The sequence below is a fragment of the Rhea americana genome, unplaced genomic scaffold, assembly GCF_003343005.1.
Source record: "Rhea americana isolate MKP2758 unplaced genomic scaffold, rheAme1 scaffold_0, whole genome shotgun sequence".
Lineage (NCBI taxonomy): Eukaryota > Metazoa > Chordata > Aves > Rheiformes > Rheidae > Rhea > Rhea americana.
Genome location: NW_028185037.1, coordinates 17,042,354 through 17,103,323, shown reverse-complemented (window position 1 = coordinate 17,103,323; position 60,970 = coordinate 17,042,354). Strand labels below are relative to the sequence as shown.

At 42.1% G+C, this 60,970-nt stretch overlaps 2 protein-coding genes across 4 annotated transcripts in view; one reads left to right on the top strand and one right to left on the bottom strand.

The window, feature by feature from the left end:
• NDRG1 (N-myc downstream regulated 1) overlaps window positions 1–9,423 on the top strand; it is a 39,635-nt gene extending 30,212 nt beyond the window's left edge. For all 3 annotated transcript variants that reach the window (XM_085320154.1, XM_085319991.1, XM_085320075.1), the window contains exons 9-16: window positions 8–64; window positions 1,004–1,107; window positions 1,469–1,525; window positions 2,452–2,503; window positions 3,279–3,326; window positions 4,924–4,959; window positions 6,315–6,366; window positions 7,590–9,423. In XM_085320154.1, coding sequence (XP_085176280.1) covers window positions 8–64; window positions 1,004–1,107; window positions 1,469–1,525; window positions 2,452–2,503; window positions 3,279–3,326; window positions 4,924–4,959; window positions 6,315–6,366; window positions 7,590–7,855 — 672 coding nt within the window. In that variant the 3' untranslated portion in view covers window positions 7,856–9,423. The remainder of the gene's footprint in view (window positions 1–7; window positions 65–1,003; window positions 1,108–1,468; window positions 1,526–2,451; window positions 2,504–3,278; window positions 3,327–4,923; window positions 4,960–6,314; window positions 6,367–7,589) is intronic.
• A 9,343-nt stretch (window positions 9,424–18,766) lies between these two features.
• CCN4 (cellular communication network factor 4) lies at window positions 18,767–52,646 on the bottom strand. Its single transcript, XM_085319872.1, has 5 exons — window positions 52,347–52,646; window positions 25,150–25,429; window positions 21,242–21,499; window positions 19,690–19,883; window positions 18,767–19,137 (listed from the first exon to the last, which is right to left on the bottom strand). The coding sequence occupies exons 1-5, from the start codon at window positions 52,392–52,394 to the stop codon at window positions 18,838–18,840; spliced, it is 1,080 nt and encodes a 359-aa protein (XP_085175998.1). The 5' UTR covers window positions 52,395–52,646; the 3' UTR covers window positions 18,767–18,837.
• Between the last annotated feature and the right edge of the window lie 8,324 nt (window positions 52,647–60,970).

The window sequence follows — 60,970 nt, the reverse complement described above, 5'->3', positions numbered from 1 at the left end:
TATTCAGATTTCAGGTTGGACAAATGCTTTACCAGACATGGTCATTTCACATCTTTTTGGAAAGGTAAGCACATTCAAAATGTTCCTCTTGCATATTTTGTCATCTATATTTACCTTCTGGAGTTGAGAGGAGGGAAGATAGCTTCACTTTAACAACAAAATACAAAATTAGACTTCAACATTGGGTTAGCAGTAGTGTTCACAGCACTTCAGAGCTGGTATGCCACTGTAAGGCCTGCTGTGTCCAGAAGACTCCTGTRTACCTCAGTCATGACCACCCTGGTAGAGATAACTACCTGTGTAGATGGCTGATACTTAAGCATCAGTAAACATGATATGTTCTCAGGTTCTAGGCAGAATATACCCACCAGTTTTTGTACTGTAATATACTTGTAACTCTGGGATAACTATTTACTAGTATAAATGATGCTTTTTAGCGTAAGCCTATTTTAATGGGAAGTGCTCTAATGTTAAGACTACATTACTCTGCTTGAAATTGTTAGTGAATGCAATGGAAAACAACACTCCAACAGAACAAGGAACTAATCTGTAAAGGCTGTAGTACCAAACTGCTTGAAAATGTCAGTGATTTAAGTCCTTGAAGCTTAGTTATTTACTAACATGAAACTAAGTTCACCTGTGTTCATAAGCTTTAAACATCTGCTTAATCCTAAAAACATGTACTGAACYTCTCACTCTGAATCTTTTCTGCTTTTAAAACCTCACACTTGTTTGAATGTAGACATCTGCACTACAACTACGTGTTTTGCAATTGTAAGGTCTTGATGTTACAACATACTGAAGCCATGAGCCAAAAAATGCAGTATGGAAATTGGGGGCAAAGTTAATTCTGGGTGAATGCCACTGAGTGTGAGAAGTTGTCCGCTCCCTAAAGATACACTCCTGTTGCATAGATATGAGTCTGATAGACAACTGCTGTGCTATGTCTTCAGATCATTGCAGAAAATAGCCGCTATTCTGAATGATTCTGTCTCCACTGTAGGAAGAGATTCACAGCAACCATGACCTGATCCATACTTACCGTCAACATATTATTAACGATATGAATCAAACCAACCTTCATCTCTTTGTCAACTCTTACAACAGGTAAATACATTTACCTGATTCCTAACTGAAAACTGTTTGAGATGCTGTCCAGATCCTTGAATCAATATTGCTTGTGATGGAATTATGTTTTCCCCCAGCATAAAGTTTGGCCTGACAGTACCTTAGGAAACTCAGATGATTTGCTTATGAGAGAAGGTCCTTATTTGGTGTGGGGGAAGAAGTAGACTTGGGCTGAACTAAGACACTGATTAGTTTCAGTCTAAAAGTGATTCTCTATCAGCTGTTGAGGCTACATAGATTAAATTAAYGTGTGGATGTTTGTTTTCTCTAAAATGGATGAATATGGGAGAATCTGTAAAAACTCAGTGTATGAAAAACATTTTCTTCTCTATTTTTTCAGTCGTCGAGATCTAGAGATTGAGCGGCCTGTTCCTGGAATAAATGTGGTCACCTTGCAGTAAGTACCATGTTTCCTGCCAGTTCACCTGTATGCGATGTGAGCTAAGAGGCGCGATCTGTGGATGCATTGCACACGCACTCCGGAGCTGTACCTGAATTGCTGTGCTTATGTGCTAGCAAAAGCTCTTGAAACCTAGTCTAGGAGATAAAAAGCTTCCTGCAAGTCAGYGACTCCATTAGGAAGACCTTTCCCTCTGCAGACTTCAGTGTCATATTAGCTAGAATATGAAGTCAAGTAGTTCCTGTCCCTGCATGTTTACAAATTCAGATTTAGAGARCTTAAACTACTTGAAGAGTAGATATACTTAGCTTAACCTGGGGATCTGGCCTATTTAATGCAAATGATAGCTTTGAATGCATATAAGCCATATCTATACAACCAAGAAAACTTAACCAAAAATCCCCAATATATACTATAGAAAATCCCCCCAAACTTCATGCAGATGAAGCAGATATGGGAATGATTATCAGGTTTTCTGGTGTCCAATAACTTCATTTATGATGCAGCTTGCACAATAAACCAGTTTTCAAGCCCTTCTCTGTTCTGCTGCCTGTGTTTACACCCAGGAGATACTGAGACTCTGCTCTTCTGTCAAACTGATTCAAATTGTCTGACAGCTCCAAAAGTTAGAGGCAGTTGGGGGAGAAGACTTTGATACTGATACCCACATCTTTCCTTATGAAACAAGGTATGCAGGCATGAGGAAGAGCTGATTGCTAAAAGCTCAGGAAAAGAACAATTCCTTACACAGGGTGTAGGATCATGCCAATAGATAGCTAATACAGTGTGTCTAAGATATCTAGAGTACACTAATCTTTTTTACAGTCTTARCTGTCTTACCCTTCCAAGAACACAAAATGAAGGTTAGGGGARGTTGAGGCTGGGTCACAGAAATAACACGCGCTTTATGTGCTTCCTTGCAGGTGCCCTGTGCTCCTGGTGGTCGGTGACAGCTCCCCCGCCGTGGATGCTGTGGTGCGTACACTGAGAAATCCGTAGCAGCATGCTCTTTGCTGTCGCGTTTAATCGGCGTGCAAACCAAGAGGCTGCGTGAGCCTGGCAGACCTCTCACCCCGCGCAGCAAGTTTGCTGGCTGTTGATTCAGCCCAGATGGCTCTGCTTTCTCGGACCGCGGGAGAGCTGCTGTTATTCTTAGCTGTTTGTACCCTCTGTCTGTGCATCATTATTTAATAGCTACTGTGTTAGGAACAATTGCCACAGCAGTCCCAGTGAACCGCAAATATTTTCCTTTAGAGAGGAATCTGTTGCTGGCATTTTAACTTGTTTTGTGGTGTTGGAGTTCTGCCCTGGGTCGCTGTAGAAGTGAAGAGCTTCTTTTTGACCATTATAACTAGCCTTAGATGATGGGATGACTTCAGATGTTGTGCCTTAAYGGGTAAGGCCAGTCTCCTGGCTATTGGCCATATGGCTGCTAACCACTTGGGACTCTACCAGATGACCCCAAATCATGAGATAAACAACACTTGTTGCCAATAGAGTCCAGAAACACATTAAATTTTCTAATTCCCAGATGACTGATTTGCACATGGAAAAGAATATGGTCAAAAATCTGATCTTAGGTTTGCAGCTGTATATATGTATACATARAGAGAGTCTTTATCAAGGAAGCCAATTTACACAATTTATTTTCTGATTTAGTATGAACTAAGTTACTTCATCCATTTTAATCCAGGAGCTCGTAAATATAATCTTTGTATATGATGCCTCATGCTGCTGTTCTTCAATACAGGTTGAGTGTAACTCAAAGCTGGACCCCACAAAGACTACACTTTTGAAGGTAATAAAAAAAAAATGGGTTTTTTTGTTTTTTATTTTATTTTTTTGCAATGAAATGTTCCCTTCATTTTAAAATCAGAATAACCAAAAGAGCAGAAGCAGACCAATGTCATAGTACTGGTAAACTGGTGAGAAATCAGAGGTCACTTACTAAGGGAGGTGTGTGAGTTAGTCCTAATTATTGTGATTTGCAAGGGCAGTTCCTTTAGGGTAAGAGTATTTTAGTAGGATTAACTGATCTGGGGGCTTCTTGACATGGTTAACAGCAGGGAATTTTCCAGCTCCTGTATTCCAAAACACTAGAAGTGAGACGTGAAATGCTCAGTATTTCACATACCCATAACGAATTTGACTAGAGCTGGCAAAGTTGATCTCGAGGTATTTGGAAAGGCTTGAAAAAGCCTTCAGCAGACTGGAAATGCAAACCAAATCATTCTGTTTCCATGCCTGCCTTTCAACAAGAGGGTAGGRTGAATAGATAGCTAATATACCAGCCATGGTTTTGTCATCCTGTCTCTGACACGAATACAGTCCAGAACAAGTTAAGTATTTCCTCCAAAGTTGATAAAATGGACTTCCAAACAACAAAACATCCTGGAAAGGCTTTGGCTGGTACTTGGCATCCAGGGTTCCATCTTCAGCTCATTACTGATGAAGTAAGATGTAATGAGTGTGATGGCACGCAAATGGTGAAACTAGTTTGCTCATGCTTCTGCTGGAAATGTCTAGTGTATATCTCTGTAGGATTAACATATTGAACTGCTAAGTGCTAGTAAGCAGTAGGGYTTTTTAATGCTTTTGTGCTCCTGACACTGAGGAGTTACCTACAACAGGTCAGATTTTTTTTCATGTGGTGAGTCTGCCATTTCTGTCTCAAATGCTCTTTCGATGGCTAGCTTTTGCTCAGTCTGRGGATATGACCGATGCCAAACCTTGCTACAGGCCTGTTTTGCTGCTAGCTAATCCTAGATAGGATTTGGGGTTTCCTGTAATTCACAAGTCAACTGTTTTCAGCTTGTGGTGTCCCTTGGAACAGTACTGTTTTTGTTGGGTTGACTTTGAGGGTGGAGTGGCAGGAAAAGTGAAGTGCTCCAAAAATATTGCATGCACTCAAGCTGGCTTTTCTAATTTGGCTTTTCCTGCTTCCCTTGGCACCTCCAACTGTTACTTGCCATCCACAATCTCAGCAAATCTTTTTTCTGCTCTCACCTCCAGCTTTAGGTGTTTATTCTCTCCCTGGTTTGCCAGTCTGTTCAATACCTTGTCACATTATTGTAATTCAGAATCAAACCCCTAGCCAGGACTAATAGCCTAGTTTCTAAGAAACTGGTAATCACTTCCTAACAAAAGCATTTATCTGTAGCTCTGGCTGATGGCTTTACTTGAGGGTCAAGACGTTCCTGGGATGTACTCCTAGCTTTTTTTCAGACCTTTATCTACTTGTTTTGGTGCTATCTCATCTATGTGTATGTTGCTCAGACAACTAAAGGAAATATTTTTATGCCAGATTTCAAGCAAGGTCATTTTAATATATCTTGAGCTTCTCTCAAGAGTTTCTCTGGCATTGCACTAACCTGCTGTTCTTATTTCTATTTCAGATGGCTGACTGTGGTGGGCTCCCTCAAGTTTCCCAGGTATGATTCGGTTGACAGAAATCCTCCTGATCCTGTTCTGCAAAATGTCAGCCTGCAGCAAATGGATGTTTTCCTGTAGGGTACTTGCTGTTCCCAAAAGTCAGCCAAAAGGATAGTTATGATTTCATGAATAATGATGTCAGTTGGTCATGTGAGCTCTTTCGCTTTGAAACCCAATGAAGCACAAAATTTAGATTAAAAAGGGATATAATTTCCACTAATTAAGCTTTAACTGAATAAAGGTCTGAGGTGGGAATATGCAGGTATTTTATGCTTATCTACTAAATTAACATGAATTAAGGTTGTGTACTAGCATTTTAAAAACWTTCTTATTTGGGCTGTTTTTAGGGTAGATCAGGAAAGTGGGAGGCAGGAAATAACTACATTATGTTCTTGCATGAGCTGACCTTGCTCAACTGAGAATGAACRTGAGCTTCTGAAATATGTTTAACTGTAAATTCCAAGCCTGCTAGCAAAAACAGTCCAGGGAAGTTAAAAGTTTACCTGTGCTTTAGTGTTTCTTCACTGAAACATCTGACAAGTAAATTAACTTTATATAGTGTTTTATAAACTGACTTCTAAGCAATAGAGCAGGGATTCTAACACTCAAGGAAAAACATGAATTTGTAAATCCCTGGAACTGAGAAGTGTCTGGGCTAGCAGTCTGCTAGTTTAGGAAGTTGTGTTTTCACAGCGGTGGGGCGAGGGAGGGAAGGCTTTCCTAAAGATCACAGAAGAATCTGCGTTGCACCTCTGCTTTAGAGAGTCCATTCCTCGCAATGATTCATGTAAAATTATAGCAGAACATAAGCACTGTTTGCAAGCTCAGTAATTGAGGTTGAGGCTTACTTGACCACTGTGACAGTAGCAGTGAAGAGAGTGCTTTATTTCAAAAATATCAGTCACCTAATTGTGCTCTCATACTACTGCGTAGCTTTTTTTGCCCTGTAAACCTATCAGCTCCAAATAGCTGAATTCGTTCTCTCCTGATTAGGAATTGCTGTAAAAGCTGCCTTGTATATTTTGTGAGGCTGGTTGTTTTACTTTGGCTCTTCTGCCTCAGTRACCATGTTAGCAAAGCTTGGGCCAGGCTTAGACCACTTGCAGGTGTTTCTCCAACTAGCCTTATTCTCCAAAGCATGTGTGTGTTTGATTTAAAATAGTGGGGTGAGGGAACAGATTAGGGAACAGATGAGTCTGATTTGGTGGAATTTACTTGTGTGTAAATAAATTTTTAGACATTAAGTAGAATCCAGGGACTATTTAAAATGGCATAGGGCATCTATGGTCTATTACAAGGTGATGTGAGAGCTCTCAGTGAGAGCTACATATTAAAAAATACTTTTCTTTTGCAGCCTGCAAAACTTGCAGAAGCCTTCAAGTATTTTGTTCAGGGAATGGGATACAGTAAGTATCAGTTTGATTTAATTTTTCATACGACTGTCAATTTTTTGTGAATCTAAGCATCCAGAGAGTCTTCTGATCCCAGACATGTTTTCTTTTTCCCCCCATTGACTATGTAGTTGCAAGAAGAGAAAATACCTGTAGTGTCTGGGGGAAGGATTTGCAGACCAGACTKTGTTATTAAATAGTGGAGTACTTTGTGGATAGTCTTGTATCACCAAGTAATTCTCCAATGTAAGGGTGAATTTCCTTTGCTATCTCTCTCTATTTTTTTTGTGATTACAAGGCACTTAGTTAAACTTGTGTTTTCTGATGCACATAATATATAACAGTCTGTAAATTCTTTAATGACCATGGAAAGGGATGTGCCTGTGCCTCAAAGAAGACAAAGACGTCCTTAAACAAAGCTTCCTTTCAAAGATTGCAGCAGGCAAACTCAAAGCCACAGAATATCTGTCTCTAGGCTTGTAGTTTGTTTTGAGCCTGCTACATGGATGGTAATACTGCATTACTGCTGAGCTGCCGTATGTCCCCTTTTTGGCATCTTCCATTTTGCACTGTAGGCTTTGGAAGTTAATATTGCACAACGATCACCACTTACAAGCTGAATCCAGAAACAACAGTCTCTTTCGGTGCCAGACTTGCTTGCTAACCAGCCTGGCCTCTAATAAAAGCCAGGAGCTTATGTGTTTTTTATACATGATGAAAACCATGCGTATTGTCCTATGCCCACAAATACCTGCATTGCTTTGTCTTGATACTTCTAGAGTGGATATTTGTAATAGTGTTTCCTTATTGCATCGTGAGTGATCCATGCACTGCACAAACAGACCTGATTAGTTCAGAGACATCTTTAATCTGTAGCTGTTTGTACTATGTGTGTGTGTTTGACGACTGCTATTACATGGGTGCGCTCCTGCCTGGACTGCCAGCAAAGACTAAGCCCCTGAAAGTAAGGTAGACTAAYGAGTTGTTCAGTCTTCCTCTGGCTTGTTACAGCCATGGTGACATACCACAGCTCTGTCTGCTGGCCACCAGTTTGGCCAAACTGATTAGGCCTCCTTGAGCCTATGCCTGGAACAGCAGTACTTCTACATGTGAAGCTAGCCTGAAAAGTCTATATTCTACCCCAAAGGCTTCTCCAAGGATGGCTAGGGTTGGAAGCAATGGTAGGGCTTCCTTTCAAGCTCATGAAGCAAAGCATTAATAAAAGACCTTTCTTTCAGTCCCCTCTGCCAGCATGACCAGGCTGATGAGGTCCCGTACAGCGTCTGGCTCCAGCGTAACTTCTTTGGAAGGACAGAGGAGTCGGTCTCACACTGGGGAAGGCACAAGGAGTCGGTCTCACACTGGGGAAGGCACGAGGAGCCGGTCCCACACTGGAGACGGTGCCAGGAACCGCTCGCACACGGACACACGCATCGAGCTGACGCCAAACTCCGCAAGCAATGCCGAACAATCAAGCCCCAAGTCCATGGAAGTCTCGTGTTAAAAGCGCGCGGGTGGTTTAAACTGGTTGCACTTGGAAATATTAATGGATTCCCCCTGTGTTTCACAAAGCATAACTGGTATTAATCTCGAGCTCTTTCTGTAGGATGAACTCTGAACCAGGGTCTGACAGGGACCAAAGAAAAGAAGCATCTCATTTGCTCTGTCTTTATTCTCCTAACTCAGACGGTTGCTGCTATTGTAGCCTCCTTCAATGGATGCCAAATTCTAAAGGATACTTGCCAAAAGCTGATGTGGCTGTACACACTTCAGAGTCGCAGCAGACTCGCTTGAGATCCTCCTTTAAAATCAAAACCGTTACATGCCCCTTTATCTCTTATTCTCTTTAAGTAAACTGGCACAATTTGAAGTGATTTTCCTCTGCCTCTAAAACTCATTATTACAGATGGCATTTTAAAAAAGGAGACAAAACAAATGTGTTATGGCCTCATGCTGAAGCTGGAGTTGAATTCATTGTATATAGCTTGACTTCAAATGATAGAGAAGTCAATGTATCGTGCATTTATAGGCCTTCTAATTCATTAGTATTCAAGCCTGTTTTCCTATGTACAATAATATAATACTAAAATAGACAATTTTAATGTGACTTTGAGATGAACTAAATCTTTATGCTTTTTTATTTCACTTTTTTGAGATTTAGTTCAAATCTTCCTTTCCCCCACGCCACCCAGAACTGAAAACCTGCTTAGACAAACGAGGACAAGATTTAAGTTTTGTAAGCGAGGTAGCATTTCCTCTTTGGGATCTTGGGCCAAAGAGTTACAAACATTGGCATAGTTTTAACAAGTAGAGTAGCTGTACATGCCAGCAAAACAGAAGTAGCTTGATTTCTACTTCAGACAGCTTCTTATCTTTGCAGCTCAAGTTTTTGTGTCCAGCACAATTGTAATCATAAATTCAGAATTCAGTAAGCGAAGCCAGATCCAGCTGTTCTTTGTCAAGAGAGATGAATAACTGTAGGATGGCATGTAATTAGATACTRTACATTCAACTGCCACTAATTACCAGATTGGAAACTCTGATTAGAACTCGCTGGGGCTGAGCCACAAAGCAGCAGCGCCAGCAACGCTGTAACTGAGAAATATGGTGTTTAATGGCTGCCTAAGTGCCGTGAGCTGCTGGTTCTGCATCTTTGTGGCCCCTTGCTATCCTGGGCTACTTTTTTTGGATGCTCGTGGCTTGGTACTTTTCTGCCAGTGAGATTTTTCACAGCTGGGTGTTCTTCGGTTTGTMTTTCCGTACGTAGCGGGACAGGTTGTCACGCGCTCCAGCGTGTACTTGCGGCATTGCAGTCCTCGTGTAAACATGGAAATTCAAAGCTGAGCAGTTAAATAGCAAATGTTAATACTTTGGGATTGCTTATTCAGAAGAACAGTCTGCATTACTTTATATTGACTAACTTCRGCTCTTGTGTAGAATATCCATAATGGCTTGTGGGAAGAACAGACAATTTTGAGAAAGAATAAAGCTATTGTGTAAAGTCTATCAAGAAAAGTTTCTTAATGAAGTATTTGTATTTATTTCAAAACAAATAAATTTGTAACTTTGCAATGCCTTGTGTGTTAATCTTGCTAGGAGTACAGTGATCTCTCTCAACAGGAATGTATTTGTCACCCTTTGTAGCAGTGATTTTTTTTTTTCTCCTCCTTGTTCCTATATCTGATCTCTCCTATTTTTATGCTGTGAGCTTGTTTTCCACTCCTGTCGTACACTGACAGCAGCAGGYAGCCAGTAACACTTACTATTGAACTACTAAAGGATAATTTTACTCTAGCAAATTTATTAAAAATTTGAGCTTCAAACTGCAAACAAGTAGTACTCTATACTGAAGGRCTTTTTTTGTCTCCCTACATATGCTACTGTATGGCACATAGACCTAGTCTGTACACTGACTTTCTCGCAGGTGTCAGTGTCATGCTTGCTGAACCCTTTCTGTTCCCAATATGATCCATAAACATCTTGGTGTGATGTGTCCATGCCGTAAGATGGAGCCTTTGGGCCTCCTGACCACATTGCAGTTASTGCTCTGCGTTTCTGAAGGCTGGTCTATGATGACCTCTTGTGAGAATCAAACTGCTGCCTTCAGAGATGTGAAGGGATAACAATGAATTTCTCAAATAAACCTTGAAAGGACTCCCAAAATATGAGGGGAAGTGGAATCTACAGATGCAGGAAAGAATCAAGCCACTGTTTTATGTTTTATTGTACAYGAAAGTGCAGTTCTCCCTTCTAATGTCAATCTGAGTGCTGGTAGACCATTCTGCTCACCTCGAGGGTTATTTACATCGATGACTTCCTGTTAAAAGATTGTCTCTTGTTTCCTTGGATATAAGCTTCCCTTGATTGAGGAGCATCCCTGCTGTGAGGTTTGGGAAGGTCCCTTCTATGGGTTGCAGGGAAGCTGGGGAAGGCTACCTTCTCCAGGGAAGCAGCAGCTCAGCATGGGGGCCGGGATAGGAAACAGTCTAGCCACCGAAGTGTCTCAGCTCTGCTTTCTGGATGGAGACCTTGGTAAGGATGTGGTGCTCTTCCCTTGTGGCTACTTTATTGTGCTGGAGATTTCAGGGATAAGTGGGTTTGTGGCTTTGCTGTGACTATTTTGGGCTGCTTCTTCCTGTATTCAAAACTGATTTGAAGAGGCAAAAGTAAATATTTGGCATGACTGAACCAGGTTCTGCTGAATGTGCTTATTCAGCAGCAGTGAATGGACAATTGGATGCAAAAACCTTTTTTTTTCTTTTTCTTTTTTTTCTTTTTCTTTTTTTTCTTTTTCTTTTTTTTTTCTTGTTAACCATAGCCAGCGCCATTGCCAGTGAAAACTGGAGGAATGGATGCCAACTCATCTCACAAAAGAAAGGCAAGGTTATGTTCTTGCCTGAGCTGTTCTGGGAATGGCTAATCGTTCCTTCCGCAAGACACCATGGTGCGCCTGTCAGACTTAAGCAGTTAATTTTTGTTTAACAAGGAGGAATGCATCCAATCCTTCTTACAGCACAAAGAGATCTGCTAGCACTTCTGGGCAGCTCTCAGTTGCTAGGACCAGTGTAAATGTCAGCTCTGAAACAAAAAACATTCATTTGGTGAGGAACAGTGTGTGATGGTCTACTTTTAAAAGGAGGCATAGCTCCTCCTTAGCTGCAGGAGACAGCTTGCATCCTTTGCTTGCACTTTATCTGAAGATAGAGCTTCAGAGTGGGAGGCTTGCAGATCTCAGAAATTTTTACAGAAGATCATTCTAGAGTTTTCAGGYGTTGAGTTCTGCATTATTCTTGAAGATAGAGTTAGCCTGGATACTGCAAGGTGACCAAATCAGAAAAGATGAGGTGACATTTCACCTTTTTTCTCAAAGCATGAATATCCACCACAGAGCAAGATGCCCCTGTTGCATAGAGGCAAGTCTGAGACGACAACAGGAAGTTACCAGAAAAGCAACGGCTCGCCCCAACCAGGCTTTCGAAGGGTGGGCAGGTGAATGGCGTTTCAAGGACCAACAGGCTTCCTCACTGCACTGATGCAGCTCATCTTTGCTGCAGTGATACTCTTCAAACCCACTAGTATAAAGAATGTAATTGGTGAAATCTGAATTATTTACACCTCTGCCTGGGCCTCAACATGTACTATGCCAAAAATTGGCTAGATTTCAGTATAGCTTTCCCCCCTCCTTGTCCTTGCAGAGTTGGACTGGAAGAGGATGTGACAACACCATGCTGATGCAACAGGACTTTTGTGCTGAAGGATGTCGATTTCCTCTTTAAAAGTCTCTGGWGACTTAACAGCTGGAAACTTTAACCCAGATGTTTTGGGCATTTGTGATTAATGTCACGTGTTGCAAGCAATGGCCTAAGCTGGAGCGAAAACAGTTTATAGTAAAGCTGCTTATTCTTCTCTCCAGTGCTGAAAATCCTCTTCCTACTTGTTTTTACTTCTTAGGCAGAGYGTACCACAATCCTTGGTGTGCTGCTAACTCATTTGGTTGTTCTCAGCACAGCAACTCTTTCAGCAGTGTCTCGCAAGCCCTGCTTATAACTTGGTCCACTCTCCCCCTTCTTATATGCAGGCTGCTTTTYCCCTTTTTATCCCCACTCTTCCGTATTTAGTGGAACAGAAAGTCTCTCTCTGCAGGCCTGTATACATGAACAGCTGTTCCAGTGTGTGGATTTAGTTCTCCCACTGAGCCGAGYATAGGCTTTATGTTGCGAGCTGATAACTGTGATATCTAATGTTTAAATAACCAAGAGAGAAAGGATGTCAGGGTATTTTAAGAGATCAACCCTTCCCTCTTGCCCCCTTGAAGCAGACAAACACAGCCTCTCACTGTTTCTAGCTCTTGCTTCGTTAAGGGCTGCATTCATTTTATAAACAACACAGATGCTGAACAGTGTAGGCAAAAAAGAAAAGGAAAAAAAAAAAAAAAAACTTTTGACTGCAACAGCCAAACAGCTCGATGTCTGTTCCTCGCAAGCCAGCGTTGGATCAGCTCGCTCAACCAGCACCTCCTGGTGGCCAGAGGAGCATCGCTTGATGCAAAAAGCCCTGCATCTCTCTAGCACTGAAGCTCATGGATGTAAGAGCCCCATCAGACACTGGATGGGGATGTGACTGCATATCTCCAGGGCTGGTAGAGGAACTAGCAAGCAGCTCTTCCTTCTCAAACAACCCCTAGAGCAGTCAGCCTCATTACAGTGATTTCAGCATAACGGATACACACACACACACACACATATATATATATATTTATCCCCAGGTGACCCACCATGCTCTGTGATTGCTTATGGCTGGAGTGGATTATGGTATTCAGGTCAAGGTCAGCGCATGAAGAGGCTAGGGGTGGGGAAGGGCTTTGCATCGGAGGAGGGAGGGCAGCTCAGTGTGCCATGCCATGGGGCTGCCCAAGGGTCTTGGAAACATGGCAAGAGCTGCCACTGGCCTGAGGGGTTTTGCAGCTCTTGGCTGTCTGTGTGAGTTGAGGGAGGACTGAAATGTTCTGGCACAACTAGTGCAGTGGCCAATGCCCCTCCTGGACTAGGAAGCCATGGAAAAGTGCTCCAGGTTGGCTGAAATCCAGTCTGCAGCAACCTTGAGGCAGGAGGAAGGTCTAGCTAATTCACTAGGACTGCTCACTGCTCAGCCAGCTGGTCAGGCCACCCCTGCTCTGCATCTTCCTGATGGTGGAAAGGAGATTGAGCTAGCTGATGGCATGTGCACCCAGCATGCTATACCCCCTGGACCCTACCTTGGCTATAGCTGGGGTGTACATAGATCTTATTAACATTAAAAGAGGGTCAGATGGTCTCCCTCTGACACTTGAAATGTGGTATCCTATTTTAACCTGGATAAACCTCTTTACTTCTCTGAAGACCCAGATTTGAATCCTGCTAAATGGGAAATAGTCAACTATTGACTAATTGCAATGTGATTTCATTCATTTTTAGTGATAAACAGTGACCAAATTCCCCCCCCCAAAAAAAAGGAAAAAAGAAAAAAAAAAACCCTTAGTTATTTACCATGAGCAACCAATGATAAAGCCTTTATCCTGAAGTAATTCCTTGTCCTTCACTCACACAGGCTCAATGAGAGAAGGTCTCATGGGAGTAGAGCCTAGCACAGTTGCCACAGGGTCACTGTTTTATTTGCAAAGTGCAAAATACTTAGCTAATGATGGGTTTCCCAGACTAGTCCAAATGCAGTGTCTGAGAAAGCAGCCACGAAGCCCTACATGCAAGATGAATTGCTTTGGAGGCAGACATATCTGCAAGTAAAAGAAGCAGCAGACAACTGGGTCTTCTGACGCCTGCAGAGATGGCAGGGAGATGTGCTACCTTTGCTAAAATCTATTGCAAAAAGCACAATTGCAAGAGAATGCTTTAAAATGTAAAGGATTTCTCCCCTGCTAAGATATCCTTGGAATCCTTGTAAGATACTTTCTTACCTAGTGACCCTAGTAGCTATAAGCAAGCCCTCCACAGACCAGTCAGTACACTGGACAGGATGCCACTGGAGGTCTTTAAGTGATTACTGGGATAAGTAACCTACTTCAGGCTGAAAGGCAAATCTGTTTTTTGGAGAACTGTGAAAAACTTCAGTAAATATAATGATAATTTATATTTTCCAGAATTCAGTAGTAGAATCCTTACCTGAGTTAGCTCTGAAGGTATGTAAGAGCTAAGGTATGAAGTAATGCCTCTTTAACTTAAATGCTTTTCCCCTCATCTTTTATAATCTTGCTTGGATAATTTCTGTCCATATGGCAGCAGCAAACAGATCATTCCTGCAACCTTTCAAGAGASGTGGCAAAGAAGACATGCTCACAGAGGCTGAACAACACACAACTTCACTCCAAGCGTCTAGGCTGGCTAGCTCATGTCCAGTGGGAGTGCTGGGAAAAAAAAAACAAACAAACAAACAAACAAAAAAAAAAAAACCTAGAGTCACAAGCACACCAGCAAGCAGGGAAATGTGATCTGGGGATCACCTGGGTTTCCCAAGCTGCCAGAATATTCACGCTAAAGGAAATGTTCCCGGGGCATCCTTTGTTTCTTTATTAATGCTTCTTTAGCTTTATCTTGATGTGTCCATCTCTTCAGATCTTTTTCACACATTACAAACTCCTACTTGGACATTTGCCAGGTGAGGAGGATGGAAGAGGAAGAAGAAAATGTCAATAGTAAATATATTTTGCTTGTTTTTCCTTGCCTAAATTCCTAATGAGGTGTCAGTTATAGATTCATTAAAYGTTTGTGGGGTTATTAAATATCGATAAACCTTAACAGCAGCATATCACCTATGAAGCCTCACCGTGATCCCAAACAAGGATCTTCTAGCACGCAGTTGGGGCAATTCAGCTTACCCATTGTCAAATTAGTCCTTTTTACCCACAAATTTTTCATATATTATTCTGTATTAAACTTATAAAAATAGCTCTTTAAGACTATTTAAATAAGAAAGTCACAGTTTGAGAAGGTGCAGGTATGGGTGAAGAAAGCTTTGTAGTTAATAAGAACACTCTCTCCCCATCAGTTTAACAAGCTACTGGTCTTCAAAATCCTTCATAAAACTGTGAGAAAAAAATTACAGGCATTTAATTTACAAGATGACATAGTGTCATCTATTACTTAATGTCGTCTAAATGTTACAGTCTCCTTGGTGTTTTTTGTATATGCAGCATAGTCTTAGTGAGCACATCAAAAAATAAAGTAACTGCACTACACCCTGGTTCCTGTTGCATATACACTGAATTGGTGCTTTCAGTTCTAGTCAATGGTCCACRTAAAAGCACCTTTTAAAGTTATACACTTGCTTCTTTTCCTCTTGCAACGAGTATAAGTCCTGCTTTCTGGACCTCTGAAATATGGCAGCTTGAGCTATCACGCTGGATGAGGTAAGACCCATCCTGAAGGCAAGTGACTATGGTCACTTAAGCTAACTGGAGTCTTGCTACCACCATCAGGATGAGCTAATCCTCAAAAGATCATCCTCTATGCCTGTCCTAGCCTACAAAACCAATGGAATTATTGGAGACTTTGGTCACACTGTCTAAGCTTATCATGGGTTTTGAAATTGCTACTGTCATCCTTTCCTTCCCTGGACCATTGCCCCAAAGAGGTCTCACACCAGCTCAGAGCCTGGTATCTCCTCAATGGTATTATTGTTACTTTCTTGTATGATGACAGCACTTTCGTGTCCCAGCAGAGACCTGAGCCCATTGTACAAGGCACTGTACAAATGTACAGTGAACATCGGTTCCTGCTGGCGGAGTTTGTACTCTGAACAGATCCGATGATAAACAGTAGGGCATTGTCCTGGCTCTGCTAATGAAGAAATGAGGGAAAGCAAAGCAAATGGCTGAATCCACCAAAGCATCAGAGGATCTAGCCCCTCAGTGAGTTTAAATGGCACCCTGATGCCTCTTAACCATAAAAGTGCTTTTTGTAAAGATACATGACTTGTGCAAATTCACAAGAATTGAATCTAAAGATTAGTTCATTGCCTTAGTCATGAGGCTAATTTTCTTGTAAGCTTTCATTAAAATATAGGATCTCTAATACACCACAAACTACGTGGGGTTAGGTTTAGCTCAGTTGGTTAGAGTATGGTGCTCATAATGCCTTGGTCATAGGTTCAATCCCTGAATGGGCCACTCGTTTGAGGGTTGGACTAGATGATCTCCAGAGTTCCCTTCCAACCTTACCAATTCTATGATAAGCCAAGTTCACTGAATACAAGTATTAATCTTGCCCTTTTGGTATCTCTGGAAAGACAAGTAGTTCCACAAGAAGCAGAGCTAATGGTGCTTGGTATCCTACAGACTTGTGTCTAATGTCCTTATAAACCTCTCTACGACTGTGATAATATCCCTGTTCCATCCCTGACCCTTCAGTGATACCTTCAGCTCTCCTCTCTCCATGACTGCTTGTTTCCCATTGGCATGTCTGTTCAAAAATCCATTAATGTTGCTGTTAGGGCTGGGCTGCATTACAAATGTGCTGGCTGGCTGAAAATTGTGCATGTGCTTTATAGAGATAGTGCTTCCTTTATTTCCTTTCTTTCTTTCTTTCTTTCTTTTTTTTTTAATATCAGAAATCGTAGTGCTTCTGAGTTTTTTACTTGTCTGTCTACTTTCTCTGAAATACCCTACACGGGACAGACAGACAAGCAAAGGGAAAGCATGCCTTGTCCCCTCAGGAAACCAGGCTAGGAGCAGAATCATCCTGGGTACGTGGGGAGGAAGATCTGGGGTTTCTAGGCATTCACTTCACTAAGAACCAACATGCRCTGGAGCTGCTGGTCATTCATTAGCTTACAATAGCTTCTTTTATCTCTCAATGAACGCTGTGTGTTTCAGCCACAGCAGCATTTGATTATAGTGCTTACAGTGTTAGCTCATTGCAAAGTTAAGCAAACACATTAAATGTCACAGTTTTGGTGGTGTCCTTTCATCTTGTTTTCTTGTTTCCCTGAATGTACACATAGGAGTGATAAAGACTAATTGCTCATATAAATATACGCATTATATATACATTCAGTTTCATGTATTACAGGCTGCACCATAGGAATATGTATATGTAAATATACACCTGAATATTCAGATATATTCACATATAGAATCACAGAATTACAGAGTGATTGAGGTTGGAAGGGACCACTGGACCAAGCAGGATCACCTACAGCATGTTAGACAGGGATGCATCCAGGTGGCTTTTGAATATCTCCAGAGAAGGAGACTCCACAACCTCTCTTGGCAACCTGTGCCAGTGCTCTGTCACTCTCACAGTAAAGTTCTTCCTTATATTCAGGTGGAACTTCCTGTGGTTCAGTTTGTGCCCATTGCCCTGTGAAATATACTTTTCTACACACACACACACACACACACATATATGTACTTCACTTGCTCGCAGGAAGCATTAATTTATCATAGTAAGAAAGATTTGTCTCTTGGGAACTAATCTAATTTCCTCTGGGTTATCAAGGTAAAGAAAGACAACTGTAACAAAAGCAAAATAAGACTAATTTAAAACATCACCAGGGGGCTGCAAGCAGACATTGTGGTTCCCTGTACGCCCTGTGTAAGCACAAACACATTTCTACCATGCAGCCTTCCCAAGTAGAGCAATGGTAAACGTGCCAGGGTGCTGAGTGGCCGAAGAAACAATTTACTGGACAATAACTGACTCCAACATGTTTCAGTGATGAGAAATGTATTGTCTGGAGTAGTAATGACAAGCTTTTTCTTCTCCTGTCTGTGATTTGGGTGTGAAACCACTCTTACACAAAATGTTTACATTGCTTTTGACTGTAAGCTGTAGCCCAGTTGCTGATGTTGCACCAGAGGCTGTGCCAAGGGCTGTCCTCTCTTTTCACACCCACTCATACACAGAGCTGATGGGAAGCGTAAGACTTGCTTTCTCATTTGCTTTTCCTCTACCTTGGCCATGCAAAACATAGATAAGTGCCACTGGCAAAGTGTAAATGGGGAGCAGGACTGGCTGGTGATAACACCATGACGAGGCGGTGGATGCCAGACACTGACCATACCATTTCGAGATGAAGAAAGAAGCACACACATTATTGTCCATCATCTCTTATCTGACTTGCTACATTTCCAGCTAACCTGCACACAATAAATAAGCCATAGGCAACAGGATCTATCCTAAAGTTATGGTCTCTGGAGAGGTTATTTTGAATCTAGTGAATTCAAGTTGTCCAAGATTAGAGCTGGTAGAGAACCTACGAAAACATCCTTGGTACAAAATAATACAAGAGGTTGATGTGAGCCCAAGAAGTAAAGGACACAGGGAAATTTGACCCAGCTGGATGAAGTAAGGGAGGGACTCCTTGCATAGAGATTTCATGATAAATTCTCCTCTCCTTAGGTTCTTCCCAGGGACTTCAACATGGGGTGGGAACTGGCTGATAATGACAGCGTGGGGGATTTCTAGGATGGATGTCCACGAGATAGAGACCAGAATTTAATCCTGAGGGTCACCAACCACACACACACACACACATATAGATATACAAACATACATATCAGTGGACAGTGGACTTGGCCTTCCAACTTAAGTCACGTTATTTAAGAGATGACAGTAAAGATGTCTGAAGCCTATATATCCTCATGTTTAAACTACCAGCAGCCACACTTTTGCTATTATAACAGCATACTATTCTTTTCTTTGGACCATTACACTGCTGGCCTAATAAATGTCAGTGCCAAAAGGCCTGTCACTGAAGTCCTGGAATCGGCACATAAAGGAAATTACTGGCTGCCAGTAATGGATGGAGGTCCGCTACAGTTGAAAACTTTGCTTGTTCAAGGCCTCTTCAAGAATAATGTGACAAAGTAAAGAGGTTTAAATTCCTAACTCAGGAAAAAACAAATTGAACACTGGCACTGGATGAAAGATTCTCCTTTTATTTTAAAACCTCTGTAAAATCAGAGCAATGGGTCAATTCCAGCATTCAGCCAATTTAATTAGCGATTTCAGAGTAATCATGGTAATGAGCCAAGTCGGCAAAGATGTCGTTGGGGTTCTTGCAGTTCAAGTTGCAAAAACAAGCATTTATCCACATGATTTTCCAGGAAAACTCAGTTCCATCAGGGCACTCGAATCTCACTTCAATAGTCTTGGACTTGTATGGTGTGCAGCACCTGTTGTCTGTGCAGACTCCACAATATTTGGGTCTGTATGGACTTTTACTCACACATCCTGAGATAGTGTAGTTCATTGGTTCGTTGGCCCTGTAGACAGCCAAGCACTTCTTCCCAGGCTAAATTAGAGAAGAACAGAAAAAGAGATAGATTAATGTTCATCACTGTTCATGGCTGCTTGCGTGGTAGCACATGCCAAACCTCTTTCCAACATTTAAAGGGTTTGAAGCTGTTAGAAAGTATTTTACAGCCTCTGAGCTAGAGGGTGTGACACATTTACATGCTAAGAGATATGAACACAGTAGGATTTGTGTATCCTACTTACTGCCTAAGTAAGTAGGATAGCTGCAAAATATCGTTTACAGACACAGCGAGCACTGCACAGTTGCTTTTCTGCTAGTGATCTAGCAGTGAACACAGCGGACTTGGCCTCCTTCTACCTGTAAGGAGCTTTTGGCTAAAATTAAAGTTCTCAGAGAAAGGTTTTTACAATGGCTCGTGGGAGCACAGGAAGGAAACATTTTGACCTCTCTGCAACACAGCGTGCCCATGTGTTCTTGCTAATGACCTCTGGGTTAAGAGCAGCTCTCAGAGGTCTGAACACTGAGAAACAAGGACTGGCCCAGGTCCCAGCTGAAGGACTTAGGGATGCATAGAGAAACAGCCCTCACCTTAATGTGCTTAGTTATATCCACCTCGCAGGGCCGCATGTTACACAGGCGGCTTTCCTTCAGGAGCCGGCACTGGTCGTTGTCGTTAGAAATCCTCGTGGAGATGCCCAGCCCACAGGTCTTCGAGCAGGGGCTCCAGGGTGAGGTGTGAACGATGCAGTTTTTCTGCCAGGATTCCTCCTCTCCCTCATATGCTACAGAGACCAGATTAACAGGACATTATTCAGGCAGGCAAATTTCCATATAAACRCCCTTGCCCTGGGCCATGCCACATTCAGGCTGCTAACCCAAATAATTAAATCACAGCACAGAGGCTCTGTATTCCTGTGAACCTGCTTGCTTTGCTACCTCCTCATCCCAGCCTGTTTGCCGCCGACCCCCTTGTGCCAGCCCCTCCAGCACTGCAAGTGCTCAAGGCCAGGACTCGTTTCGTTATTTCTCTTTACAGCCTAGCACAAGGAGGTCTTTGTCTGGAGCCTCCAGGTGCTGCCAGAATACAAACACTTAATTATAAAAGCCTACACCAGTCAGTGTTAAAGAAAAAAAAAAAAAAAGTGAGAGAGAGAGATGAGATCTGATCTCGCTGTGAAGGTTCAGTTCTCTGATGATTCGGTTGATTCCCTCACTGTTCAAAGCTACCACGGACACAACTAATTGCTAAGCTCTGGTCTTTTTAAACTATCAAGTAGAGACTGAGGCATCTGTTTTGTATGACAAAAACACAGCTCAAAAATTGGGTAACAACCCCTAYTATCAGAGAACCAAAATTCCAGTTCCCTGGTATACCACAAGCGTCCTACGTCTCCTTGAGCTCTGCTACTGCAGGGATTATCTGTGAAGTGGGGCTAATGTCACTACCTGGCCTTTCAGGTTGCTATGAGGATAAACTCAGGACATGGCAACGTGAGCACATCCTAAGGTTTTGGGACCATATTTGAGGTAAGCGTTTCCGCCCCTGCTGGGTTTTAGCAGAGGGCCGTATGATCGAACACTGTGAATGTGGGGATGGGAGAAGAAGATACTTCATGTGATACACAAAGTAAGTTGTTCAACAATTACCTCAGTCCATTTGAACAGAATTATTAAAAAGCTACACTAATACAAGGACTAGTTAAACCAATTATAAAATAGATGGTGAATCTTCCACTATAATAATTGTTCCCAAGCTGAATCTGAGTTTGGGGCTCCTGGGGCTTTAAATTATAATGCAAAAGCAATAAAGCCCAGCAATAAAGTCTCAGTCCTGTATCAGACTCAGCCCATTTTGTTTTCCAGAGGTCCCAGACCAAGGAAAAAATAGTGAAGTAAGAAGTTATGACATTTTCCAGGTGCAGATGTGTGTTGCAGAGTGGGCTTTGTCCCACAAGGATCTTTGGTGAATCTCTGGTTGCTGGTAAGGAGTTTAAGCACATCCCTGGCATTTGCATGTCTTRRTCTTTGCTATATGCTCTACAGGAGTCTCTGCACCTGATTCACATAAAGACTAGATGCTTGCATGGATTGATACTCCGGTCCCTGGAGAAYGGAGAGGCTCGTAACATTCCCAATGTACCTGCAGAGGCGATGTGGCGCGGAGAGGTCTTCCTGATTTTCCTGGAGTTGTCACAAATCCACTGCTCACAGCACTTTCCTGCCATCTTAATTAGCTTTGGGTTCGGGCACCAAACTAAAGGAGGGCGTGAGTTGGTGCACATGGGAATGCAGCCCACAGCCCCATTAATGCACGTGCAGTTGTATTTGCAGTTGGGCTGAAATGTGTCCCCGTTGTTATACCTGACTCCATTGAGGACACATCCGACACCGACAATCTCTGAAAGGAGAGAAAGACACACGGAGTGCCATTAAAATAACGCTAATAACAAACAGCATTAYTGTATTTCTTTACCAAGCTGCTCGCTGAGCTAACAGAGCTGGCATGCAGATACGGCAGCATTGCTTCACCATGGAGAGAGGTGTTCACCATCAGGCTAAGCCAAATGTGGTCAGGTCATTGAGAAAAATGTTTTCAGTCTGAATCACAGCAAAATTAATATTTAATGCTTTGTCTGAAAAGAAGTTAGAGAATAAAACAAATTTTATGTACAAACTCTTCCTTAAAAAAATTATTTCATAGTGTGCTGGTAAATGTTATTTGCAATAGGAATAGTCAAAGTAATTAAAACAGACGCTTCATGACACCTGAAATTTTCTGTGCCATCTGAGACAACTACATGGAGTTGCAAATATGGCACAAGCAGGATATCTGTACACTTCGGAAGCAGCAATAGCAATACACCAAGGCAGAAAGGAGAACCTAAAATGGCAATAGATGCTTATACAGGCACTAGATCCCATACAGTTTATTACAGAATATTCTTGTTAGAAAATATACATTTTATTGCCACAAAAATGAAAATTTACAGTATATTTTTAAATAAACTCATGAAAAATCAATCTTTTTCATTGCCCACGGGCAGAAATTACATTGATCCACGAAACAGGGCACAAGTTGTACAAAGCAGCAAGGTTTTTTGTTTTGAAGTTATGAACAGTTATTTGAAATCAATGACAGAAAGCTTCCAATGGAAAATTCAAGCTTCAATTTCTTACTTGATCACATGGAGGCAGTGCATACACACTGATCCAATCTCTCAAGCTTTAAGTCTGCTCAGAAATGGAGCTGCAATGCAATGTTCTTCAGGGCTAGTACAAACTGAAATGCCGGATTATAATTCTGAAAAAGCTTCTTTATTATAGAATGGACCAAGTAAAACTATCAAACCCAAATTCCTTCCATGCCACAAAATGAGACTTTTCGGACTGTGAAGTACAGATCCAGGTCTCTCATTTATGCTCATCTCCAGTTGTGATAAGCTTCAGTCTTCATGTTTGACAGACATCACAGTGTGGGAGCAGAAAATTCACTTCTGTTGCAGCACGGTACCTGTACTATATCTGATTCTTCCACTAAGTCTTCTACGAAGTGGAGCAGGAAGACTTCTTTCTACATTTGGTGGGCAACTGTTCCACTTACTCCTAGTATAATGTATGTATTTTCTTTACAACAGCAGTAAACTGCTGAATCTTGTTTAGCATGTGATCTACTCCCCATTCCAAGATTTATTTATAAATTACTGTTTCTGAACCAGTTGTTCCCATTTTGTATTTATGTGAGTCTGCCTAGTRTAGCACTGTGCACTTCTCCACTGAATTTCTTCCATTCCCTTTCAACCATCCTTCTAATTTATGAAGTATAACCTGACTTTTAATCCTATCCTCCAGTACATCTGCAATGTCTATCTTCTTAAACTTTATGGAAATCTAACAAACGAAATTACTGTTTTAYCAACCAGATTGGCAATGTTTTCATTAACAATAAAAACTCACAAAAAGACATCTGCCAAACCTCACTTGATACATCCTCCATCTTGAAAATGAAACRTTGATAAATACCCTCAAATATTGTTATTAAACTAATTTTGCACCCACCCTTCAGAAATTTTATCAAGATCACATTCTCCAAGATTGGTTGCAAGAATATCATGTGAAAAAGCGGAAAGTTTTACTAGAAAGATAAGATATACAAAAAACAGTTTTCTCACCTGACCAAAAGGCCACTTGCCTTGACAAAGAAGGAAATTAGATGGATTTGACATCTCCTTTTTCTCTCTCACATTCTTACAATTATTTTTTTAATATTTTTTTCTGGAAATTGAATGTCGACTCATTATTCTCCAGATTTTCTTTCTTCCTTTCTATCCCTCTAACTATCTATCTTCCATAATTTCTCAAAGATCAGCAGGGAGTATATAAAGAGGACTAAATAAGACAGTTAATAGAACTATCATCAACACAAGTTGGTYTAAAAGCATTTACAAGCTCTCTAACATCTTCTCTATCCTAGGGTGAGATTTCACCCCACTATGGTGCTGGTTGCCATTAYTGTTACATTCACTGTGCATTCTACTTGCAGTTGAATTCATTTTTTTTAATAGGCACTGGTGAAGAAAAGCATTATGAACTTCAAAATTTTCAGAATTGCCTTTTAACTGCTTCCTTTCTTTTCTCAGCATATCATCATTTTCCTTGGTAGTCTTTTTTCTGCTAATGTATTACAGAAGGACTTCTTGTTACCCTGAAGGTTTCCAATGTTGCCCTTTTTGGTTTTGCACATACTTTTGCTTGCTATTATTTTGTACGTACCACACAGAAATTTAGTCAGACTGAACTTCCTTCTCTCTTTTTTCTGTTGTTTTTTTTTTTGTTTGTTTGTTTTTTGGTGCTCAAGCTAATGCAAAGCCAAGTTTATCTCTTCTATTCTTCCGAGGAATTTGTCCCCTTAGTATCATTTATTTGAGGAACTGCCAGCTGCCCTGAACTTATTTACTCCTCAGACTAGTCCCTTATGATTTTTTTTCTACTGATTTTCAAAGTTAATTGAGCCCACTCTTCTTGTTTTATAATCTTTTCTCTTTTCTCTCGGTTATTCTATCATTTCAAAGTCAACTCTCCTCATGAATTTTTTCTACCTTTACATTTTCAGTTACTATCTTATYCCAGATTATACTCTGTCTGGTCTAGAAGACTCTCTCCATTAATTTTGTTTATGAATCTAAAACTATAACTCATGAATTCCAAGAACTTAGTAAACAGTCTATATCCTTTTCGATCAGTGATCTCTGTAGTGAGCCCTTATATTCCTTTCCCTTTTAATCATTCCCAGAGGCTCTCAGCAGGTCTAATTTCCTCTATGTTCTAGTGTGTAGAACATGTGAATACATCCTTGGCACACAAAACACTACCTCATTTCCCTTTCCTCTTACTATTCTTACTATTTTGCTTGAATAAAAACATTCCAGTTACATGAATTATCCCACTGAGTGTTTGCTATGGTAGTCAGGAAGAAATCCCTTTGCTTCATCAGAGCCAACCTGACTGAAGCTGTTACAAGATTAAGGCTGGGACCTCAACTAGTTAGTGAGAAACTGGGCTAGGAGATGACTTATCCTCTAACCCTCTTGACAGGATGCCATATTCCATTCTTCCTTGAGATCTGGGAATAAACCTTTTGGCTGGGAATAAGCCAAAAGTCATTCCTTAATGAGATTTTTTTAGTAAAGTTCCATATTACTTGCCTTTGAAGCCAACTGCATGCCTATCCTTCCTTCATCCCCAACCTTSTACAGCACACCCTCTTGTCATGAGGATTACAGAATCATCTCCTTACAAATCTGAAGACCTTCAAATGCTGATTCCTTCTTAGCCTTGGCTGTAGTCAACTCAAACACCAAGAATTCAGGTGTCAYTTTTCATCTAATCGTCATGAGAATGAAAATAGCTATAAAGACATAGAAGAAGATGAGCAGAGAAGCTGAAGGATTTACAATCGTATATTTAGTGAGATATATTTCAGCAGTGCTCAGACCGAGGGGAGCTGCCAATGCTGTATATYTAATTCAAAAATATATGTACATCACTTACGTGCACATACTCCTATTTCGTACCTAGGTCTGTCTCCACTGTAGTCACAGTACAGGCCTCTGTGAAAATCACAGGTATCCGCCTCAGTGCAACTTTCTCCACGCTGCTTGGCACAGGTCTTGCAGCAATCGCAGCCGTCTGTGACCAGGCTGACTCCTACCGAGCACCGAGGTGGGGACTTTGGACATTCGCACGGCCACTTGCAGTACTGAGTCCGCGTGTAGGCCTCTGTCGTGGCAGGGACGGTGGGAGTCATGTTGGTGGAGGTCTGGGCAATGGCCTATGAACAAAGAAACAGAGTTTGGATCTTGTTCCAGAGAAAAAGGGGCGTTGAACCCTGAGGTAGTTACAARACTCCCGTCATGTCTTAAAATGCAAGAAAACCAAAGGACAAGTGTCGAAGAGTAATGCAAAGGGAGTAGTCACCGCTCTCTTGTAAACACCCTCTGTTACCAACCAAACTCTGCAGCTCGGACTAGCATCCAAACAGCACAGCATCAGTCTGCTGGCTCTCAGGCTTTCTCAGACGTGAGTCCCTCTCCTCCCTAAATGGAGGCCTCTCTCCAGGGAGGAACTCAAGTGCATGTGCCAAGACCYCTCTGACATGACAGTACGGGGTGACATGTCTCCTACCAGTGTCACTCTGTGCTGTCTGGCTCTCAGAGAGGATTGTGCCACCCCAAAACTGCTGTGTCAGTTGGCTAAGGGATGTTTCTAGGGCCTCTTCTCCTCCTAAAGGTTTCACCAGCCAGCGGTAGCTGGTCCTTCAAGTCACGGAGACAGATAAGGGCCATCTGCAGTGTTGCAGCGTGCAAGCACTTAAGATCCTCCTGAGAATGGCTTGGCCTTTTCCTCTCTTCTAGCAATACCACTAATACCACAACAACTGCCTTCCTGCAATATCCAAGCCCTTTGACTTGGCTACAGACTAGGTTAAAAAAAAAAGAAAAAAATAACCTGAGAATCTGGCTAATTGGCTGTAAATGTTTTAACGAACAATTTCACCCACCGCTGTCTGAAAAATATTTTGCTTCTCTCCACTGCTGTAACAGCACACAAACAACTCAGCTCCCTGCTTAGGTTCCCAGTCCTAGGCAATGCAGCTATACTCTAACATTCAAAACAAAAAAACTCCCCACTATGTCTTTCCTCTAAGCRCTATGTGACAAACATCTTTATTCTTCCTTTGGTGTGCCCAGACTACCATGTACATCACAGATGCTATCTGTTAATCCTAAAGCAGACATGAGGCTCTTAGGTCTGTACACTGCCTGATRATGGGTTCGTCTAGGTCTCATACTGCTGTTCCCATGATACTGCCTTGGCCTGCACAATCAAACAATTGGGATATTTCTGYGGTGATTTTCTGCCTACATCTCTTGGCATTTTCTTTTTTCCTAGGTGAGTCACTGTGGGAGCTAGCAGTTTGATGAATATAAATGAAACTTCATAGTAATAGAGTTTCTCTCATTAATAGTGCACAAATATTTGCTAACATGGTGAGCAAGCAGGGAAAAGTTTTCCGGGGAATATACAGCCATGATTCCATTTCTCATTCTCTGTTTTCTTGGCAAATAAAAGAGGGAACAAAACTGCAAGTCAATGCAATATCCAAGAGCCACTATTGTAAACAGAGGTAGAGAAGGGATTTCATGTTAGGCAGGGATACTGCTCCAGCACCCACATGCAAGCCACTATTACTAAGATTAATGAAGGGCTGGATACCTTAGCTCATAGAAAGTCAGAGAGCAAATCTGCAGAGAGCAGAGGTTCAYTACCTTCTGCACTCATCCAGTCCCTGAAGACCAAGCTTTGGGTGACTTCAAACTGCATCAACCATGCTCGTGGCGCAGGTAGGGTGCAAATCAGCCCCGTAACAAAGCAAAGCAGTGCCATTGCTACCAGTATTACTGTAGAGAAAACCTGAGATGCCCATGTGTGTCAAGAAGGGCACACTAGCTCAGGCACAGAGGCAACATGAAGTATTTGCAGTAGCATCTAGAAGACAACACTGCCTGGGCATACACAGTCCAGAGTCCTCTTTCAGTGACAGGAAGTGCAGGATGCAAAGATGAGCACACAATCTGCAAAATGTGCACTGCGAGGATAGTCAGGGTCTAGAGGCTACTCGAGCAATCCCATCCATTCCCTGCTGCCTTGTACTGCACTATATATTCGCTAGCTTTTTGTCCTCTTTGCAGTTTGATATGCCTCAAGCAAGAAGCTTTCCAGCACCACAGAGAAAGTGCCCCAGCCCAAGGCATGGACGTTTACCCCCAAGAACTGCCATCCTACAGCCCATGAACTACCCTTTTAATGTCTTCTAAAACTTCCTTGTTAATAATCTGGGATTTAATTAAAATACATTTTCAAAACTGCTACTGTAGTATTTGAAGATATATTTAAGTATCTTAGTAATTAGTTAACCTTTATTTCAAAAACTAAATTGTTAACACATTGCTAATCACTGCCAAATAGGCAATATGTTTTCTCTGGGCATAATTCCCAGTTCCATTAAGGATCCTTTACACAGCGTTGGCCTTAAAGTTGTCTGAAAATCACATTTAAACTAAAACATACCAATATAATTTACTCCTAATTTAAGGCTCCTTGATGACGCCAAAATTGTTAAAAGAGGAGCATTTGGATCAACCTTTAATGGTAGCATTTTTCATTCCACTTCCACCAATTAGAGCAAATGCAGCAATCTGTTACTTGAGAAGAGAGGCCTCTTCAAATGTAATAAACTTATTTGCTTTGTTGATGATCATTAAAAAAGTACTTAATAATCCAATCCAGATATACAGACAAAAGTGATGCAGCTATTTAAAAGCCCATTACCGTGGCCCAATCCTGTAAGCAAGTCCCTTGTTTCTGTTCTCAACACAAGCATGCAAAAATACTGGCTGGAATTAAAGAGCTTCCACCCTGTGTAGGTATGAGACTATCTGTGAATCAACACACATAGCAAAGAGGAAAACAATACACCCTGCAAGTCCTAAGGTTTTGGTTCACGAGACTTTGCTGATGAACATGTATACCCGTGTCCTCTTCAGCAAAGATATTCATTGGGCCGGGTCTATGGGCGTTTGAAGTATGTTTGCTCTGGTGGTTGGAAATTGAAGAAGCATAAGAGGCCATTATTTTGCCAGAATTATTCTGTGTCTGGAAGTGGTGACTCTGTATACCGGGAGCAGTTCATGGGCTCTGCCCAGGCCATCCCGCTTCTGGAGGCTTTTCCCGTGAGGGAGGTGGACAATCACTCACATGAAGCAGAAAAGCCACATCAGAACATAGCCCTGATCGCTCACTGTGAGTCAGACCCTCAGTGAGGCAACATTGCAAAGTTTGCCTTTGAATTCCACATTAATAGGTGGCCTGTTAAGTCCAGTCATGCAACCTCAGACATTCATATGGGCAGGACTGAGGCTGAATTCTTGAAATGGGTTTGGTAGCTGGCGCCATTCTGTGGCCTGTGTTAGGCAGGAGTTCAAAATAAATTAGTAGCCTTTGCTCTAGGTCTAAAGCCTGAGCTGATCAAGGCAGCTTCAGGGTTTTTGTAGTGACTGTAGGTAGCTGTTGTAGMTCTTGAACATGCTGGCTGAAATGTTGAGTGATAGTAGCCAAGTAAACCATAAGAAGGACACTTAGTGTGGGTTACATGCGCCATCTTCACTATAATCAGGGTGGACCAGGATAGAAATATTATGATTTTCTTATTTCACAAACAAGGAAAACACGGAAAGATGTAAGAAAAACTCTGTCTTGGACTCCATCACCCTCAGACCATCATTGGAAACTCTTTCTACCAGGCACCAGGACAAGTACAAAAGCTGTGCCTCTTACTCTCCTCCTCTCCCTTTGTAAGCCACTCCAGGCTTTGCTATGGGAGAAACAGTTCTGCAGATTTATAAAATTCTTGGCATTTCCTCGTTTGTAGTCATCAGTTGCATATCCAAATCCCTACGGAAAAGTCATTCAGACACAATACTCAAATATCCCAGAACATTTTGAGATATGGACACTCTCTTATTAATAATTATCACAGTTAAGACATCAAGACTTCTTGAGCAATAGTGCTTTATAAATAATATAATCTAAGCAACTTTTTCTACTGCTGCTATTAAGAAGAAATCACACTATAATGGCCCTCATCCACAGCCATCTTTAATAATTAAAAAAAAAGAACAAAATTCATTTTAAATTAAGAAGTTAAGACTTTGGGAATCATGTCTTTAGGCTCAATATAATGCATAAAGGAACAATTGTTCTTTAAGAAATTCATAATAAGAGTGAAAAGAAACTTAAAACCAATTACCACAGTGATAGAGTTTTGCCAAGTTTATTTTAAAACATGAGAAATACAAAAGAATATGTCTGCTAGGAAATTATTTTTTTCAGGTACCAGTAATTAACTTTTTTTGTATAATTACTGCTCACACTCGGAGTCTGCAGATYTGTTATCTTGGCTATCAAGTAAGAAACATTTCACCATAGGTTATTTACGAGCTCTAATATTGCTTTTTTTGGAGATACAAATTAATTCTCATAAAATCAAGATGATACCTTTCACATCCTGCCATGGCTGATAACTCTCTATTAAAGTCACTCATGACTTGTGTTTGGCAAATACTAAAAGATCTTTCTTTTTGCACCTGCAGAGAATGATATTTCTCAGGCAACAACTTCCAGTTAATTTGGATGTTCATATTTCGGAGGAGAGAAGGAGAAAATAATAAATGACAGGCTGACATGGCCACAGCCTCAATACCAACAAGAGGCGTGCGTTTTAATATGCAAGGTGTAAAGACATAAAATAGATGGCAGTATTTCAACAGCATTTTCTTCCTACTGGCAAAGTAGATTTCCAATCTGCTGGAAAATACTATAATTGTAAGTTCGTTTTAGTTCTGAAACCTTGAAAGAGCAAGTTACAGTGCTGAAATTATTGAATAGAGTCCAAATGCAAGTCAAGTAGAGATATAGCTGTGCTTTTACATAATGCATAAGGAAACCTCAAGCTTTATATTTAAGCAGCAAGCCCCAAATACATTACAATGAATACTTCCAGATCTTACATATGCTTAAAAACATGTGAGTACATTCATTCCACTGCTTCAGCACTGCAAGATCTTAGTCTCTTTCTTTCAGATAATTTTCTCACTGAGATGATCTTAAAGTACAGGATTTTACCCCATTCATCACGTCCACGATCAGTGATTGATGGGATTTACATTAATGATGTAAATTATTTACATCAATGTACATGGACGGTCGTGTACATGTGTAAAGATAGATAGCTCTAGGTAAACAACTTTGATATTTTATATTTATCAGACCAACTCCCCGGCTAGCATAAGCTGGAATTGCTGCTGTTCATAAGGAGCATCGTTATAGTTTAACTGGCGTTCGTTCCTGACTTAAAAGCTCTGAGAAGGGCCAGGTGCTAGTGGGGAGAAGTTATCCATTTTTTTTCCACCCCAGAAGTTACTGATAGGCAAAATTTTGAAGTCCAGCAAGGTCAATGACTTGTCCTAAATTCAATTCATCTGCTGTTGGCAGAGATGGCAAAGGGTTATGAGAAGTTGCCAGGCAGTGTTCTGTTCAAATTATAATACTTCATCCCTTTTCACTGTTTTTTTTTGGCTGTAGGTTGCTATAAAAGAAGGACTTTTGAGAGCTCCTTGTTAGTTGCATAGGGATGAGCTGCGTTTTTCAGAGCACATGCCACAGTGTGGACTTTTTTTTTAATTTCCCAACAGTGAAACACTTTAAAGGAATATTTTTAAGCTACCTTTTCGATGCTACCTTTCCGGACAAACATTAGATGTTATCAATGGAGGGATGCAATGTGATCTGGATTACCTTCTGCCCTGCTTCTCTAACACATTCRCAGAAGAGAAGCAGTCAGTGAGGAAATCTTTATTAGAATGTCATCCTTATGATAAAAAGGAAATTATCTGATCAAATCGGCTGTTGTGCAGCCTGACCCAAGCAGCCTTACAGTGGGAGTTCCTATGCCAAGCCCTGCCAGTATCAGCCTTTGCTTAGAAATAACTCTGTTTTTCTTTTTTTTTCGAGATTAGTTGTCCTAAACAGTAACCCTGAAGCTAAAAAAACAGCTTAAAGTGGACACTTAGGAATATGTCTCCCGGGAAAGCACTGTAAATTTATACYGCTGTCAGTAAGGCAACGCATCTGCTTTCTTGGGGGTCCACCTACTGGCCGAACTATTTAGACTGCCTGACCAGCTACAGCATGAACCAGCTCAGATGCTRCTCCAACAGAGTAGCATCTGAGGTGCTACTGCAGCACCTCAGATGTTCTCACAAACAGAAATTGGTTCAAAAAGTACCGCAGAAGACTCACATCTACATTCACAGAATTGCAAACATCCTAACAGCACCCTGGCTTAGCTTCGCACCAGTGGCTGGAACTTAATAAAGAACAGAAGGCAAAAAGGACAAAATGAAATACAAATAATATATCCAGCGAAGCCACTGACCTTTCCATTGCTCAGTCACAACTTTGGGCAAACACAAAGACTKCTTGGTTTCAGCCAAGGGTAGAAAGAGGCTAACAATTGACAGTGCACACTCTGGAATTATCATATTCTTTAACAATATTGAAGGTCTAGATTTTGTATCTAGTTAGAAAGGTAGCTGAGCTGCCTAAATACCTAGGTGGAGGGCCCAGCTCAGTCTAAGCAAGACATAATATTTTAAGGGAGTATCTTCTTTACCAGCCTCTTTAAAGAAGGATGGTAAATCCCAGACTTATGGATACTATAGATCAAAGCATTTTCACCACTGTCCATGGAATACATGGATGGCCACCACTCAACCACACAGGAGTGCAGACAAGTTTGTAACAACCCTGACTGACATGTGAGATCTCTACTCKTAATCCATTCTGAAGATCTTAGGAATCTTGGAGCTTTCAAATCCACAAAGAGTGAAACTTCTTATTATGTCCCCCCGAACAATAAATATCATCCCACAGCACTGCAAAGTGTTTCCCCCTTGAAGAAATATTGCTGAATGCAGAAAAGGAAAACATGGAAAGGAGATAGATAGTTTTTATTTCACTATATGATAGGTAAGATAACAGAATGACTCTAAAAGGCCAGACTGGTTATGGTCTTTCTGTGGAAAAGGATGTTCTGGCACTTGGGCCCCATTGCTACAGTAGACATGCCAATCTGCTGGAGCAACTGGTTGTCTTGTCAAGAAAACCAATCAGTTTCTAAACATTACTCAATTTCCATAYATATATAAAAATCTTACATCTATACCCAGTCCCCTAAAAATCCCTGAGATACAAAAGGGAAAAAGAAAGGATAGGACACATCTGAGATTTATGACCATCTTTGGGGACAGGGGAGCAGGCATGCCAATGAAGGAATATTTTGGAAAATACTGGGTTTCATGGGACTGCCAGATAGACCCTGGAAGCCAGAAGATAGTGTGGATTAATGTAAACTTAGGTGTAGTTCAAGAGAAAAGGTATCTCTCTACGTTTTGCTGAGGTGTGATAGGAGGAGCAATAGTCACTACAAGTCAAGGCAACAAGGTGTCTTTCAGGGTCACTGATATGTAYATCAGCAATGAAAAGCAGGACCTGGCTTATATTATTGGGCTTAAACTAGGCTATCACAGAAGTTTGTTTCTTACCTATCTCAGTTTAGACTTCTGAGCTAAATATTGCTGAATATGTGCATGAGTATTATACTGGAGATGGATGAGTTGGCAAAGGGACAATTCTTACAGTGAGATCAGGAGTAATCACAGCACCATCAGCATTTCCTCACTGTTGTACTCTTGCTACAAATCCCCAAGGCCCCTTGAGCACTCAGAAACTCTGTCATAGGATAATACTAGCCACAAGTGAGGTAGCATCAGCAAAGAGATATAAATCAGATTCCACAGGACATGTAATGGTAGGAGGAAGATGTTGATTATTAGGATCTTAGGTTTCCCAATACATGTATGAACTTCTAGGTATTTTATTAAAATTGATCCCAGAAGTGAAATCTCTTCAACATACTGTAAAATAACAGACTGAACACAGAAAATATAAGASAGTTTTATGGATTTCAGGTGCTGGGCAGATTTATTCTTGCTGAACACTGTTTAGGCTCAGCAAAAAGAAAAGTTCTGCATGAAGCATAATGTTCAATAGCCTAAGAAAATAAAATATCCACAGTGAGTCAACCATTAATATTTCTGTGCATCTGTGAGTGAGGAACAATCAACTTCTCATAACATTATTTGAGAAATATATCTCTGGGAAGAATGTASACAGATATTTGGAATAGTCTTTTCTAACTCAATTTAGACAATTACAAAGAAAAGATTACATATATTAATCTCTGCCAAACTATTRCTTATATTGGCAAACTCAATGTGGCCTCACAGCTTTTTCACATTTTTTCCTTAAAGTTCTCTTTGCCCATCTTTCTGAACATTCAGAAAGAAAGAACTTCACTATTAGAAAGCAATATCTGATGTATGATAAATGTTGTCCTAGTCAGAATAGCACTTGCTAAGCACTATTGTAAGTTCACCTAAAAATGTTGGGACATCATTAACAGATTGGCAGTACCACCATGGGCTCTATCAGTTGTGTATTAAACAACACATCCTCTGAGCTCTAAGAGTGTTTCAACATCTCACATTGCACATGCTCAATCTGTGCAGCTAATGAGCTCATCTGGTAAAACAAGTAGAGTTTGAAAAGTAACAGGGAACATCTGGAAGAGCAACAGAGAAGGGTCTCCGGAAGAAAGGCATAAACAGTCTTTAATTTTAGGACAGTGGAGAGAACAAAGAAGAATGCATTTGGACTGTGCAAGGTCATGGGGTTACAAATCATCCTAAAACTGTACAGAACAGGATGTTGACACATTAGCCATGAGCTGGGTAACAAAAGCAGTGTCATAGCTCCAGCTTCTAGACCRGATTGCTCTGGCAGTTAACCATGTTCTACATTCACTTGTCTCTTATTTTTCAGCCATGGTCCTGAACAAAAAGAGGATTACTCATTCTGTCCTRTTACTCCCTTGCGGACAATCTGTCCTAAATGGGCAAAGAATAAAGGGGAAAAAAAAGAAGCTACACTATTTTTTTTAATCCACAATGTCAAAAATAGTGTAGTTTGGTGGCCTTTCTCAAAATCATCTTAGTTTCCATTTTTTTTCTATTCAAAACAAAAATCTGCATTTTTAAGTGTCGACAACTTTCTACCAGTATTTCTAAAACATTTTGAGACATTGAGAAAATGGGAAGTCCAGAGGTCTAAAGCTCATGAGCTCAGAGGACATGCTGAGGGAGCTGGACTTGTGTGGTCTAGTAGAGAAGAGGCTGAAGGGGGATCTAATAGCAGCCTACAGCTACTTGAAAAGGAGCTAAAAGCAACCGAGTCAAACTCTTCSCAGTGGTAGTAGAGGGTATAATAAGGGGCAGCAGGCACAAACTGTAACTGAGGAGGTTTAGTCTGAACACTAGGAAAGCAACTTCCTCAGCAGGAGAGCAATGCAGCATGGAGAAAGATCACCCAGAGAGGCTGTGAAATCTCCATCCTTGGACACTGGATTGAAGACCTCCAGAGGGCACTGACAACCAACACTTCTAGGTTTCTGTGCCTGCATACCTTATCAAAACCACATTTGGAATATGGCCACAAACCCAAACAATCAACCCCAGATCTTCACCGGCTCAGCTCTGCATTGTGTTACCTAAAGTCTGGTTCTGCATAGAGAAATAAAAATTAATCTTTTTGTGTTAAGCAGTATATTTAACGTAGACAAAAGATATCTAGCTTACAGGTCCATCTTCTCTCATATCATGACCACAACCGATAAATATATTTGATATTTGAATATTATTTTATCTGGTAAGAGGAAACATACCAGAAGTCTGTTTTTGCAGCTAGTGGATTTCAAGATAATATAAGGAAAAAGAAACTGCTGCTGCCACTACTACTGCTACTACTTTTATGGCCTCTTTGGAACGCATGGTATGTCTGGATTCATCCAAAACCCACAACAACCATGCAATACAGTGTCATATCATTATGTCAAAGCCACCTCAAGACTCTCAATGAAAGATGAGCAGTAAGACTGYATTGGCAAATCCTTGTAGTTACGTAAAAAACAGATGAAGCCTACAACATGATTGAATAAACAGCAGCATCTCCAGGCAGAGTCCCATATAGGGAATTTTTGCTCTAGTGTGGCATATTTTGGTACCTCTATCTCGTAATACTTCATAAGATGTATTAGACAGACAATATAGATGAAAGAGATGTAGGTCAGTAACAAATTTAGGACCAACAGAAGACACCAGACTTTTGTAGATACCAGGAGGGCCTGAATCTAATTCAGAGTCTGTCTGCAAAACAGCATGACCCAAAACAGCTTGAAATGATATGTCTTATCTTATCCTTTGCCAGGCAAAATCATGGCAATAGTTTCCTGTAGCATCTGAAGTCTATTAGCTCTCTGTGTACAGAGAGATCAGTAAAGCATCATTAGTAGGTTTGAAACAAAAGCATCTACACTGATATCTCTCACAGCATGATGATYTGATCTGGGTATAGTATAGCTTTACTTCTGGGATGAAAGCAGCCTTTTCTCACAGAAACTCAGAATCCAGATGTTCAACCAGTATCCAGCTGGTGCCTGAGGCAGTTACTGGAAAACCAAATCAGGAACCCTCTGAAACCCAGAGTGGGAGACAAGTAACAACACATTGCATGTTATATTGGGCAGTAGCACAGAGTAATGATAACGCTGCAGTTCTAAGTGCAGACAATGTTAAACCTCATCCCTGCAATTGTTGTGTTGGGGATATCAATCATGTGCTTTGGTCTCCACCACTCTACACAGCCCAACTTAGCTCTGATTGCCCTGAGGGTGCTGGAATAACTCCTGGGCTTCAGCAGTGAGGAGCAATCAAATGTGACCCCTTCTGTATTTCTCCAGGACTAGAAAGGGAAGCAAATACCTTCTACTGCCTCTGYCAATAACCCACCAGATTCTATTGATGTCTCTTTGTCACACAGGCAGCACAACAGAGAAAGCACCCTAGCCTATGTTGCTCCTAATCATCAAGTTTTCTAACTTCACTCTGCATGTGAACAGAGAYATACAGAAGTGCTCAGAGCATGGCGATCATGCTCCTCAGTACACCAGGTAGATATCTCACCAAAAATGTGGCAAACCAAAGGCTGAGAAATGATGAATCACTGTAAGCTTACATGAGAAGTTAGAGTACAGCTGATCTTGCCAAATTCCATGGACTATGTTAGAAATCACCCTCAGCACTGCTTCCAGTTAAATGAACAAACAATAAAATTAAATTCCTAAGAGGTCATCTAGCAAGACAAACTATACCAGCAGGGAAACCATGAAATGCTTTTCTATTATCATTGTTTTTCAGAAATTTTCCATTAACTTCATYTGAACTATAGGTAAAAAGCAATAAAGAGCAAACAAATCTCCACTTCTTTCTTAAGAAAACAAAAGTGCTGATTCCAAGACAGGTACATCAGGAGGGCAAAGCTTTGGAATACACAACCGTCTGARGGTCAGTTCATTTCATCAAAGAAACAAGAAAAGATGGTTTTCTTTTCAGTATGGAAGGTGGAAGCTACTCAGTTTTTACACGGAGAAGAAGATATCTGATTGTCTTCCCCCCAGAAAAAGCATATGAAAAAAAAAAAAGTCCTCTCACAAAATTTATTTAATTTTGTTTATTTGGGATCATAGGTGGAAGGAGAAGGAGAGTGGGARGAAATCGGTTCTGATTGGGACCTGGAGGTGCTAATACAATCAGATACAATTACAAATAAGACTGCTATAATGAGCCAATGTAAGCAGTTTGCTTTTAATGGCAGTTACTTAAGAGAAGAGAGGTTCCTTTTAATGAAGACCACATAGGTACACTGTTATTTCATATGGCATACAGCTTTTTCACTTTTCATAGTCATTGAAAAAGATAAATGGCAACCAGAACAGCATGACTAAAATGTGAATGCCCTAAAAGAATATTAATGCTAATGGAAGCCAGATGATTTACATAGTAAAGTTAATTTAGAGCTAATCAACAACAACAAAAAAAAGAACCATGAAGAAACAAATCCACATGAGCAATGGCTCTAAAAATGTCCCTTTGCAACCCACCAACTCATTGCTGTGTGWTGTAAAAGGCTGCAGGTATGCAGGCAGAAACCACATTAGTAAGACAGTGAGTAGGTTAGTGGGATCTTTTGTGCTGGTTGGACTGTTTGTAAAAGGTCCTGTTCTCCCATGCTTCTCTGTATGACTAGCAAAGCTCCCAGCAGCTGGAGGTGGGCCCATGGACCCTGCCCAGCTGATGGGAGCAGAGGAGATCATGCCACTGACAGYGTAAGAGGCTGGATCACTGCTGCAGGCAAAATGCCTAACTCAAAGGCAGCTAAAGTTRGAGAAGGTAAACTCTAGGCTGAAGAATTAAGGCACAGCTTCACCTGCCTGAAGACAAAGTTTAACCTCTCTGCATCTGCAGGACAGGGATAGTAGCACTTCTTTTGTTAGAAGAAATGAATGCCGAAGACTGTGAACTGCCCAGATCACAGAGGAATGTGCAACTGCCACCAAAGGGGATGGCCAGCCAGAAAGTATGGGCAAAGGAGATCCCAAGAGAATTCCTCTGTGAAGATGTCTATATTGGTAGGGATAAGTATGAAGCCATAACTGCTAAAAGGGCTTTGGGCCTGTGGCTATGCCAGTCATGTGCCTAGGATCTCTATTCTGTCTCTACTCTCCCATAAGAAAACCAGGATGGTACGACTTTCAAAGCTATCTGGTGGACTGAAAATGCAGGAGGACACCACAAGTGAGCACCTCGGACCCATCTATGATAGCACAAAGGCAAAGTTTTTCCATTTTGTTCACTTAAGAGGTTTGACTACGTAATAGCCAGCATGGCTACATTTTCACGTTCCTCAGCCTGGATATACTTGCAGCTCCACAGCAGAAGCACAGAGGTTTTGCTCAGATGTCACAGCCACAGAGCACAACCAGCTCACCTCCAGCATGTGGGATACCAATGATGCCATCAATTAGAGTAGTCATTGCAACACCAGAATGAAACACAGATGTGATCGAGATTTTGTTCTGGTATGAAGGGCTGAAATTCCCTTGGGATGTAATTTATCCCAAGCGGAAGTCTGACATAAGCTATCTCATCACATACAGGCAAAAATTTTGTTTACTCGGCTTGGTACACTGATTTTTTTGCTGATCCTTTGGCCAGGGAAGTAATTGATTGAATTTTAATTACTTTAAATTAAAACTAGAAAGCTTAAYTGCTTTCTCCTCCACAAACACAACACTAGCAAGTGGGGGTTGCAGAAATTCTCGGTAGAGGTGAGAAGTGTTTTCATCAAACACCAGAGGAAATCCTGCTCCTGTTGAACCACAACAGGATGTAAAATGTGTGGGGATGTGCAAAAAAAGAAAAAAAAAAGAAAAGAAAAAAGTTAAAAAAAAGGCTGCTGTGGAGGACACAAGAAGGGAAATTTTTTCTAAGGAGAGAATCCTGTGATGCTGAAACAAAGAAACAAAACAACCACAAATTTTAAAGAGTTAAACTGTTCTCTATTCTCCTTTCTGTTTATTAAGCCATTGAGTAGGAACCATACAGCTGTATCAACAGGAAAATGGAATCTGGAGTCAAAACTGCATTTTTTTTTAACTTGTCCTTTTCTTCCCCAAATCCACCCAGATTAACAGTTGAGCTTTAATAATAAAAAGAAAGATATCAACTGCATGAGTTCTGCAGTAACAATATGCAAACAGGAGAGAGCGCAGGCTTCAGTGTGCTGGCAGCTGGACAGCACTTATCAGCAACAGCATCAACTTTCCAGGCCACCACTAGGAAAAAAGCCCATGCAAGATTTAAGAAAGTCTCACACGATGAGAATTTACTGGCTTGGGGATGACTGCCAGGTCCCGGGGTCGAACTGAGCCAGAAATGGCCAAAATGTGATGGAACAGACCTCCCACAATCCTTCATCTCTCGACATACACCCCCAAATGTAGCTTGGTTTCCAAGTCACTTTTCTGCTTTCTCCTCTACTATCCAAGGCTGAGTATACCCAGAAAGTTATATTTTTTATTTTCCATCTCTTCTTTTTATCAGCCAAACTCATATCCTCAGACGTAGGAGCATCCAAGTCTCACTGATTTCAGTTTGGAATCACATACACAGTAGAAAAAAAAAATAAATAGATATTAAAACGCTTGCATGGATCTGCTCGCAGGTTCCTGACCTTCTATTGAGTTCCTATTAGCTTTCCAAGAACAGTTGGATTCAGCATTTAAACTGTAATACACAAGGGTTCTAACCCCCCTTATTTCTGTACTAGAAATTGTCTATTGAGCTTATAAATAGGCAATGTACTGTGTAAACCTGGAAAACTGTTCATTGTCTAAAAGCCTTCCGGCTCATCAAAACATCATAAATGGGCAGAAAATGTATTTGGCTTTGTCATTAAGTCAGAAGGTGAGCAAACAAAATCTGAGTTTTGTTACTCATTATGTTTGGAGTATACTTCTTTCTCAGCCTCCTTTTGTAGGAAAAACGAAATGTAAACACCCAAGCAAGAAAACATTTTACAAATAGYAGTATCCTGGTAAAGATGTAAAATAAGAATAAACACCCCTTTTACTTTTTTTCTTCCCCACAGTGCCTTCTGGTTTATGTCAACAGCTCRTAATTTCAAACTTGATATACCACACTGACACACTGACCACACTGTGGTCAATGGGAGCTTTATAGCTGACCTTTGGAGACCAGGATCTCACACCTAATATTCACTCAACACAAAGCCATTAGCTTCTGAAAACGGAAGGAAACAGAGCCACCTCTGCTTGTTTAAAGGAGGCTGCCTGGCTTTGGGGCTCGCTTTGCCACGTTTTCACCTTATTTTTTGTCTTTAAGAGTGATTTAGTTCCATATCCTGTTTGTTTTATTTAGGTGATTACCCCATTATGGGTAAATGTTGATGTATCATTTCATCTAGTAGAACATATCACATTGAATATTATCAGATAACCTGCATAGGTAGAAGCTTAGCAAAACATGAGTAGAAACTGTAGGAAGTGTATACCACTTGAGTTTTAATGGAGCTAAAAAGAAATAGGATGACCAGAAAAAGCTTCAGAAACAAGAAGATGTAAAAACGCACTGGGACTTTCCACAGGGAGATGCCAAAAAGTCAGGGCAACTGCTAAAAAGCAGCATGTACATTTGCAACCTTAAGAACCTTCAGAACGATTAATATTCAAATACCTTATATAGATTTGTTTGATATTAGTGAGAAGAGAATTAAAGAACAGTTCTGTTCCAAAACAGTGCTTCTTTGTTTCTGAACATGCAAAGGCCATTCACAGATGCCCTGAAATCTTCTTTGCAGCTCTGAATTTCAGAGAAGTTTCTTAACAGATTGGCATTCTTGTGATTCAYCTGACAGCATTCTTTAAAGAAAAAGATTGAGTTTAGATTCAAAATATTCACCTTCATGTTCTCACACAGTCATCAAGTTTCCTTAAATTCTGTGCTCTTGTCAYGGACAAATTCTCTACATCTTGTCTTTATTGTGCTGGTTTGCCATGGTTTGCCATATCTAAAACCTGAAGAAGCTGACAGAGGTAGGTTTCTTCAGGAGAGATTCTTGAACTCTTTTGGTTCCCAGCTCATTGCTACAAGTATAATTCCTTCCCTTACTGAAAGTATGCAGAGCTTGGCCCAGAATAGCTTGCAAGACTTGGATAAAGTTGGATAAAGCCCTGGTGTGAGTTCACAGGGCTGTTACACTGCAACATACTCTTGCAGTAGACATTTGCCCTTGTCCTGTTCTGCAGCCCCTTATCTAAAGGACGTGATCTGACGCTGTGGGTCCGTTGGCAGCCAAGGCCATGTGCCAGCTCGCTGTGGTCAAAGAGCAGTCTCATACCTTCCCTTCATCTCTCCTGTTTACTATAAGGGCAGAAAACCTAGCCGCAAGGAGAGATAAGCCCTTCATCTAGGCCACTGGTTGTTGCCCAACTGTATTCTCAGTCAGCCCTGTGCTGTAGCCCTCAATGCCAGCAGGATAACAACATGACCCACGAGCTCAATATTAGATGTCAGGTGGGAGAAAGGCCATGTCAGAGCCATGCTATGTGTCCTTTCCTCCACCCTGCTGGGTCCTTTCGCCCCCCTTTTTGGCTGCAGGCAGCAGTGGTCGAGCAGGGCTTCATGGAGGAGGCAGCCAGCGGGATCACAGAGCACAGGAGAGCACGAGGGGAGCTTGGGGAACAGACCACCCACGTAAGACTGTCCTGCTGCTCATGAGGCTTGACAGATGGGCTGATCCAACCAGCTCCTCTAAGGGATACTTGTTTTTTTTTGTTGTTTTTTTTGTTTTGTTTTGTTTTTTAAGCAGGAACTACTGTAGGGCAGCAGTCAGCAGCATGATGGCTACAGACAGTGTCTTATTCAGTGCTATAAAAAAAGGAGGAGGGGGTGGCGATGACTGGAGAACAGCCTGTTCCTGAAAAACTGGCCCAGAAACAGCAAAAGAAGCAACCTCAGATGATGGGAAGGAGGGGGGCTCGGAAGAGGTCAGAGCCAGCTGTTAAGCTGGCTGGGGCTTTGCAGGACAAACACTATTCCAGATACGGCTGAAGCTCAGATGCTCTTTCCCTCTGCAACAGAGAGTCTTCCAAAGCCTCTGTACCTTCCCTCCCATCCCCAGCACACAAAAGCAGACACACTGCAAACGGGGAAGGGGAAAAAAAAAGACAGGGGCCAGTAGATCAGTCATTGGCTTGTACAAGGCTTTTGGGACAAAACCGTTGCTTTCAAATTAAATACAATGGAAATTACAAGTGGTGAAACTAGAACGCCTTCTGGCATGGATTCATGAAGAAAGAGGAAAAGAAGTGAAGTTATTGATATAGGAAAGTTATGTATCGTGCAGGAGAACAAATCCTCCTGCGCTTGAAGTCAGTGGAAACAGAACTGAAATACAGTGCTTTCGTAAAAAAGATGCCAAAGAGAGAACTTGAAATAACTGGTGCAAGCAATAAAAGTCAGGGCTGATACACTCAAAGGTGTATCAGCTCTCCAGGTAGGAATGCTCACATGCACACATGGCACTTCCAACAGCAATCAGAGCTTTCAGGGAAGATTGCTCACCGTGAAAAATAGTATATTTTGTAAGATTTCAGGAGGAAATTGTTGAATGATCCTGTTTTAATCTGTGCATAAACTGAGGCCAGAGAGATGAAGTGACTGTCCCAAAGGCAGACAGGATGTCTGTGGCAGAGCCAAAAATAGCAGTGAGAGTTCTTGCTCCTACACTGTAACCATAACATGATCCTTCCTCCTACACATAGCTAATAAACTAAGTTTAGTTCTTACTGGATGTGCAGAAGAAATCTTTTCACCAGGAGGACTTGCAGGCATGGTACAAGTTCCCTGCTTCGTGTTTTATCTCTCAAGATCACAGGCACCTTATGTCTGCAAGAGGTCAAGACTCTTTCACCCYGCGAGGACCTTCAGAAGGAGCAAATCAGTAGGGATCAGCAATTTCTGCTGCATTCTTGTGAAGCAATGTAGTGGGTCCTGCTCCACACATGACTCACTCTTGTTTGCACATGGCTGTGATATCTGCAGGTCTAAACAGACTGCGTGACAAAATTCCCCTCTCCAATCCGCAGACCTGCTGACACCATGAACAGCATCAAACCAAAATCCCTTGCACTGGCCAGTGTGTTGCTGCAGCTCCACTGAAACTAGCTGACACAGGTGGGTCCTGCACCCCAGCATGGAAGCAATTTGGCAGGTCCCGAAGAAAAAGTCACTGAGACTTTGCCACACTCGCCTACATCCAAATTTCCCCAGCTTTCACAGTGCACAAGTTTTGCTGCTTCCCCATCCTAAGCAACCTCAAATTGGTAAATGGAAACATCTCAGCCCTCAAACAGTTAATGCTTCTGCTTTCCCACAGAGGAGAGGAGCGACATCGGCTATGCGTTTTATGAAGACAAAGATGAATTTCTAATTACATGAGTACTGACGTTTTCGCCTGTCTCCAAATAGCTCAGTTTACTGTTGCCTGCAAGCAGCCTGCGGCCACCCGCAGCAGAGCAAAACTTGTCAGCAGCGCCCTGGGTGAAGCCGTGAACACGCGAGGGCAGTGCTGAGATGCGGATGACAACCCCGGGCCATCGGAGCAGCCCCKAACGCAGCACCCTGCTTCGCCCGAGCATCCCACGGGGTCGAGGCTGCTCCGCACGCAGACCTTGTGCCAGCTGAACTGCGCCTGGGAAGCGGGTGGGGACGGGGGCGTTAAGCCAAAATATTTATATCCACACAGCTCCCACTGCAGAGGCAGTTTTTCTAAGAAAGCTTCGTCATTAATTTACAAGGTRAACTATAAAACTGGGTCTACACTTTATAATGATATAATCACACGGAGAAGTGGGTAGGAGATGTAACCCTTTAATATTCCTCTGTAAAATGATGCAATTGTCTGGGATGGAGAGGTTTTACAGAGATGCTAGCTGTGCTGCCATAATATCAATTTATTCATCTAATCAATCAAATGTTCCAGCTAAAATCAACCTCCCAGAATTTTGCCCACAAGCATGACCCTCTGGAAAGCATTTTAGTGTAGCTAGGTAAAGAAAAAAATGTCAGTCAAAAATGTAGCACTAACACTTTCTCTGTTCAAAACAAACTGCCTATACAATATATATGGAATAACCAACACAAACCATAAAAATACATGTGCGTGTGTATATACGTGCATATTAAAATATGTAAATTATACAGAAGTAAGCCTAYGATATAAAAGAAGCAGAAGCATCTGAGCCCTGAAATCAGGCAGGTAATAGTTCCACTACAAGCTCAGGAGTTAACCCACACCCMAGGACCTTCTGGACAGCAGGATTTCATCAACTTGCATGAGCACCTTTCTTTGGTAAACTCCAGTGCAACGAGGAAGCTAAACTTTGATTTTGATGCAAAATCTGGAAAATAAGTCAAATGACCTCCAGTAATCTACCACCTCATAGATATCAGCTTGCAGTTTCTCTGTCTCCTTCCTCATGCCCATGGAGGCCTAYACCTTATACAAATGGTCTACTAAATGCAATTAAAAAAGATGTGCAATTATCGCTCTAATAGAACAATAAAAATGATAACAAATAATCTCCACAAATAAGTTGCAGCGTTAAACAGCGGGGCATAACTATATGTTAAACTAATTATGGTAACTGCCTAGGTTGAAGAAAATTTGACAGAAGGAAGCCAGCCGAATTTATCTTCATTCTCTCCTATCGGTGTACACTAGCCCACACGCACGTGCTGTGGGTATGATCTACTCCTCCAAGACCAAAAGCCATCAGGAAAGCTGCTGGCAATGCTTAGAAATCACCTACTAAATGGCCAAACTAGTTAATGGAACATGGATATATTCCTAATTAATTTTCCAGCCTTTTTTCTCATAAACATGTAACCAAATACTTTTACAGTGTAATACACTTGGAGTTGCTCAGCACTGGCTGAAGTTTTTGTGGTTTGGTCCATCCCTGCTGAAAAGCTAAAACGACCCAGCTGTTACTCTAGAACCAGGGACCTGGCTGCCTGCAGGCACCCAAGCGCATATGCCAGCCGCTCAGAGCAGTGCTTAATTCCCCCCATACAGACGTCTGTGTCTCTGCCTTCTTATCAAACCAAATACAGACAGTTTCCCTTGTCACAACAGCTATTATCTGGTTATCCCAAATGATAAAGCTTGCTTGGCCATCAAATACATCCATGAATATTTTGGAGGACTTCACAACCCAGAAAAGAGGATCTACAAGCACAAAGCACAGATGTAGAGTAACCTCCTGCACCACAAATACGTGCCGAGGGCACTCTGATATCAGAGTGTGACAGTGACAATGGCACCAGTGTTCACAGTGCGGTCAGCAGATGCTTTAAGATTGTGCTGGCACATTGTAGGGAAGTTACCTCTCTGCAGAGCCCTGGTATGTGACTGTCTGCCSAGTGCAAGAAGGTTGGTGCCTTCATGAAGTAAAATGAGTTCACCAAAACCACTGCTGCAGGTGATTAGTGCTGTCCTCAAAAGGGATTAAATGGGTTTTAAGTAAAGCCATGTTCTTTTCTTTATAATCACCCTGTCACAGTTTATGGGTGAGGAAACCTCAGCAAGAGAAAGAAACAGTCCCCCRCTTAACTTGTTGTCTTGATACTCAAAAAGCTTCGGTACAAAAACACCAAAACTGAAAGCAGGATGGTACTCTGGGAAGCCAGCAGAGCACAGAAAGGAACCGAAACTTTTAAATCACTCAAAAATTAAAGCTTGAGATGCAATTGTAAATTCTAGAAAGGAGAAAGTGTTATCGTGCACATGTTGCTCAAAAAGTTGCTGCCTTCTAACACAGAAAAGGTACACAGAAAAGGCTCTCTGAGTCATCCAGARCAATTTTGGTCAAAATTGTTAAGTCTATGTGGAGTGCACCTTTCCTGGTGACAGGGAGCAAGTTGTGTGTCAGATATTGTACAGAATTACGTGGTTGCTTACAACTGACWTTACTCCTTTTTYCCCWTTGTATACAGATACTAGATAGAGCWGTCCCACATCTCTAAGCCTAATGCATCTACAAACTCAGTCTAACTAGATTGTTGCATGCCAGAGAGGGAATAATAAAATCTATGCTTCATATCCACCTGGATGCATTTCATTGGAGATTATATAAATAAGCCAAGAAGAAAAAGAACACTTTCTAAATTATCAGTGATTGTAAACTGAACAGAAGAAGTTTGTTTCAGCTTCAAATCAAAGGTATGAAAGTTGTGAAAGAATTACAGGTGTTGTGAGTTCTTTTTATTTGAGTGTCAGTCAAGTGCTGGACAACATGACCTTGCTATAGTGCCCCATCACCAAGCATGAGTCATTTTTTTCTTATGACCCCTTCCAAAGCTGCAAGGAAGTAAGCTCTTAGGCTCTTAGGACAAGGTCCTTTTGCAAGGCTGGAATTGCTCCACAACAGCAAAGTCCTAGCTGCACATATGCCCAGTAACATTAGGATTCAGGTGTGCTTAGCTGACTCACAAACTTCCATGGATGATGCGAGAACCCACAATTATTTCTACAAAAGCATCTCAGGTTTCCCTYTGGGCATATTACAAGCCATCCTAGAGTTCACAAATCTTAGCCTTCCAACATGCTCATCTCGCATTTGCTTTCTAGGTTAAGTAAAATGACAGACTCAAGCTAATAAAACAAAAGAACAATGTGGGAGCTATTGAGAAAGAGAAAAGGAACAGAGAGATGACCACACAGTCCTGGAATGCATCACCAACCCGAGTATTAGAAAATCATTATTCAGGTTGTGCTGCAAAGCTTAGTTTAAATGTTATCTTCTTCCACAGCTGTTTCAGCTTTCCTTTCCTTCACCATCCACAAGAAAAATTGCACATAGAGCAGAGACGGTTGTTGGCACCCAGAGAAGCAYGACTGCCTTTTCTCTCTTCTGCTCTTCTAGAAGCAGAGATGAGAAGTAAGGATGACAGTCAAAGCCCAGCAGGAGTGTATTAGAAGGCACAAGTGAGTGAGGCACAAGGGGGTCCTGAAGCTTCAACTAGGATGTGAAATAAGCAGCAATCGAAAGGGAAACATGTATAGTTTYAGCATAAATGCAGTAAATAACAGGCACCTGTGGAGGTATCTCATAGAGCTAGGAGACCACCAGGATGCAGGAGAAACGGTGGTCCTCACTTACAGCTAGTAGGCCGATGGAGAACATCTACACAGAGCTGTTAATGCAGCACGCTCAGAGTCCCTCAGCCCAAGAACACATCTGCAGAAATAAACCCTGTGAGCCCTCTGCCAACCTGCAGGAATGCCAGCCTGAACGTGACCTGTCTCACAAATTACCAAACTGTCGGCAGAGAGAACCTGGATGAGGGACTAGTGGGGAAAGGTGGGTGTCCTCACCCACKTCTTGTCCTAAGCCAAGAAGCTGGGCTGAAGGAGCTGAAGTCTCCTTCAGCATCAGATCTCAGAACAAGCAAATGGGCAGCATTTGTTTGGGCCTGTCTCTGAGAAGCTGACAGCTTTAAAATTTCTGTTCAATAGAAATAGAAAATTCTACTTTTAACATAAGCACCATAAGAACAAGGATGGTAGAGCTATAYTGTAAGAAAACAAAGGGAGAATTGGGTGATATCCTCGTATAAGGTGCCTAACTACATTTAGTGACAAACAGTATCAAAAGAGTGAAGAAACTCCACCTTATTCTGCTTTCTAGTCCACAGCAAGGGACACTGGCAGGCTTGATTCTCGAAAGCATCTTCAGCTGAAGCTGTGTGTGTTCAGCTTTTGCCAAGCCACAGCTGCCAATGTTTGCATGCAGAATACTTTTTCTTTTTTCTCAAAGCAGCTTTACTTCCATTCATGCATGAGAGCCAGGGCCATGCAGACAGGAATGCTCAGGGCCTGCTGGGATGCTTACACCATCCAGAAAGAGCAGTTTTCAGTAAGTGCTGAGCACTGGCAAGATGCTAGAACAACTCTTAACATCCCCAYAGAGGAGCCAGAAGCCTCTGAAAAAATAAGTCAAATGTCCCGTGAAGGTGTGGAGTACTTCTGACATTTTTGACTAGTGCCTCTTCTTAGCATCTTGGGAAGGTAGAAGAACATAAACACATGTGACTCTTTTAAAGGACAGCGTAATCATGTAAATCTCGTGCTCTTGTTAAAAACCCACAAGCACTATCTTTAAATAATGCTTTTCATCAGGGAACACTGGATATCACAGTACTTGCATTGCAGATGGGGATGCTACAGCACAAAGCAGATTACAGGACTTGCCCAAGGACTGACACAACCAATTAGCAGTGGAAATATGAGGGATAAGGAAGCCAAGTCCTCTTGCTGGCTCTGTCCTGGTTAATGCTGTCACTTGATAAAGAAATTTTTGTAGACTAGCAGCTGATGGTTATCCAAGTAAATTCAGAGACTAATAGCAGAAGTTAAGAAAAATAATATATAAAAGCCTGCTCCTCTCAACAAAATCAGTATGTGTTTGAGTTTAGGGGGCATTTTCACTGCATCAGGAACAGGCTTGGGTCTGGACCTCTGATCCATCTGAAGTACCGTTCAGTGCTACTTTCAGGACGTTGCCTCTGAAATGGCAATGATTTTTTAATGCATGTAGRTTTTGTGGAGGGGACTGCCAAATCAAAGACTAGCTTAGTGAAAACTACACGCATGAAGCAGTCATACCCTGCAGCGATGACACTTACCAGCTTCAAGCCACAAGACACTCACTTGCATAGCAGGACCTTCAGCTGCTGTAACCAGAGTAGTTTCGACAACGATAACTTCTGTAAGTGAAGGAGGAGGTCCCCTCTAAAGGGGAGAGGTGTAGCTAGTCTGCTTTTGGTCAGCAGGTGCTGTCAAGCAAGAGAGTATAGTGGGAAGGCTGGAGTGACAAATCACACCAACTTTGAACCTACGTTGCATAAGATAATCTATGCATCGTTATCCGTTACGCRGAGCAGCCAGCCTGTAACCTTCCACTGAGAAGCACCCAGTTTTCAAACCTCAGCTCACCTCCTCCTTAGAGCCATGGGATTTTTGCAGACRAGGATAAAGGTGCCCTGAACCATTACTATTAAACACTAGACAAGATGCTAGCAAACAGCATAGGTAAGTGAATAAAMAAATAAACCTCTGTTTGTTTGTTTGCTTAGGGTTTTTTTTTGGTTCAAGCTTGGTCAGAACATAGCTTCTCCTGGAAGAGCCTAAAAAAAATGTAATCAGTTTTTCCTGCCATCAAATACAAACATTTTGCAAATGAAATTCTTGGCATCTAACCTGTGCCAATAAATCTTATAAAAAGGAGAAGGAAAAACCACACATTACAATTCTCAAGCCACCTCTACATGGCTTGAGACAGCTCTGAGCTCAGATCATTACCAGTGACTATCTAAACAAATCAACGCACACAGAGATGGTACCTATCTAAAACCATCTTTGAACATCTCTTTTCTCCCCCCCCATCTCCGCTGAAGCCAAAAGTCAAAGTTTATGTGTTGTGATGGGCATCCACATCAAATAAAAGTGACTATAACTGCTTACTGGTTTATTTGGTAAAGAGCAATGCCATTCTTTGCTATTTGTCCTTCTGTTTACCAGCACCATTAAAGGAAAAGTCTACGAGATTGCATTCACTCCTTACCTGCACTCTACTCATTCCCCCACTTCAAATGTTTGAGAAACCAAAGATGCTGCTCTTCTTCCTAATGAATTTCCTTTATCTGAATAAGGGATCTCTTACCTACTGAGCTGTCAGGGCTAAAGACAGAAAATCCTTGCTTTTTACCCCTGAGCTTCTAACTATACTCAGTTATTTTTCTCTTTCCAAACACCTTGCCTGTACRGTTATACCCCAATAAAAACATTGTCAATAAAACTGTTCAAGAACTCAATAATTGTCTGTGGCTTAATACAGAATTGGGGAGTGGGAGGGAAAAGGTCTTGCATAACCTGGTAGCTATATTCTAAGTGCCCTGTAGGACATACCTGACCTTCCCATTAACTCTTTCCCCTTCTTTCTGGAACAAGCACATATATCTCAGTTATACAAAATAAAACCAGACAGTCAAACCCCTTCTATCCCAGTGTGTCATTTTTTCCTCTCCATCCTTCTTCACATGCGCAGCACTCCTCAGGAATCATATGTGCTTACAGAGACCACAGGGCTTTGCACATGCACAGTGGTCTGCCCAATGCTGTCACTCCACGGATTGCATCTGGGATGCTGGGAGGATCTTTCTTATTGATGTGATGATGCCACCAAAGAGCCAACGAAATGCACAGTGAGATGCTGTGTTAGGGCTTTATCAGCTGTCTTAAGTTACAGTCTGTGTGACTTACCCAAGACCTCTCTCGTGAGCAGCGTGGCCATGYATGTTAAATGTTTAAAATATCCCATACCACTGGCAATATCCTTTGCTCCTGCAGACAGCCTGCTCTTAAGCTGGCCAGACCAAATATGCTCTTCTCCCCAAAGTCCTTTAACTATTAGTTTTAATACTCTTCTCCAAGATGCTGTCCCCAGCCCCTCTTATCCACGGTGCAATCAGTCACACTTTTCATCCTCATTCCTTTCACTGCCTTATCTACAACAGAAACCTGCCCTTCCTCAGCCTAGCAAACCTCCTTCCAGTTTAGGTATAGAGAAGGCCCATGGGAAGCCAGTTCATTACCACAAAAAAGTCTTCCCCACCCAAGGATATCTAAGCACAAACTTCTAGGGTCTAGTTCTGGAGGTGGATCTGGGAGGTGACAATGCCCAYGGGATGCTCCAGAAAAGCAGAGCTCTATCTGCAACATTCAGTGGAGGATCCRCAGCTATCGATAGGAAACAATCCAGGCCCAGGACTCTCTTTAGGTTTTTTTAGATACTCATTTGAACTTTCTTTTAGATACTCGTTAGACCAAACATACCACCATATTTGGAGTGCACTCACTCACTCATCCCCACAGCAGCTGCATGTGTCTGCATGCACTCACACATACTTTTATGCTACAGCTGTGCTTTTTTTTTCTTTTTTCAGACAGCTTTGATATCAAGGGAACCCAGGATAGCCACTATAAAATGTACAGAGCTCACACAAATCTCCTGTAATAACACCAGGGGATGTGGAGGAGGACTACCCCTCCCTCTGACTTTTTACTTGCTTATCGAAAACCAAAGTTGAGTCTTACCTCAGAGTGGCTGAGAGGTGCATTTTGTTTGTTTGTTGTTAGTTTCTGGGTGTTTTTCTTTTTCTCATATGAAGGGCCATATCAGTCCATCTCAACATTCATGCAGGACTTATCGCTCTGCCATCTGCTTTCACCAGGTGCACCTGGCACACCGCACCATGCATGCCACTCTTTGGTGTAAAACCCCATGCTGTCTGCCTAGGCACAAGCCAACCTCTGAAGCTAGCAAAGCAAAGCAAAACTCCCTCAGTGCAAAGCACTTGATTTTACTGTCCTCCAAGCAGGAGCGGTGCTCAGGCACTGCTTCACACGGATTTGGCTCGGGGAATGCCGCAGCCTGGAGTTCGCAGCCCAGGTGTGTTCCTGGGATCCACTCTTTGCATCTCCTTTTGGGCACCACCACTAGGTCCCGAGTCCAGGGTTGCCTCTGGGGATGAGGATGGGCATGGGGAGGCTCACAGGTCCAGATTTCGCCTCTCAGTCACTCTACCTATTGCCTCCCTGCCTTGCTCATCACCTCCCTAACCCCGACTGCTCGGAGCAAGCAGCTCTCTCCCCCGGGGAATTTACACAAGCCGCAAGCATGCCACAGGAAAAGAAAAGCAAAACACAAGACACCYACTGAAATGAATGACTTTCCTACACAGGTTTTTCCAAAGGGGAGGAGAGGGGAAGCAGCTGCTGCCTGCGTGGACTGCAGAATCGGGCAGCTACAAAGAAAAATTTGGAGGGGGGGGCGAAACACACGCAAACCCTCCTCTTCGGCCGGCAGCAGCAGGCGAGTGGCAACCTGCCCCRGCACAGCGCGGACCCTGCACAGCCCCCGCCCCGGTACCGGCTCGGCACAGTCCCGGTCCCGGTCCCGGTGAGGTCCCAGGCATCCCCCACCCCCACTCCTGAAGCCCCGACCTGCCCCTGCATTTCGCACCGACTCCCCTAACAGAGCAACCCAGCCGCTCCTGGCAGGGACTTTCCTCCGTGGTTTGCCCCACAATAAGAATAAATGCAATTAAAAACAAAAAGAAAAAAAGAAAAAAAACCACACACACACAGTTTTCCGTGCAGATCCAAATAGATGCTGAGCAGAATGGACTCAACTCAGAGACACATCTGCACATTTCTTTTCCCATTTCCCCTTTCCCTTTCCTTTTCCTTTCTTTCCCTTCCTTTTTCTTTCCTTCCCTTCCTTTTTCTTTCCTTCCCTTTCCTCCACAGCTCACCTTTCCCTCCCCTCTCTCATTTCTCCCACCTTTCCAGACTCACTGCTGCCCAATTTCCAGCAGGCACCACACTCCGGCTCTCCCTAGCCCACCAGGCACTGAAAGCGAGTGTCTTTGCAGAGGACGAGTCTCTCCTCCAGTTTCCACACTCACCTGCAAAATGCTGCTTGTTGCTAGAATCCAGGGCAAAAGCCACCTCATCCCTGGAAGCCGGGAATAAATACATTGATTGAACCCAGATTTAGAGCCGTTTTGCGCAAAAACACCACTTTGGGGAATTCAGAGCAATCCTGAACTGGCAACCTAGCCTAGGCAGTCTGCCTTTTTCTCTTGGCTCTTTGGGGATTTTATTAAAGACAGATCTGACGTCAGGGTGAAGGACAAGCCCTGCATTTTTCCTCTGGAGAAACTTTTCCTGCCTTCACTTCTTCATTTTTGTGTGTGTGTTGTTGTCCCACCTCCTGCATTTCAGTGCATTGCCCTTAGCCAAAGGGCTCTTAAAGGGAAAGTTACAGTGCAGTGGTCCAGCAGACTGAGATTTTAACTCTCTATTTAAATCCCTAACCAATAATTTTGCCACTGGCATTCAGACCCTTGCAAGCCAGCTTGAAGAAGAGACTGGCTTTACCGCTTGTGATTAATGAACTTACACTTATACAAACATACATAGATGTTTAGTTCCTGTATTCTTCTTTAAACAAAAACAAAAAAACAAACAACRACAACMAAAAACAGTGGCTTCATTTAAATCCAGAAAGAGGTTTGCCCTGCGAGCACGGCCCGCGGAGGCGTTCTGCCACGTTCCCCAGGGACCCTGCTCTTCACAGAGCCGACGTGAAAGGACGGGCACGCGTTCCTGTGCCGWGCTACGCTCGCATCCCTTCTGTGATTTTGGTGGTGCACATCACAGCATGGATCAGTTTTCAGAGTCATTTATTATATTCTTTCATTTCTCTTCTCTGCCAGGAATGTGCATAGGAAACCCTGCCCAGGTCCATGGGAGTGCAACTCCACCCACTGTGACCAGAGCTAAACTCTCCGATCACCTGTACTGTCCTTACCTGGTGGAAGGATTTTACCACTATCATCTCTGAGGGGTTCTCCTCTTTTTACTTAAGCATGGGCATGATATTTTCCCTTACACTTCTAAATCTGATTTTGAAAGCATTTGAAGTCTCTTACTTAGTAATACTGTTTCCCTAGAACAGTAAAGGGTGTTCCCAAAGGGCAAGAAAAATCACATTAAACAGCTTTTCAGGTCTTATGCTGTGAAATAGTTGAGATCCGGGCAGGCTATAAAGGTGTCGAGGCAAATATAAAACTAGGCACAGCCCCCCTTGTTGGTGTGGCAAGCTGGGCAGTGATGCGTGGCTGAATGCTCTTCCATCATCCTCTAGCGATACTTGGTCATGGGGACTTTATTTCTCTGCTGAGTCTAGAAAGCAGTCTGCTGTTTTCATATTATCTGGACTGAGATTTGTCTGCAGGCATCTACCATTTAGACATTGCATCTTACTTTGGGGTCCTGACTCCCTGCATGGTTTGTGAAGTAAAAAGACCATTTTGAGGGTGCAATTCTTGCTACCTATGTGAGATACCTTTTTACAAGAGAGGTAAAAATAGATTGATTAGCCCGGGGTTATTGCTCGGATGCAAAGCGAGTGGCAAATGCCTCTTACAAGGGAGCTGGCTTGGAGCTGAAGGGTGTGGCACATGGGAGCAGCTTTCCAAATGCAAAAGGAGCCCAACCTGGGGTTCAAGGACCCCACGTTATCAGATTGCAAAATGAGGGAAAGAACATTTCTGTAAGTGAGACCAAAAATAACAACGTGAGTTCCCCCCACCTGAAACACTCGGTCATTCCACTCGCTTCGGACCATTTGCCCTGTATGTCATTCCCCTGGGTGAATTCCTGTGCTAACACTGCAGTCGAGTGGRCCAGGAAGCATGGAGGTCCCTGTGACGTGGACATTTGTCTACTTGAGGCTCTACAGCTCATCTCCTCTTCGTCATGGGACTTTGTCCYGGGGTGACCGTCAGTTGGACACTGCCTTAGCATGGATCAGGGAGGAGCCGAGGTGTGGAGTGCAGCTCCACCACAAAGGTGCAGATACCCAGCTGCCTCATCAGGCTTCCCGATAACGATACCTCTGTGCACGTGGCACATCGGCACATTGGTGCATTCGTGGGGTGACCTCACGTAAGGCTACCTCGTTTAAGGCTAAAGTGACAGGGGCATTTAGGCTCTTCTTTAACTCAGTGAGGGCAGCAGCTCACACCTTGGCATCTGCTTCTGCCAGTCCTTTCCAMAGGTGATACTGCTAAAAGAGATCAGTGCTATCACGTCTCATTCTTGCTCATTCCTGGAAAATCTTGCACCCACTCGAATAACTGGAGGCTTTAGGGACACGTCTCTGTCTAATTCAAAGATTAAATCTCAATCTGAGGTCTTCAAATACTGGAAAATTCACATTCTGTTGAGTTCATTTGCTTTCACTGTTATAGGTCTGAGGTTGCTAGCTTCATCCTTCTGCCAATATCTGCTTGTCTAATGAGAATTCAGGACCCTCTCCCAGCACATAAATTTGCAAGGATTAAGTATATCACCCCTCRCTCTGCTCAGTAAAACAAAGAGCTCACATTGCTTTTAAGTCTCGGTGGCCAATTGGTTTTCTGGACCTTGAAACAATCTCGTAGTTTTAAAGACTTTTSCCTCTTCACCTTTTACCCTCCATGGACATTTTGCCTGTGAATGCAATTATCCATCACCCTGTATTCACACCATCCACACTGAAATGGAAACAGCATGTGCCAGTGCAAAATAGCTCTGATTCTGGTAGCCTAACACTTTAAAATTGCTCCTTTTTCAATATGTCCCCCAGGCCAGTTGGCCACATAAACTGATTTCTCAATTTGACTCCATTTTACAGACTTTTTTGACTAAATAAACTGGGAAATGGTTTGATTTATTTTCTGCTGTTTGATGTGCCTGACACTTTTACTGAGGGCTGTGTCTGGCCAAAGAAAATGGGACCTAGTAAGAAAAGAAAGAGAATTCAGGGAGAATGGATTCGGCTTATAAATGTGTGGAAGGATTAGATCCTTCCCTGCAGTGGATTTACCCTAGTGCAAGTGAGATCAGAGTCTGTCTGAAAGTCCAGAGGAGGGGAAAAAGAGAGCATCTTGGTGTTTACTGACTCATAAAAGGAAAAGRCTGAGAGTCATGAGTCTGGCTTTTAAACAAGCTAAACAAGTAGCAGTGTTGGTTTTTCATCAGGGTGTCCTTGTTCTGCCTTTCACCACCCCCAGCCCGGTGAAGGAGGCTTCGTTCTCCTGCAGGATTTGCCTGCTGCGTAGCGGGGACAGGGCCATGCCTACCACCATAGCAAGGCTGAGAGGCTCACCCTGTCCAAAAGGCTCACATGGGATAGCTAAACTGCACCGTCTTTCATTATTGTTGTTGTTAATTAGGTGACAGAAAGGAGAGTTACATCAGCCTGGCCCTTTGAAATATCAAAGGAACTTGAGAAGCAGAAGTTTGAAAACATCTGGTTTAGCCAACTCCTGATAGCATCAAGCATCTGAGCACTCAGCCAGCCCCACTTCAACACAGGTRAGTATCTCATTTTGAGGGAGTCTGTGGCTTCTGCAGATAAGACTCAACCTCACAGAAAGCAAGAAGCTGAAATACAGCAGGAGGACTCCCCCTCTTGCTTTCTGAACAGTTTACCCAAAGAAGATGGCCCAGGACCACACGGTGGATAGAGCGCCAACAACTCCTACGGAGACCTGTATTCCTGTCACCATGACGTACATGGTACAAGCTGGTATCAGCTGTACATAGGGATGAACTAGCATGGTAAATCTCTCACTGGATCTCCTCATTGCCTACGTTAAAAATTCCTTAAAAGGGGGCATGCAAAGAGATGCATCTTGAAATGTACCATCACTGAGGAAGTACATAYGGTGCAGTGTGTCTTGCACCCCCTGCACTGGCATACAGCTAAGGCTGATAACACACTCAACAGCTCTATTTCTGCTTGTCCAGGTACATCAGCCTTACAGTAAGCGCTCCAGGATTGAGTGATTATTTCTCCGACAAACTGGTATAAATCAGACCCACTGAAATSGGTGAAGTTGCAGCTATCTAAGTCTGAAAAATAAAGCCTTCAAAATTTAATTCATTCATATCAGCCCAAACCATTTGTATTCAAGTGAATATTGCCTTCAGGGAGACAAGAGTGTGAYTTCGTTCCCCGTAAATAGACCCAGCTGTATTAAGACAGCTCTTCAGCTGGTGTCAATCTGTGTGACTGTTAGTCTGGTAGATGGTGGCTGAGCTGTACCACTGTGAATAAAAACGTGTAGTATTTGAATGACAGCAGAGAAAACATGAGCCATTGAGATACAAGGTTTTGTAACTTCCAGTTTAAAAAATGGTAGAACTTCATGTCAATTTACAAATATGTTTGATATTAGGTCTGTAATGACTAATGCCAATAACTTAAATTATTGTATTTTTTTTTCCTATAATGTCGTGTTTTCTTTCTCCTGGATTTTGCCCYGAAAAACAATGGCCTGTCTATTGTGTTCATATAGTCTTAAATTATTACAGTTTCTTATTGGACATTTATCTGTCTGTTATGTGGGCAAAAATGATGATTTAATGGTTTTGAACCTCTGCCAGGCATTCATGACAATGGCAATAGTATCAAGAGTATCAAATATTTTTCCTGAGCCACTGTCTGTTCCCGTATCTGCTTTCAAAATAACAATTTCTTAATTAAAGCTTTTGAGCAAAAGTTAGAGTTAAAAAGGAAAAAGAAAAGAAAAAAAGAAGAATAAGAAAAAAAAAGAACACATTATACAATTCAGACTCCATGAAAAATTAATGGCCAAAATGAACAGATTGGAGAGAATCAGGAACCCTTAGAAACGTGGACAAGCTCTGGGAAATCTTTGCTGATAATAAAGATATATACAATATTTGCTAAACAATAAAGGAAGCTAGATTAATAACACACATTGAGTCTGAGCCTCAGCTGGTATAAAAGTGAAGTCCTTGGAGCTGCATCGATTTGTGGCATTCACGGATGCAATGTATTATTCATAAATATTAGTTCAACTGTTTGAACAAATGCAAGACATGCAGGAGAAGAATTAGCTTTCCTACCTCCTGATGTTTTTCTTGATGCACATGAAGAAGAGAGGAAAATATATTGACTAATAAACTACGAAGGAATGAAAGGATGAAGAATCCCAGCAAACACAGCAGACATTCCTGAAGCAGCAGAGGCTGCTGCCTTCGTAGGTTGGCCTGCTTCATATCACTGCCTCCTTGACAAGTGGTTTGATGGCACGCTCTAAGAAAATGACTTCAGCCACTGTGGGTACCCTGCACACCACGGCATTTCTATTCTCTAGATCAGTGACCACAGGATTGCAGAACTATTCATTCATCTGGGCCTTTCTTCCTTCCACTAGTTCAGCAATATTCTCAAGACTTTAGGATGGAGTTGGACATATGAGGAGGGAAATCTCTTCTCTCCTAATGGAAATTCACTGTGTCCAGTGTCATTGCTCCCAGTCGGGTCTAGATAAGGTTAGAATCGGGTTTGACCATTTTATTCACACACTGTAAATACATCAGTGCATTTCCAAGATTGGGCTAGATGCTACAGATTTTTGGCTGAAAAAAAGAAAAAAAAARCAAACTAAASAAATTGCATAAAGTGAAAAGAATGAGGGTTAAAAACCATAACCATCTCCAATCATCTCAGCTGTCCTTGTTTTTCTGTTCRGAAGTGATAGACTCTATCCTTCCAGACCACAAGTATTGTTTTGTAATATGTATAATTTGTCTGCATTTATTAACAAAATATTTTTTTTCATATTAAAGAAAATGAGAAAGACCTTATGAGGTGTTTATAAGAGGTATGGTAAGACCCCCAGGAGATCAAACCTCAGTTTTAAACATGAAATGCTCGAGGACCAGTTTTCYCTCCATRGCCTTAGTATCCAAATTCTGCATTYTAACTCTGGTAACTTTTTATTCAGATTTTCCTTTGGTATTTGGTTAGTAAACATTTCTCTTTCAACAGAGCTGTTTTCAGTCTGGTTTCCTGGGGAAATGGAGCTTATGCAATCATTTCATACATGTTCACGTCTGTCTGGGTTCCTCTGTAGTGATTTACGAGCTTCTTGGCCAAAATCAAACTAAAATTGACAGAGAGAGAGCTCACAGCTGATTACATTCCTGTGCATTTTGTGAAAAGAGGCACCGGGGAAGAAGAGGCCATAGCAGTATGACACTCTTGGGAAAAGTGGCATGTTTATTCATGCTCTATTAGACACCAGAGAAGCCACACAGCTGAGCCTTCTCAGTCAACCGACTGCAGGGAAACGGCTTCAGCTGGAGTTTGCAGTCAGCCGTCAGATTCAAATCTGCAGGGAAAGTGGCTTTATTGATGTATTGCTCAGAGAACTACTGCTACTTTAGCTACACGCAGTCCACATGCTCTCTAGTTTTTTTTCTTGCAAGCAGCACTTAAAGCCTTCTTTYCTCCCAGCCCACATGAATATTTTTCCTGAATCTGATGGAAAAGCAGAAAGGGTGAAAGCAAAGGTGTCGATTAGCACACTATGATTTTGGGAAGGAAAACATTAAAACTCTCACAAATTCTTCCCTAGGATCTTTCAAAGTACAAAGACAAAGTCACCTTCCCCCGGATGTATATCGGTTCAGCCTCAAGAAGGTAAATTCATATGGRTAGTAAAAACATGGGTCTTAGACTTGCTTCAGAAGAGTTCTCAGCAGAAGAGACATATGGAAAGCATTCTGGATATACGTGTGTTTATTACCACCAGTAAGTGCATCTGAAGCAYATCAATAAGAGGAAAATGAAGATAACACACTGCTTTTTTAGGTCCTGGAGGGTGCTGATCACAAGGCGTTCATTATCCATTTCACAGAAGATTGGGAGCATTTTGATTTTGTTTTATGATTTCATCTGGAGCACTGTAGTATACCCACTCAGAAGGTACAATCCCAAGTGAAGAAAGGGAACAGTGTATTGCAACCCAAGACTGAAGGCTTTCCAGACTTTCCTGGAGCAAGAACATGCACAGGTTTCATTCTGGGGTTATTTTTACTTTCCTTTCCTCTTGTCAGCATTTTCAGGCAGATGGGATTATATAGAATTTCACTCAATCTGAGGGAAAGGAGAAGAAAGGCATACCCTGGGACAAGGCTGAGAATCTCAGAAGAAAAGTTGGTTGAGACCCAGAGGTAAACATCTACCTTGATTCAAGAGCAGGAAGTGGCAGTTCCCTTGAGGCTGTGGGTGACTTCTTCTCTAGCCTGGGAACACTCAACTGAAGCTGAGGAAACAGCAAATGCTTTTCTCCTTACATCAAGAAACAAAATGTGTTCATGGGCTCTGGCAGTATTTCTTTYCCTTTGCATGGCTTCGGTCCATCTCCCTTTAATCACACCTAAAATTACTGAGTTCCTGAGCAATTGCTGGGCTGCATAARTCCAGAATATTTTTCCCYAAAAGAGTTCAGATGACAAAGATGCATGATTCRGGATGCTGGTGTTRGGGAGACAGGCACAATACAGGAACGGAGAAGGAAAAGATCCCCCCATGTGATACAGGGCACTTCAGGCTGCATTAGGTACGTCTTSTTTCTAAGCATCAGGCTACTGCATCTCTCACAACCATCAAAAAGTGTAGCCATCATTTTTTTTAAGGGAAAGCTAAAAATGCAAACTGTACATTCATCAACCCTGAAAATCCTCCAGTTTTCCTAAGATGGGTGCACCTATCTTTCACCAGCTGGAAATCACATTGACATGAATAGCTTTGTTAGATGCCAAAAATKAAAGCTCTCTGATGTGTTCTATAAAGTCATTTTCAAGTGCTACCCTAACACTGTCATAATACTCATTACTATTTTGACCAGGGAGAAATTTGTTGACTCAAAGTCCAGCAGGGACCAACTTGACCTTGGATGTCATAGACTCAGGACTTTGGGGACTGATTCCAACGAATCACGGGCCTCTCCCACTCTGCCCTTTTTTGGTTTAACTACTTTGTTCTACTGACTCACGAGGTGTAGTCTGTAAGTTTGCAAAGCTAAGGATTATTATTTAGGGCCTGTCATAAGAAGGTTTCAATTCCTAAATAGTGCCTTCAGGCTGCAACACTGTAGGAATTATTTCAGCAGTAGGGAAGCTGCCTCTCTGTTCTCTCTGGGGCCKTTAGGCTCTGTGTGGGAAGTTTTCCATTGCTCCCACTCACTCTGATTCACTGAACTCCACTGAGTCCATCACAATGTGGTGCATGTATCTCAGACATGTCCTTTGGGGACCCCACAGAAAGCTTTGTCAGAATGAACACCATGTGCTCAGTGTTGAAAGAGAAAACTGAAATCTGAAGCAAAAGCCACCATTCACCAACCGTCCTTGTTCTAGCTTAACTCAGAGAGCCCTTTCTGCTGTCTATTTCTATCATCTGTTTCATTTGCYTTTTTAGCCTCAAATGAATCTCCCTGGCCTGACATCCTTGGTCTGACCGGCTGCACTCACTGCACCTCATAGAGCAGAATTCAGCATGGAAACAGGAAAACACAGTGCTTGGTGCCRTATCTGAGATATCACAATGCCTTTGGGGGAAGAGAGTCTTTATTTTCAGTTACTCCATGTCATTCCAGGCAGTGGAGGTGAAAGCTCTCCTAGGAAAGCCACCCTTCTCTTTGCACCATGGAGATTATAG

Excerpts from the sequence above, each read along its gene's own strand:
- CCN4 (XM_085319872.1), bottom strand. The coding sequence starts at position 52,394 with ATGAGGTGGCTTTTGCCCTGGATTCTAGCAACAAGCAGCATTTTGCAG. Across the intron at positions 19,884-21,241 it reads GCGCCACATCGCCTCTGCAG|CATATGAGGGAGAGGAGGAA; the intron begins GTACATTGGGAA and ends TGGTCTCTGTAG. Across the intron at positions 19,138-19,689 it reads ATATAACTAAGCACATTAAG|CCTGGGAAGAAGTGCTTGGC; the intron begins GTGAGGGCTGTT and ends TCTCTAATTTAG.